The 72,089-nt window shown below is 39.6% G+C and overlaps 1 protein-coding gene and 1 pseudogene across 1 annotated transcript; both read right to left on the bottom strand.

The window, feature by feature from the left end:
* Positions 1 to 41,951: 41,951 nt before the first annotated feature.
* Positions 41,952 to 46,070, bottom strand: LOC148026258 (elongation factor 1-alpha pseudogene; annotated as a pseudogene).
* A 961-nt stretch (positions 46,071 to 47,031) lies between these two features.
* Positions 47,032 to 57,248, bottom strand: LOC148026257 (uncharacterized). The gene is made up of 15 exons (XM_087692233.1): positions 57,082 to 57,248; positions 50,185 to 50,294; positions 49,928 to 49,999; positions 49,651 to 49,743; positions 49,416 to 49,508; positions 48,963 to 49,327; positions 48,796 to 48,873; positions 48,617 to 48,709; positions 48,457 to 48,519; positions 48,308 to 48,370; positions 48,077 to 48,223; positions 47,955 to 48,011; positions 47,777 to 47,854; positions 47,636 to 47,695; positions 47,032 to 47,340 (listed from the first exon to the last, which is right to left on the bottom strand). Exons 2-13 carry the CDS (start codon positions 50,285 to 50,287, stop codon positions 47,825 to 47,827), a joined length of 1,257 nt encoding a protein of 418 aa, XP_087548359.1. The 5' UTR covers positions 50,288 to 50,294; positions 57,082 to 57,248; the 3' UTR covers positions 47,032 to 47,340; positions 47,636 to 47,695; positions 47,777 to 47,824.
* Between the last annotated feature and the right edge of the window lie 14,841 nt (positions 57,249 to 72,089).

The raw sequence follows: 72,089 nt of genomic DNA, 5'->3' as shown, positions 1-72,089 counted from the left end.
GTAAATGTAGATATGTATCCCATGTGTTTGGTTTAGAAATAGTGTAAGCACGTAAAATATCTAAAATAGTACTGTTAGTAGCTTCTGTTTGACCGTTTGTTTCAGGATGAAATGCAGATGAAAAATCAATCTTTGTTCGTAAGTTAGCAAATAAAGTAATCCAAAAATTATTACAGAATCTAGAATCACGATCATAAATAATAACTTTTGGTAATCCATGGTTAGTGAAAACAACTTTCAAAAATAATTGAGCAGCTTGAGATGTAGTTAAAGTTTTCTTGCATGGAATAAAATATGCTTGTTTGCTAAACGTATCTACAACAGTCCAAATCATATCATGGTTAGCTTTAGTGTTAGGTAAACTAGTGATAAAATCCATTGAAATCTGTTCCCATGGTAGTGATGGAATAGATAGTGGCATTAGTAAATCATATTGTTTACCATGGTGTCTTTTAACTCGTTGACAAACTAAACATTCAGATACAAAGTTAGGTACATCAGTGTCCATATGTGGCCAATAAAAATCTTCAGTCAATGTACACAAAGTAGATATAATACCTCTATGACCTTGATATGGAGGACATTGAATCTCATTCAAAACAAAATATCTAAATGGAATTGTCACACATAATCTCTTTTCATAAAACATGAATCCATTATTGTAAGACAGTGAATCAATAGAAATCCAATTATTTGCAACTAATTTATTCCAATCAGCTTGAAATGTAAGATCCTGATGATAAGTATCTTTCATAGGGATAAGGGAATCAAATGATATCATAGAAATATTATGAATTGTTGGTCTTCTACTCAAAGCATCGGCTACTACATTTTCTTTTCCTGGTTGATATTGTATAAGGGGATGAAAACTTTGAATGAATTCTACCCATTTAATGTGTCGGTTAGATATTTGGGGTTGACTAAGGAGATGTCTAATGCTTTGTTGGTCATTTTTAATCATAAATTCAGAACCCATTAAGTAATGTTTCCATTGACGTAAGGCTTGTACTACAGCTAGCAATTCTTTATCGTAGGTAGAATATTTAAGTTCAGATGGTTTCAGTTTACAACTAGAGTAGGCTATGGGATGATTATCTTGCATAAGGACACTAGCATCACTAAACTACTAAAAAGAATGGCCTATTAAAATCAGGTAGTTGTAATACAAGAGCATGGGTTAAAGCATGTTTCAACAAATCAACAGATTTTTGTTGATTGTCAGTCCAGTTATATGTAATACCCTTCTTTAAAAGTTTAGTCAAGGTAATGCAAGTAATGAGAAATTTCACACAAACTTTCTATAAAAACTAGCAATACCTAGAAAAGAACATAACTCATGCATATTTTTTGGTATGGGCCAATTTATAATTGCTTCTATCTTTTTAGGATCAACCTTAATACCTTCTGATGAAACAATATGTCCTAGATATTCAATTTCTGTTTGGAAAATTTCACTCTTTTCTGGATTAGCATACAATTGATTATCTTTTAACAACTTGAAAACTAAAAATAGATGTTCATAATGCTCATTCTCATTTTTACTGAATACCAATATATCATCAAATAATACTATAACACAATGCTAATATTTCAGAAATATGTGATTCATCATGAGATTAAATGTAGCTGGTGCATTAGTTAAACCAAAAGACATCACTAGAAATTCATAGTGTCCAAATTGTGTTCTAAATGCAGTTTTGAATATATCAGATTTATCCAATCTTACTTGATGATAACCAGATTTAAGATCTATCTTACTGAATATGGCAGATCCTTGTAGTTTATCCATAAGATCATCTACCCTAGGAATCAAATATCTATTCTTAATAGTAATTTTATTTAGGGCACGATAATCAATGCACATGCAATAAGTATTATTATTCTTCTTTACTAATAAAACAGGTGCACCAAATGGAGAACTACTAGGTCTAATTAATCCTCTGTTAAGCAATTCTTCTATTTGATTTTGAATTTCTTTCTTTTCAATTTGGTTATGCCTATATGGTGCTTTACATGGTGGTTGTGTACCAGGAATTAAATCTATTTTGTGATCTTCAGGACGTGAAGGTGGTAGTCCAGGTGGTAAATCATCAACAAAACAATCTTGAAATTGGGCAAGAAATTGTGTATGCCTAGGATGCATTTGTTTTTCTTTAGCTTGAAGTTCATTTACCCATATTAGATAAGATTTGCTACTTTTATGTAATGCACGTTTAGCCTGAGTATGAGTAAGCAGTGGAAATTTATTAGAAGCGTGCATACCATACAATGTAAATTTTTTTCCTTGAAAATAAATTTTAATTGAATGCGTAGAATAATCTATGTCAGGATTATACTGATGTTGCCAAGGCATTCCTAAAATAATACCACTAGACTTCAAAGGTACAACTAAAAAAATTCTTCGTTTAGTATATTCACCAATTTTAATTTCTAAGTTATGCACCTCTTATGTCCCATTATATCTTGTGCCCAAGAATGCAGCTTTAATACAATAATGTGTAGCCACAGTTTGTAAATTCAATTCTTTCACTAACTTTGCAAAAATAAAATCATGTGTGCTACCATCATCATGCAAAATAATCTTTTCTTTACCATGCACAAAACATTTCATTGTCAACAAAGAATGTGGAGTTGGCATACCTGGCAAAGTATCCAAAGTAGTACCAATGTTATCATCATCTTCTGTAAAATGTGGCATTTCTTCATGTTTTTCTTCTTCCATTGCTCCGAGATAATTGATATGGACAGGTGGCTTTTTGGTTTAGCAATTGACTGTTAGATGTCCGGGTTGATGGCATTCGTAACAAACTATAGGTTTGGCTTTAGATACATTGTTGGTAATGGCAGGAAGTTTAGGAATATTGGAATTTGGCTATGAGGATGGCTTAGGCTTTGGATTGGTATTTGATGGTAAAGCAAGTGGTCGTGTCCAAGATTTACAGAATGAAGATGGAAGAAAACGACTTTGACTGAATCTTCAAAAATTTGAATTGAATTGTTTGGAACCATAGTTAGCATTAGTTTGAAATTGTTATGGTCGCTTGTCTCTTCCTTGAATCTTGTCTTTAGTGTCATGAGCCAAAGAAATTGCATCTTCTAGGGTTGTTGGCTTGAACATATTGACTTCAGCATAGTAATGTCCAAGTAGACCAGACATAAACTTGCATTTGTGAGTCGCTTCACATACATCTTCGAGCATGCGTAGTTGCAGTAGGGCATTCCAGAAACATTCAGTGTATTGGGAAATAGGTTCGTGATCTCTTTGCCGTAGAAGATACCATTGCTTGATGAATTTTTCATGGAATTGAGGAGGAAGGAAATTCTGCAAAAACTTATTTTGGAAACTCTCCGATGTAGTGGGACAATAAAGGCTCTTGTGGACCATAGTCCACCATAAAGATGCTCGATCAACTAAATGGTTAGTGACACATTTAATTTTATATTTCTCAGCATATGTTTCTTCATGGAAGTAATCATCAAACTAACTAATAAATGCAAGTACAGTCTTTCCGTCTCGAGATCCATTGAAAGTACGAAATTTAAAGTTTCTTTTACTTATCTTTGTCTCTTTACGGATGGATTGGGCTTCAAGCATCGCATCGATGGTACGTCGTATAAGATCTTCAGGTTGCGGTCCATCTTTGTTAGTGGTGGATCATTGCAAATGATCAAAATGTCTATGTTTTCATTTGTTTGTATATTGAGAAAATCCTCTTCTTTGGTGTACTACAACATGCATGGAGTCGCTATTTTGCCAGACTAGCTAAGCATGGTCTTCAAGAGAGAATCCATGGTCTTTTTCAACAAGATGCAGATTGGGCTGCATTCAAAAAAGCCCTATGCGAAGAAATCTTCTTAGAAGACTCTGGCCTTATGATGAAGAAAAGTTTCACTGAATGGATTGAAAACCCCAACAAGGGTTTAGCTACAACAACTCTATACCATGAGTTTGAAAGTAAATTTGGACAACTTGATGCTGAAGACCAACAAAGTATGGAAGGTCAGAATTTTTAATTATTCCTTAAGGTTGCAGATCCCATTCTGCAAGAAGAGCTTGATGATTGCCTAGAAGATACCACCTTCGAATCAGGAGTCAAGACTACATGGACAGATGTTACTGATACAGTTAACATGATTGCTCGAAGAGAGCAGATGCAACTAAGATAGAGCTCTACTTCAACTTCAACAACTCCATTGATGGAGCTTGTTCCACCTTCAAAATTCCATATTACTTTGACTAATCAACCAACTCTTTCTTCTTCTATTTGTTCTAAAAATGATGTAATGGATGAACTCATTAAAAGCATGTGTGACCTTCATCTGAATCTTATAGAAATTAGTTCCAAGATGGAGAAGTTGGATGTCAAAGTTGAAGAACGAGGACGATCATCAACTCAAAGACCCATGAGAGAAGGCTTTAAGAGGTGCTGTATTTGGTGCGACAACCAACAACATGACAAGAGGGAGTATTCGGTCTTCCGTGAAGCTGAAGCACAGAAGCTCAACTTTTGGAAAGACGAAAAAATTCATGCAACTGAAATTGGTCTTCCAGTGCCAAATTTTGACAATGGTAGAATGAAGAAAAGATTAGAAGATTTAGCTGTAATGAATACCTACGCAGCAATTGATGCAAACTACCTATGGGCTGCAAATTAAGCCAACTAAATCAAGTTTGAAAGCATGTAAAGTTAATGTGCAATCTAAAGTATGGATGTAGGCACTAGATCAAATGGAATGTGGTAAAGCAGCCAAAGATGATTTGGCTAATGCCAGTCAGTGCATTCGAGGAATAACTAGTTGGAAAGAGTCGGTAGATTCTTTTTTTGCCTTTGTACATTTGGTTGACGTCAATCATAAAGAAGTCTTGATTGAAGAAAAGAAAAGAAGAGAAGATGAACTAGGGCCTTCCTCTTTTGGCTCCCAAAAACAAGTAACTAGAAGAACGCCTGAACAACCAAAGCTTGCTAAAAATATAACCCCGAATCAAGAGATGGAAGATGTGCCACAAACAAAGAAGACAGAAGGAAAGAAGAAAGGCAAGCAGCCAGGCTACAAATTGCAATCTGACATAGAATCTGCAACTGATCTCAAACGAGTCCTACAATAACGAATTCTAGGAAGCAAAATTGAATTCATCTTAGGCAAAATTCTTGAAATTGCCAAACATGAATTCCATGATGTAATTATTAATATAATCAAAAGGAAAAGACAATATGTTGGTGATGAAGTTTAAGAAACATTGCATGCTTTTTTGCAAGTTCTTTGAGTTTTTGTGCAAGATGAAGAGAAGTTGACTTTACAAGGAATTCATCTTGAAGCAGTTAAAGAATTAATAGCAGCAATTGAAGCTGAAGATAAAGAAATCATAAATGTAAAAATTAAATAAGTGAAAGTTGAAAATGTAATGGTCGGCTGGTCCAAACCAGTTGGGTAGCCCACCTCTCAAAAAGAAGGCCATCTACATCACATGCATGAGGAGAAAGAGGCTCGGTTCATTCCGAGCAGTCACTACTCCCATAGGCATTGGGCAAGAGCAACAACGGAGACAGTCGTCAAAATTGGAGAAAAAGAATCACCATGTATTACACTCTTAGACCATGGCTCGAAGATAAACGTCATGGCAAGGAGTCTCTATGAAAGTGGTGGATGGCCCGTAGATGTTGATCCAGGATGGCGAATGAGAGCTGCAAACAACTCTTTTGGAGAGTTATATGCTGCATGTCCTAATGTGCAAGTAACTATTGGAGACATAAAAGACAATTTTCACTTTTTTGTTCAAGACTCTTGTAGTTACCCTACCATTCTTGGTCAACCTTACATTTCTGAAGCCCACTTGGAAACAAAAGCTCTTGATGATGGTTCTTACTATGCTCGAATCCGAAGCAAGGATAATGAACGAGCTATCCAATTTCTTATTGTGTGTGTTAACCATCATCAAAATAGAGATCGACTACGTAATTTAGTGCACATGCCTTGGTAGTAGATACGGATGATGACATGTATACCTTGATCTTGGATTCAAGTGACTCATTTCATGTCACTCCTCATTGTGAGTGGTTCTTAGACTACACTGAGGGTAGACATGGTGTTGTCCACTTGGGGGAAAACTATGCATGTGACATTGTAGGCAGTATAGGTAGTGTGTGCAATTGCAGTTTTAGCATGGAACTGTCTTTACTCTTCAAAATGTATGGCTTGTATCCTAGCTCAAGAAGAGATTGATCAGTCTGGGCAACCAGATGATGATGATTTTCATACCACCTATGGTGATGGGAAATGGAAGATCTGTAAGGGATCTAGGGTTATTGCTAGAGGTTCAAAGGGTGATACTTTGTATCCGCTATATGTATTTAGGTGCATGACCATGTTGTTGCCATGATTGAGCAACCAAGTGTTTCATTGTGGCATGGCCGATTGGGACACATGAGTCAGGACTAGAATGAAAGTACTTACTCGTTTGGGTTATTTGCCTTGTCTTGAATATGCTATTTTGAGCATTGTGGTCATTGTATTTATAGTGAACATGCATAGAATTCATGTAAAAAGTTTTTTTCATTGAAATCTTTGCCTTTAGAGTTAGTACATTCAGATGTATGTCAGATGCCAAGATTATCTCTAGGGGGAAAGAAATACTTTGTCACTTTTATCGATGATGCTACACAAAAAGTTTGGGTGTATCGTATTGGTAGTAAGATTGAGGTTCTTAACAAATTTAAGAAATTCCCGGAATTGGTTGAGAACATGATTGGTAAGACACTTAAGTGTCTTTGCTCTGGTGTGGGGGATACTTGTCCAAAGCCGTTTAGGAATTTTGTGATAGCAAAGGGATAAAGAGGGAGCTCAATGTCCCTCATAATCCACCCCAGAATGGAGTTGTAGAGTGTATGAATTGGACCATTCAAGATAAGGTCCATACTATGCTGTCTCATGCTGAATTATCCCATGGTTTTTGGGCAAAGGCTGTTATGACAGTCATTCACTTGACTAATCAATCACCAAATAGGTATTTGGGGGGGGGGAGTCCCTTAGGAAGAGTGGTCAGGAAAGCCACCTTCATATTCTCATATGAGAGTGTTTGGCTGCAAGGCCTTTGTGCATGTCCATAAGGAGGAACACAACAAAGTCTTGTAAATGCATTTTCCTAGGATATGGGGACAAGGGTGAAATGGGATACAAGTTATGGGATCTTGAGAAAAGGAAAACAATATGCAGTAATGATGTAATCTTCCATGAATATTGCATGCATAAATAACTTAAAAGATAGAGGAGGTCAGAAGGGTTGTTTTCAGGAAAGATATACCTGTTGGTGGACAAGAGATTGTGCCCAATAGAAAACAATGAATACCTACTCTATATGACCTTGAAAATGCAAGGAATAATGCTAAAAATGGTTGGCAAGGTATTTCCCATGATATCCCACAGACTTAGCATGAAAACATGCAGTTTGGATAGCTAGATGTTGCAAGAAAGCATGCTGAAATTTCAGGACAACAAGCTATAAATGCAAATTTGCAGGCCCCACAACCCACAAATGCTGAACCTTTGCTTCGTAGGTTGATCCAACCTTCAAGACCACATGATAGATTTGTTCGTGGTGCTTAGTATGCTGTTGATTTTGTCATGGTGGTGAGTCATCATGCTTTAAGGAAGCAATGACTAAACAAGACATTAAGAAGTGGTTCAAAGCTATGCTATCAGATATGGAATCTCTTGAACAGAATGGTACCTAGGATTTGGTGTATTTTCCTAAAGGGCAGAGGATTTTTCCATGAAAGTGGGTTTATAAGATGAAAGCCACTTATGGTTCCTCGCCAAAGTACAAAGTACACCTGGTTGTAAAGGGGTATAAGGAGGAAGATGGGATTGACTTTGATGAGATATTCTCTCCTATAGTCAAGATGACTACTTTGAGAACCATCAAAGGCTTGGTTGTAGCCAAGGATATGGAACTCATCTAGATGGATGTGAAGATTGCATTCTTACATGGTGATCTTTATGAGGACATATACATGTAGTAGCGTGAGGGTTTTGTGGCAAAGGGCAAAGAGAAGATGGTATGTAAACTCAAGAGGAGGTTGTATGGGTTGAAATAGGCAGCTCAAGAATGGTATCACAAGTTTGATACATTCATGCATTCTCAGGGCTTTCACAGGAGTCAAGTGGATCATGGCTTATATACCAAGAAGGTAGTAGATGGCAGCTTGATTATCTTGGTCTTGTATGTGGATGACATACTGATTGCAGGTAGAGTTGTTCATGCCTTGGACTCTTTGAAGTAAAGTCTACATGGTAGCTTTGACATGAATGATCTTTGTGATGCAAATCATATTCTTAGGATGAAGGTACTCAAGGATAGAACAAAGGGGCTTCTCTATCTATTCCAATAGGAGTATTTATCCAAGGTTTGCAACATTTCAATATGGAGGGGGGGAAAGTGATTGGGGTTCCATTGCCTCCATTTGTGAAACTTAGTGCAAAGAAAAACCCTACATCTAATGATGAGAAGAATGAAATGGCCAAGATTCCATATTCTTCAGCTATTGGTAGTTTGATGTAAGCTATGGTTGCTACACATCTTGACATTTCCCTTGTAGTGGGAGTGGTTAGCAGGTATATGGTAAACCTTGGCAAGAAGCATTCGGAAGCAATGAAAGGTATTATCAGATACCTCAAAGGCACAAAGGATTTGTGCATTTTCTTTGGTAAGCAAAAGGCATATGTCGTTGGCTTTATGGATGCAAACTATGCTAGACATGCAAACTGTAGGAAGTCCACCTCAGGGTATGCATTTACCTTCATGAGGGGTCAATATCTTGGATATCTAGGTTGCAGAAGTGTGTTGCACTGTCTAGTATAGAGGTAGAGTATGTGGCTACCATATTGAGGCATTCAAAGAGGCCTTACGGTTGTCACATTTGATTGCTGAGGTTGGTATTACCGAGGTTCAAGCAGTTCAAGAATTAGGTTGAGAAAGAAATTGATTGGTGCATCTCTTGTCTAAGATCCAACAGTGGTGGGAAGTATGTATCACATGAGTTTGATAGTTTTTTGGTTGAAAATGGAATTTGTAGGTAGCTTACTTGCAGTTACACTCCACAATAGAATGGAGTAGTTGAACAGAAGAATAGGATATTGATGGAAGCTACCTATGCTATGATGAATGAGAAGAATAGGCCGCTTTACTATTGGGCTAAGAGGCTATTATGATAGCCATGTGCATTTTGAACATGACTCCCAATGTAGGCATTCATGATGTGACACCCTTTCAGAAGTTGTATGGCTACAAACCTAATGTCAATCACATGAAAGTATTTGGTTGTATTACTTATGTGCATATTCTTGATGAAAAGAGAAGGAAGTTGGATCCAAAAGCACATAAGTGTGTCTTTATTGATTATACACAAGAAAAGAAGGCATATAAATGTTTTGATCCCTCCACTTGGGATACACTTATGAGCAGGGATGTTATATTTGATAAGATGGCTACTTGGTATGCATCACCTACAATACTACCGTCTGACATGCCTTCTGCACATGCTTCTACAGTTGGTTCACAATAGATACAACATTGACATGTCCTAGTGTTATGAATGTATTGTCCCCTGTATCTCCATGGATAGGGAGATTGAGGAGTTTTGGTTCATCGTCCACTGACACCACTATGTTAGTGAGGGGGAGATATGACATGATGGACAACAAAGGGAAATAAAAAAAATTTGATGATACACCTGGCATGATGACTTTAGGCTATGAATCGTCTGATAGTCTTGACAGTGAACTTGGTATTCCTATTGTGTATATGCTTGGTACTCTACAAAATAGGTATATTCCACCTCATGAGAGAGGGGAATCTAGTAGTGCACCATAGCTTAGACGCTCGCAAAGGGTTAGGTTTCCTGTGGATAGACAGACTTACAGTGGTTACTCTGTGGAGCATTATGATTATATGACAAAGGTTATGGAGGTTAAAGAACCCGACACTTATGATGAAGCAGTGACATATAAGAATTGGTGCACAACCCCATGGATGAGAAAATGGTTGCCTAGCTAAAAATATCACTTGGGATCTTGTTCCACTACCAGATGGGAAAAAGACCATTGGCTGCAAATGGGTTTATAAGATTAAATGCAAGTTAGATGGTAGTGTAGAGAGGTACAAAGCTAGGCTGGTTGTGAAGGGATATGCTCATCAGTATGGTCTAGATTATGAAGAAACTTTCAGCCTTGTTGCAAGATGGCAACCATACAAACAATGATTGCATTGAGTGCTGCAAAAGGCTGGAAATTGGAGCAGATGGATGTTAAGAATGATTTTCTCAATGGTGACTTGGAAGAGGATGTTTACATGGATCAGCTTGAAGGGTATGCACACTCTAAGTTTCTGTACAATGTCTGTAAGTTTGAGAAAGCTTTGAATGGGCTGAAATAGGCTCCTAGAGCATGTCATGCAAGGATCAGCAGGTTACTTTGCAGAGTTTGGGTTTCATGGTTGGTAGGCCTAATCATAGTTTGTTCATGAAAAAGACAAATAGAGGATTGGTAGTGTTGGTTATTTATATGGATGATCTGATAATCACAGGTGATGATGACATTGGAATACAGAATGTCATGAATATGATGAAATCTGAATTTGATATGAAGGATTTATATGAGCTAAAATTCTTATTGCGTATTGAGGTGATAAAGGCAAATACTGGTTTATGACTGATGCAAATACACTATGCTATGGAAATGCTAAAAAACTATGGCATGTCTGAATGTAAACTATTTGATATACCTTTGGACCAGAATGTTAAGTTAGACATAAACATTGGAGCTAAAATTGATGATGTCACTATGTATAGGCAAATGGTTGGAAGCTTGATCTAGTTCACCATCACAATACCTAATTTGAGTAATGTTGTTGGGCTCATAAGTTAGTTCATGCAAAAGCCTAGACAGCCACACTTAGAATGCTGTTGCATGGATTATGCAGTATGTAAAGTCTACTGTAGATCATGGGCTGTTCCGTGAGAAGGATAAGGCCCTGAAACTCATTGGCTACACTGATGAGGATTGGGTAGGATGCTCATATGATCGTAGGTTTACCAGTGGTTATGCCTTCAGCTTTGGAAGTGGGATGATTAGCTGGAGTAGCAAGAAGCAACCGACTATTACATTGTCTAGTACTGAGGTAGAGTATATAGAGGTATTGCTTTGACAACCTGTGAAATTGCATGGTTGCTTAAGATAATGGTTGATTTGGATATGCAGATGGATGCTCCAATGAGTTTATTTTGTACTTTTGGCAAAAAACCCAGTTTACCATGCCAGAATGAAGCATATTGAGATACAATACCATTTCATTCGTGAGATGGTTCTTGCAAGCAGAGTGGATCTTATGCATGTGAAGACAGATGAGAAGGTAGAAAATATCTTTACCAAGTCTCTAGGTAAAGATAAGTTTTGTCGATTTTGACAACTACTTGGTGTACAGGTGTTATCTTGAGCTTGAGGGGGAGTGACTTCAAGCTCTATCTATTTTCTCATGTGTGTGACCGACAATCCAATTGTATGTCTAGCTGTACATAGCAAGTGTGGGACATTTAGTAAGTGATGGTCTTTGACTTAACCATAGTTAGTACATATTCTAGATAACCTAGTTGTAACTATTAAGTTTAGTTAGTTATGTATGAGAATAATGAAAGAAATGGGATGAGCTGATTGCTCACTCTCTGTTGCTCCAATCCTACTCTATCTTCTAACAAATGCCTACTCTAATATTGCAACTAGGGTCTTGATTATGATCAAGAAGCATCAAATGGCACTCAGTGCATACCTGTAGGGCTCGAGAATTGGGAATACGAATTGGTGAGCAAATATGTGCACCTACCCTATAGCTCTCTCTCTCTCTCTCTCTCTCTCTCTCAAGCTCTCTCTCTTGATTGAATACACATAAATGAGCTCTCTCCCTCTCTTCTTAGCCTCTTAAACCCCTTCTCTCTTGCTCTTTTACTTCCTTGTTCTCTCTCTTTGCTCCCTTAATGCATTTAAGCCCTTTTTCTCCTTATTTTACCCTATTTTAATAGTAGCAATCCTACTTATTATTTCCCTTCTTTTCCTTGTTTCTTCCTACCTTAATGCATTCAAAATACAAAGCAAACACCTACACTACTCCAATCTTCTCACCTAAATCTTAAAAACTAAAAAACTTACTTGGAAAGGAGATCAAATTCCCTCCAAATTCCTTGCTTCTTACCTATCTCAAGCATTAGTTCGAGGAAAACCCTACTTTAGTTCTCATTTTGGAGAACAAAGCACTCAAAGCTTAAATCTGTTTGTCCTGAAAATGGAATAAAAATGCCAGAGCTCAAACCCGAGTGCTAAAACCCACGTATTACTTATTATTTCAATCGTTTCAAGCCAACTGCAATGGTTATCTCTCACATAGCTGTGTGCACTCTCACATCTATGAGTGTAGTGAGCTTACCTTTATGTCTGATCGAGTTGCCTCCTCCCATACGCTCTTTGGTAGCCCCACGATCCAAGGTGCAAGCTCAAGAAAGCTCCATGATCCTCAAGCTCCAAGCTCCATTTCTAGGAGGGGAGAGGAGAGGAGAGGAGAGGAGCAGAGCAGAGGAGAGCAGAGCAGAGGAGAAGGAGAAGGAGAAGGAGAAGGAGAAGGAGAAGGAGAAGAGAGGAGAAGACGGAGAGCTTCTCCACCAGGGTCTGTCACCCTCACACACTCATTCCCTCACTCCCTTTATAAGGTACCCGCCCATCGGCTATCCAAGCACGCTTTTAGTAGTCTATTGGGAAATGAATCTAAGCGTCACTACCTGGCACTCCCGTGGAATGTTCTGAGTTTTTTTGCCTAGGGTTTCCCGAATTCGCCTTGCAATAGAACGTTCACTACCAAAACCCACTAGGATCAGCCTGAAATTTGGGCTCCTAGTGGCCAAGGTCTTCTATTAGCATTCTAGCACGGAGGATCCTGGACATCCTACTTTACACAGAGATATCCAAGCCAAAGTAGACCCATGCTACACTTGGTTCAAAGAGCATGGAAAACGAGAGGGATGTGCCGCTCAACCTCTCTGCTCGTGCCACTCAACCTCTCTGTCCATAGGGCATAGTCCCATTTTGCTCCCCTAAAACGACATGAATCAAGTTCTAACCTAACAATACCTAAAGATCGAATGACAGCAAAATCTTGTAAGAAGCCTCCCAGTTCTCTGGGACCACCCTGTCGTAGGACAGACCCGTCATAGCCACCCGCTTCCCTTGATAGCTTTAGTTTTCTAATTAGGTCCTACCATATTTATGTGCGAGACTTAAAATCAGCTTCATTAATTAAGCCTTTAAGGAAATAGGGTTTGTTTGCATAGCCTATAGTACATACACGAAAACAGAGCAAGCAATCTATTGACAAACAAGTTCAAACAAGTTCCTTAACTTATCTTCAAGTTAATCTTTGTCTCCCATGCATACAGGAGAAATTGTATATCCCTTCTGTCCAATAGAAGTATCTCTTCTACCCTATAGAAGTAACTGGTCCAAATCACATGGCACCACAAATTCAATCCTTTATCTAGAATAGGATCTCCCAACATACCCAGACGTTGGGGGCCACGGAGGTCTTCAACTCCATTTTAGACCTAGCAAGGGGTGTCTAGAGCTCCACCTGACCCACAAGCTGTCTAGGAGCGAAACATCATTCCCATGGTTGGCCTTTTCACCACTCGATCTTTGGCCCATGAATCAAGCAGTGCCCTCTTTGGGTTAATGCGTTGTTGCGATCATGAAGGTGATCCACTCGTGCAATATATCATTCCTTAATTAATTCCTTTAAGAATCAAGCACAAACAAAGCATTCAATCCTAATATCATTTTCCAAGAAAACATTTCTTTATTCCCATGGAAACTTGTCATCACAGACCCTTGCCATGAATTTACCATAAATCACAAGCACTTGGAACAATCATCCAAACAACAAATTAACAACCAGTTGAATGTAAAAGCATTTAGGATGTTGTTAGATCAACCAACGAAAAACCAATTGTATTTTTGCTAAACAATGCAAGAATAGTCACGATAACATTATCATCAAATATATGTTCTTCCCCTTGGGATCAAAGAGCGATTCTATGTAAAATTTACTTAACACTTGTATGCATAATTTTTAATGTCATGATTATGACATTCATAACCCTTGATCGATTCCTCCTTGTAATTGCTCTATCAACAAACAAGCCATATGCAACTAGGTGCAATTAACTTTCCTTAATACATGAACTTGGCAAGCTCAATCTCTTTGAATATGTGAGATAAAATTTATCCCTTCCGATGACCTATACTCATGCATCATAGTATGGGGCCTAACGTAACTCATACGAGGATCAAAACAATCATCTATCAATTTGGAAATACATTACTTATGATTGGTACCGCAATAGGATTGACGGTGATGCCTTCATCTGAAGCTTCGTTGTTGGTTATGGGATTGCCATCTGTACGTGACATTCTTTGCTTGGGGGCCATTGTCCGCAAGTAGACTCAAGAGATTAAGAAGGCATAATAGATTCGAGATGGGAGAGTGGAAGAGAAGATGGCTAAGTTGAGGATTGAGATAGAGAGAATTATGCAGCCTCTCGGGGTAACTCTTCTCTCTCTCTCTCTCTCTCTCTCTCTCTCTCTCTCTCTCTCTCTCTCTCTCTCTCTCTCTCTCAAACTCTCTTTCACAATCTCTTGGAGGGGTATCCTTCTCTCTACCTCTCTCTCGCAGCCTCTCGGGGTCTCCTTATGCTTCCTTGTGCCTCCCCATGCCTCATATTTATAGTGAATTAGAGAAGAGGGCTTGTGGCTGAGAAGTGGAGCTCTTTGTGGAGGGGGATCTTGGAAAGATTAGTGATCAGATGCTCAAATCATAAATCCGATAGTTCCATTGGCTCCGAAAGGGGGGTAAAACGCCAAGACACTTGGTTAGAAAGCTCTTAGTTCACTCCTTCTTTTCTCTGTTCGAAGTGTTGTTTATTGCCTGTAGACTGGATCATGGCGCGCATGATTTTGTAAATCCCTCTTTTTTTTTCTTTTTATAAAATCTCCAAAACTAACTAAAACATCACTTGTCTTTTCTTTTAAATGACATCCAGTTCTAGAAATAAGTAAGGATACTTTTAGCAAGCTTATGGATGTAGCTATATCAATGCAATAAGTAAGGGCTGAATTGTAGTGTGAAATGGAAAATTTTAAAAGGCTCTTGAAAAATAAAGGCCTAGAAAGATATCTAATGATTCTATAATCAATCTTGTCAAAAAAAAATTGCTCTACAACTCAAGTGCACTTCACATTGGAACTCATTTGGCTAACATACTATTTGCATAGGAATGGGTGTTACACTTGGGACCAAGGAGCAATCAAAGATGCCCTTAATAGACAAAAAATGGAAAAAATATAGAGTGGGGAATGACTCCCTAGATCTATATAGAGAAGTTAGAGCAAGTATGCGAGGTGAGCAATATCACTGTTGACTTGAAGAAAGCACATGCCTTTTGGTTGTGCCTAATTAAAAAGGGGCACATATGGTTCACAAGGGTAATGAGAAGTCACAATTTTCAACTTTGCAAAATACCTCTTCATAATGTACTTTTTAGAAGATAGATATGGGGGCAACCTCCTTGTATGACGAATGAATATTGAGTAGTAAGAGAATATGAAAGATTATACTTCAAAGGTTCAATGCTTTTGTAAAGGATCCTTGCCGGGAAAATACCTAATATCAAGGTTTTCATAAAAGCTTTTTCAAGGGCATCCACAATTGAAATAATTTATGAGGCAATAGCTAAGAAATGGACATTGGATAGATCCAACCTTAATAGTATCCTTGATGAGGCAATATGGTTTTGACAATCTCCATAGGGAGAGGAGTAGGAAATCACTTAAGATTCTATATTGATGAGGAGTAACACTAAGCTCAACACAATGCAAGCCTTCCTAAATGCCCTTCAAGAAACAATGGCTAGAGCTCTCCAAGTTTTCAAATGTCCTAAAGCAACCATGAACCTATTGCCAAAATGTACAATGTGTGTATTGTAAAGGTGACCTCCATTTTCCAAATGTATGCTCTAGACCTTCTCAAAATTGTGGAGCTTTAAGCATGAGATATTTTATTTCCAAATGCTAAGAAGACTCCCCTACTTTGTTCCATTTTCAAATCTTGAATAACAACAAAAGTTTAGCCCATACTATCCAAGGCCACAATAAGTAGCATTGCTTGTGTCGTCGCATTGCTTGTGTTGTCTGAGAAAAAACCAATAGCTCAAAAGGTTGAGATTAAACCATTAGGTATAGTGAGACCTCACAAGCCTATTGTTATGCTCCCACCAATGCTCCTATGGATTTCATCAAGTAACCTATTAGAGAAGAGGAGTATACCAATCCCTATGTCACATATTAAAAATAGAGCAACATAGTTCTTATGGATTATTATCTGATTCTTTCGATTATGCTAGGATATGGTCAAGGGAGAATAGCAATCCAACCACAAGAAACCATTGAATGCTGATGTTTCCAATAGCATGGGTATATGTCCATGAAATGCCCATAGAGTTGGAATCTCTTAAGGACAATCACATGGACTAATGGTGGTGGTCGAAGTATGGCATCACTCACATATACTCCAATTTTTCTAAGTAGAAAGCAAGAAAAAGTAAGGTAATCATTATGTTGGTGTCTCTAAGCCTCTTCAAAGTGGAGACAATTAATGACAAGGACACCTTACCTATTCTAGTGAGAATGCCAGTGAAGGACTCAACATGCTACCAATAAAAGTGATTCATGTGTCCACTAAAGAAAGTACCACCACTGTGCCACACATTGGAAAGGCCACTATTACTATAAGTAGAGAATATCCAAATCATAAACATCAATTTGAAGTGATTGATAAGGTGAGAAAATGAGTGCAAGTCAAGAAGTTGGGAATGACATGAGTGTAGGTGGGTTGCCCTATAGTATCAGAGAGACACACAAGATGTAGGAACTCCAACAGTCACAATGTGTATCTTCCCCTTATTCAATATTCACTAAAACAATGAAGAATAAAGTGATATTGATGAGCACTTGCTACATGTAGTATAGAAAAAATTGACAAAGTACAAATGTACATAAAGTACAATAGGATGAGGAATAGATGCCATCTCATTCTATGCTCATCATCTTCCTAAGGAAGAAAAAATATTTTGCTAAGAGACTTTTAGTAAGAAAACTAGCAGGATTCTCGTCAATCAAAATCTTGACAAGCTCAATAGACTTATCCTCTACCATCTCCCTAATGAAGTGATAGTGTACCTCAATGTGCTTTGTCTTCACATGGAAGAGTGGATTCTTGGCCAACTAAATAGCACTCATAGAATTTGAATGCAGTGTAGGAGTAATAGTAATACCAAGGTCTACCACTAGACGTCTTAGCCATAGGGCCTCCTTGTAAGCCATAGTGGCTATAATATATTTAGCTTTAGTAGTAGACAAGGCCATTCATTTCTGCACCCTCCACATACAAAAAACAACAACTCTAGCAAAGGTGAAGATATACCTAGAGGTGGACTTTCTACTATTTGCATGACTTGCATAGTTGGAGTAAGTGTAACCCATGATTATAGTATCTTAGCCACCATAGCAAGTGTACATATCTACATTGCCTTTTAGGTAAATGATGATACTCTTCATGGTGTTCCAATGTCATTGGTTGGATAGGTGTAGTTATATAGTGGGCTACAACTCCCATTGCAAGTGCTATGTCAAGGTGAATGGCTATTATGTCATACATCAAATTACCCATGACAGATGCATAAGGGATCTTGGCCATCTCTGCCTTTTGCTAATATGGCTGACCTTCACATGAGAAGCTATAGGAAAGCCAATAGGCTTAACATCCTACATATGGAATCCCTCAAGCACATTTTGTATGTACGCTTTCTATGATAGGTAAAGGAGCCCCTTATAGTGATCGCGTGTGCTGTGCATACTAAGAATATGCAAGGTCTACCTTATTTCCTTTATCTTAAACCTCTTGTTGAGCCAAGTATTCAAAGCATCTAGCTTATCATGAGCTCTCCTAACATATTATCGACATAAAGTACTAAGATAATGAGGCTACCATCACGAGCCTTGTTTATATATAAACATGGATCCATATCAGTGCAAGTATATCCTTGTAAATGCATGAAAGTGCCATTCTCAAGCATCTTTCTCAACTTGCATACTAGGTGTTCTATGCCTGTTTCCATAAAGCCCTTAGGCTGCTGCATATAGATATTCTCATGCAAGTCCCTATGCAATTATCCATTTTTATATCCATTTGATAAAGTTCCAGATCCAACTGTGCAACCAAGGCTAAAACCAAGCATAGGGTAATCATCTTGACTATAGAGGAAAAGACTTTATCAAAGTCAACACCATCTCTTACTTAAAACTATTAGCACTCAATTTGGCCTTATATATTGGCTTGGGATGTCCAAGGGTAATCATCTATGAATGGCCTCCTTATAAGTAAGGGGCTGACCAGAATTAGTCACCATAACATAGTCCATAGAGGGCTCAAACTAGTGAGAATGATATCTATCTCTAATAGACCACCTCCAAATAGGATGTGGAGCTAGTACATCATGTCCAATATTATGATGATGGGCTAGTGGAATATAGCTACAAATTATCTGGATGGTCATATTGTAATAGGAGGCTTCTCTTGAAAGATCACCTTGTGTATATCAATTACTTGCTCATGTTGCTTATGCATATTCTCAGTGCATGGAAAACAACATCATGGCTATGGATAATCTTTTGAGCATGCGGATCCCATAGGCAATAGCTCATCTCACTAACATCCCTAATGACCAAGAAAGATGAAATTCACTGACAATAGCCATAGGCAATAGCCCCTAATATTCAATGCATGAGAAGTACAAGAGGCATCTACATTATTTTTGTTTACCTCCTCTATAAGTAAGTCACCCTCAACATCCTAGATTTTCAAGCCATCTTTAGGAGTATTGGTATACATGGCCATACAGAAAGTATCCCATGACTAAGGAAGTGTAACAAGCAAGAACAAGGGAGGTAGCCTATCCTTGAACTCCATGTCCTAAGAAGTTAGCTGGTTGAAAATCAAATGAAACTCATTCAATTGGGAGCACATAAGGCTCTTCCTTCATGGAAGGTCCATAAGCTATTTTAACCAATACATCTATGATGCAGGACTTTTCTTGTCATAAAGCTTGCGTATCTATTTTTCCATAATTTCTAGGTATTATCTTCAAGTACCACAACATTAAAATAAACCAATTTAGACATTGACAATATAAAGTAGATTTACAAAGTTGATTCAAATCATCTTGAACTATGCCTTTAGACTTGACACACTTGTTTTTCTTTGGGTAAAGTTGATGCTTCTACACTAATATCTGCCATATTTGCATCTTCCAATAAGAAAAGTTTGTGCTATCAATTTTGTCAATATTGAATATAGCATTATCATTTGAAGAACTAGCCATGATAGTTTATCAATGCAAAATCTAAGAGAATGGACTATTGTAAATGACTACAAAATAGCCCTAAAAACTCAACCTAAATAGTGAAAAAACAGGAGGGAATACCAAAGTATAGGGATGTCCACCAATTGCAAGCAATAGATTGCAAAAGTAAAATGTATTCTCTCTAAGACAATACTTAAAAACTATAATTATAGCACTATTATAATAAATGTAGCAATATAACCAAGACAATGTGAGCAAACAGTTAGGAAATACCAAGCTCTCATTACTATGAATATCGAGGTAACAATTGGGATATGTAAAAGTAACTCGCAGTGAAAAGACATACAACCGATACTAAAGTCTATCATAAAATCAAGGAACTAACTGAGTAGAGAGGAATGAAGCTCAATACATAACCAAGAAGCATGTATACATAATTGAATCTTAGTAATAGAGATAAGTGCTAGTGTTTAAAGCATGTAAATCAAATCAACCTAGTAGTAAGTGTATGTAACGTGTCCCCTAGTATCATCCAGGACACGTCTTAGCAGTCCATTGGAAAGGATGTCTAGAAAGCTCCGCCTGGCACTCCCATGGAATGTTACGGGTTTTGCGATCTAGTTCTTCCCGCGTTTGCCACGTAGCGGAAGTATCCTGGCCGTTCCCACTTAGGATCAACTGGAATTAGGGTTTTCCTAAGGGGTCATTAGCTAACAGCAACTAGCGTCAGACCCGAGCGAACTACTTTACGTAGAAATGCCAGGTCCGAAGCAGATTCATGCTGCACTTGGTTCAAGGAGAATGGGAAACGAGAGGGATGCAAAGCTCAACCTCTCTGCCATAAGGCATAATCCCATTCCGTTCCCCTAAAACAGCGTATATTGGGTAAGACGTAACTCTAGGTCATCGTTCTCGTTATTCTTTTTTATGATGATGATCATTCCGCTGTTCTTCGAGATTTTTGAGAAAATTTCCCGGCTAACCGAGACCACCCAACCGTAGGACGGACCCATGGCCCATCCTCCGCACTTTCCTCGGTTTGTTTTAGTTATGTAATTATCTAACACATTAATTTGACATAAAACAATCAGCTTCTTTAATTAATCTTGTTAAGCACTGGTTCCTTCACGTAATCTTATCACGTGACATATAAAAACAATATCAAGCAAGTTCTTTTAACATTTCATTATTTTATCTTTGAAATACAAGGAGTTCCGCCCGTAGGCTTGTCCATAATCTGCCCGAAGGCTAACCAGTAATCTCCAGGGATCACTATTCCAAGCTTCCGCCCGTCAACTAGTATGCGGGCCTCGAGATCCAATCCCGAGTCACGTTAGCCTCTTGTGCAGGACCCGAAAGGCGAGGGATTTACGGCCAGACCCCCCCTGGCATCCAAGCGTCCTCCTACTCCAAGTAGAGCTTAACGGAAAGACCTCTCGCGGCAGGTTCGTTCCACGCTCCCGGTGCGGTAAACAATCCCCTTGGTTAGGGTTAGGCAGGCAGTCGAGGGTAACTGAAGCTACCTCTCCCTTTAGGCCTTTAACTTGAAGTATAGGTACTTATTTAATTTGTAATTCATAATTTAAACAAAGCCCTAAAATCTCTAGCAAGCACAAACATTTCCATTAATCATGCCAGTTGTATAGCAACTGCTAACGAAGTGTTCTTTCCTTTTTGAGTGTATCAGCACTCGTTCCCAAGGTGTCTTGTAACTTGGCAAGATCTCTTATATTCTGGTGTAGGGCATACCCAACTTGGTTAACCCTAAGGTACCTTAGATATGCTAGTTTCTATTTTACAACTTTCCTTATTTAGAAGGATATCCAAAACTACGTCTTTTTTTTTTTGCAAGATAACTTGCGTAAGGATCTGCCGTCCTTGATGAGGGTTTTTTTCCCTTTTCTCCTTGTGAATCAATCACAAAATGATTTCATATATGTTGCACAAGTCTTGCGATGGAATAATCTGTTTAGATTTTTTAAGCTGACGTATGTCAGGCCTAGGGTTTCTTCATTTAGGGACAAACCCTAGTTTCTTATCTTTATGAAATTATTGTCCCTACAGTAAGGAAAGTAGTCAAGTGTTTAGGGTATGAATGTTTCTATGTTTAGATTGGTTCGGTTATCTTTTGGAAGGTAATCTTAACCGTCTTGTCATGGTTTTACTATCCTTGTGACAATTAACTTTCCCAATCAATACAGTTTAATTTGGCATATAGCATAATGCCAAGGTGATACAAAGAGCGGCAATACTTCTTGGAACAAAAAGGCCTAGCTGTGAAATTGGTGTATACACACTTTATTAGTCCTAAGTCCTCAAATAGCAGGGGAAAATTGTTAATAGAGTGTCATCCAGCAATTCCCCATTACATTTTCTTTCCAAATGAGTTCGTATATCTAATTTTTATACTTGTTAATTCCTAACATTTAACTTCCATTTTCTTTAAAGATGAACTCATGCCATAACAACAGTTTCCTTTTGCTAAGATGTGCAACTAGCAAAGATAACTCCCTAGCAATTTGAGCATCGAAAGGAACCTTTCATGAATTTAGCCATTTTACCATGATTCGTTGCGAAAGGAATAAGACTACTGGTGCAAGATATAATTTCTACACTTTAGGAATATATTACTATAGTAAATGGTTAATCTTGCTTATAATTTTATAATGCTTGATGCAATTTGAAGAAAGCTAATTTGTATACATTGTCATTCATAATCTAACTCCTTCGTTAAAAATAACTTGAACAAATATATATTTCCTTAACAATTTTTCTTTGCATGATTGACTTAAAACCGAATTAACACCAAGAAGAAAAACCTAGCTTTGAGGTGAGATATCCACATGGATACCAGGAGATGATCCTCCCGCAGCTACACCTTGGACTTTCTTCGACGGCATTGCAACTGTGGTCCGTCGAATGTGGAAGCAGCTTTACAACTTCTCCTTAGAATTCCACCATCGCTCCCTTGCACCGTTCGTCAAAAGTAGTTTTTGGAAGGCTCCCCCCTTGAATTCAGGAATTCGAAAGGGTGTTTTAGAATCTTTTATAGCTAAGACCCATTGAAGCCATGGGGAAGGCTTAATGGCCTTTGTAAGCTTGCACGAACGGGAATAAAAAGGTGTGGAAAAGACACAAGGTGTAGGAGAGCTTTAAGGGAAAATAATAACCGTAAATGTTATAAGTAAGGGTCTAAGGACCCTTAGGCAATTTAGGAGGAAAGGGGCTTATGAGGGTTTACACACGTAGGGGGGAATGATTCCGAGGCCAATGAGGAAGGCTAAAGGGAAATTTTAAAAAAAAACACGGGAGTTGGGTTCCAACTAAGGGAAGGGGTATATAATGCTTTAAACACGGGGGGTAATAAAAAGGGTTTTTGTAAGGCACAAGAAGGGGGTGAAAGGGTTTTTGAAGCCCGTAAGAAAGGGCTTAAAGTTTAAATCCTAGGGGGGGGGGGGTTCGAAGCTCAAGGAAAGGGCTTTTAGGGATTATACACATGGGGAAAAATAATAAGACCCTTAAGGCTTTTGTGCTCTTGGGGGGAGTGACTCCAAAGTGAAGGGAAGGGGTTTTTCGCACGAGGGTGAAAGGGCCTTAAGGGTTTTTAAAAACCCGAGGGGGGGGGAAATTTTCATAAAAGGTATAGAATGGGGTTAAAGAGGCCCCCCCCTTTTGGAAGCTTCGAAAGCTCAAGACTACGTGGAGGGGGGGAGGCTAAGATCTCCACGTGGGGAAAATTTGGAGGCCGTTACACGGCTGTGTCGACCAGTACACTGTGGCACGACAGATGGTGGCGACCTCACTCCCTCTTGATCTCCCCGGCGTGACCAACAGAACTCTCCTCCTTACTCCAGCCTTTCCCTCCTCTCGCTCAGCGGCCTCGCCCCCCCTTCACGGCAGCTTCGTCCTCCTGATCTTCTGGTGGCCGTCCTTTCAGCAACACGATGGCCTCTTTCATTTCTTCCCTCCACGATAGTAGCCCCCTCAGTTAAATAGGGGAGGGAGGGGGATCCTCCCTCTCCTTCGTGTCACGAGGCATGGCCATTGAGGCTAAGCAAGCTCCAGCGAGGAGCTTGCTGGCCTTTCTCAATCCTTCTCCCCCTCCAGCACAAACTGTCGCCGACGGAAGAAGAATTATAAAAATTTTTCCCATGATTTTTTTTAAATATATGATATATTACATTCTCTCCCCCTTAGAGGAATCGAGATGTCCTCATCTCGAGATAAACTGCGGATATTGATGGTTGAGTGTGCCTTTATCTATCCAAGTGGCATCCTCTTCAGGATAATCTTTCCACTGGACGAGGCATTCTCTCAGGGTTCTAGATCTTAACTGTCTCTCCCTCACATCTAAGATCCTATCTGGCCTTAGTTCAAGGACTCCTTGACTAGGCATTACAATTTGTTAGTCATCAAGTACATGATTAGGATTGGGCACATATTTTTTTAATAGGCTGATATGGAATACATTGTGAACCTTTAGGTTCTCTGGGAGTTGCAATCTATAAGCATTGGGTCCTAGGCATTTGAGGATTTTATACGGCCCACAATACCTTGGACTTAGCTTCTTGCATTCTCCTAGGGATAGAGAACTCTTTTTAGGGCGTACCTGAATGAAGACCATGTCTCCTTCCTCAAAGACTCTATCTTGACGTTTCAAATCTACGTATGCCTTTTGTCTATCCTTGGACGCTTGTATGTCTTGTCTTATTGACCTTATTTGATCATCCATGTCCTCCAACATTTGTCTTGAAGCTTCAACTCTTAGGGTTGGATCAGAAAAGTTTAGGGGACTTCGACAATCATGACCATACAATGCCTGGAAAGGGGTCATTTGAATGCTCTGCTGGTAAGAAGCATTGTAGGCAAATTCAACTAATGGCAAGTATTGAATCCACCTTTTCGGCTCTCGACAGTATTATGCCCTAAGCGTATCCTCAATGATTTGATTCACTCGCTCTGTTTGTCCATCCGTTTGGGGATGGTAGGCGGTGCTAAAACAGAGGTGAGTCCCAATAGCTTCAAAGATAGCTCTCCAGAAGTGTGATGTGAAGAGAGAATCTCGATCACTAATGATTCTTTTAGGTAACCCATGTAGCTTGAATATTTCCTTGATAAACAATCTTGCAATGTCGGAGGATTTATAGTTTGTCTTTACTGGAATCAGGTGTGCAACCTTGGTAAGCATGTCAACCACAACCATAATGGAATTGTATCCTCCTTGGACTTGGGGTAAGCCCACAACAAAATCCATACTGATGAATTCCCATTTCATTTGGGGAATGTCAAGCGGTTGCAGTTTCCCTGGCATCATGACATGTTCGGCCTTGATACGTTGGCAAGACAAACATTCAGTAACATATTTGAGAACGTCACCTTTGAGCCTCTCCCAATGGTAGCTCTTCCTAACTGCATTAAGAGTTTTTGCATAGCCAGGATGTCCTGCGAAAGGAGAATTATGAGCTTTCCATAATATCTTCTGCTTAAGTGATTGGCTTGCTAGTATACACAACCTTGTTCTGTAGTAGACAAGCCCATTATCAATGGAAAATTCCTGATACTTAGCTTGCAACTTCTGATTCTACTCCTTGGTAGATATTTCCTTTATCATTGTTTGGTAGGTCAAATCATGGCATGCTTCCTCTCTAGCTAGTTCAAGTATAGGGTTGTTTGGCATAGATACCTTTGTAGCCAGAGATCTAGCCGTTGATGGATTCTGCAAGATTAGGGAATTTAGGAATGCCTTGCGACTGAGTGCATCGGCAACTACATTTGCTTTCCCTGGTCGGTACTTGATTTCAAAATCATATTCCTCCAATACTTCGATCCACCGACGTTGCCTCATGTTGAGCTCGTTCTGGGTAAAAATCCATTTGAGACTCTTATGATCGGTTACTAGAGTAAACTTGTTACCCAACAGGTAGTGTCTCCAAAGCTTTAGAGCATGGATGACAGCTAATAATTCCAGATCATGCGTGGCATAATTCTTTTCATGACTCTTCAATTTCCTTGAAGAGTATGCTACTGGATGACCTTCTTGCATAAGTACACACCCCAAGGCAAGAATGCTGGCATCAGTTACTACCTCGAACTCTTTATTGAGGTCACGAAGTTTTAGAATAGGTGCTGATACCAAACTTTGCTTCAATTTGTCGAAGCTATTTTGTTCGGGAGTTGACCATGTAATAGAAGTCTGCTTCTTTAGTAAGTCTGTAAGAGGTGCTGCAATCAAAGCATAGTTTTTGATAAAGACCCTATACCATCCTGTCAAGCCAAGAAAGCTACGTATTTCTCTGACGGATACTGGTATTGGCCATTCAAGCACATCTCTGACTTTGGCTAGGTCTACTGATATTCCTTCTTATGATACTATGAATCCCAGATATTCAATCTGACGCTTGAAGAATGCACACTTCTTCATTTTTGCATACAATTTATGGGACCTCATTGTCTCAAGGACAATCCAAAGTTGAGGTTCATGATCTTCTTCCTGTTTAGAATAGACTAAAGTGTCATCGAAGAAGACAAGCACGAAATCATCAAGATATGGTCTAAAAATATCCTGCATTAATCTATTGAAGGTGGCAGGTGCATTTGTAAGCCCGAATGACATAACCAAGAACTCAAAGTGCCCATATCTTGTATTGAAGGCCGTCTTTGGAATATCTTCTTCCTTGATCCTTATCTGATAGTAACCTGACCTAAGATCAATCTTGGAGAAGATCTTTGCACCTTGAAGACAATCAAGAAGTTCATCTATTCTAGGAATAGGATACTTGTTCTTGACTGTTGATTGATTCAACCCTTGGTAATCAATACATAGTCGAAGTGTCCCATCTTTCTTTTTCGGGAATAATACTGGAGCTTGGCACTCCTGCCTCACCTTGAGTTGTGACAAACTCCCTTTCAGAGTTTCGAAAGGAAACTTGACCCTTTCCACAGCGGATGTGGGCGTCATTAGGCTTAAGCCAATCCATCCCGAGTAGACACTCATGGATACCTAAATTCATGACTCTGAATTTGACTGAGGTTTTCTTTCCTCCCAGAAAGAATTCCTCCTTAGCAGTTTCCTGGTACAAGTTACCTCACGACCGTTTGCCAATTCCACAAGCAGGGTAGGTGCTTCTACTGTGGCTATTCCTAATCTTTTTGCACATGCTGGTGAGATAAAGGAATGTGTATTGCCACAATCAATTAAGGTTTTGAAACCTTTACCTTGATAGTTCGACGGTGTTTGAATCACCGAGAACTGGCGATTCGGCCCTTTCTTGTGTAAAGCGGCATGGACTGTCGCACTTTCGAATTCTGCCTCCATAGTCGGATCTTCCTCTTTTTCTTCTTCGCATCTTTGCCTATTGGCAATGCAGGCAGTTCTTCATCTTCCACGGGTGGCGGCTCCTTGACCGCGGCCTGCACCTTGGAAAGGCGTTTGACGATGTCCCCCGCTGAGCTTGGGACATTGCCTCTTGAAGTGATCGGTTCGTTGCAGTGGAAGCATCGGAGGTTTTGGCCATTACTTTGAGTAGGAACAAAGTTGTTGACGTTATTTATCCTTGCTTTCTTCCTTTGTCCCTGATTGTGACCTTGAACTCTCTTCACTTGAGGTCTGAATGCTCCTCTATTCGGGTCACTATAGGACCAAGTTTTGTTACCCCTTGGTCTAGCTTGCACTTCCTGAATTATAGGTGCCGCTCGAATGAGTGCATCGTGCAGATCTGATGGATGCATAGATTCAAGATGGTGGATTTAAGCCCGCGTAAAATTTGGACACCTGCTGTGTCATGTCCATCTGTGGCGCATACTTTAAAAGTGAGACGAATTTAGAGTAGTATGCGTCCAGAGTGAGTCCTAGCTGTTTTAGCTCGTAGAACTCATTCATTTTCTGTGTACGATATGCAGGTGGCAAATATCTCCCCTGCACGGCTTTCTTTAACTTCTCCCAGGTAACGGACCCCTCTGAAGTCCCTTGATCCCTGCACCATTGTTTCCACCAAAGTTTGGCTTCGCCGGTGAGTTTTAACTTGGCGAGCATGGCCTGATTGGTAGGTGCAGTACCAGCTGCTTCAAAGTAATCCTCCATAGATTCAATCCAAATTTCAGCATCAGACTGGACGAATCTGCCTCTCCCGTCAAACTCGGGTGGCTTTATCTGCTTGAGGAGGAACTTCTTCTCCTGGGTCAAAACAGTACTTGATGTAGGGGGCGAATTTGGAATCTGTACCTGGGGTTGTGCCTGGATAAAGTTTTCTTAACGTTATTATATGATAATCTTTAGTTCAGCTATCTCGTAAATCATGAAGCTACTTAACTTTTTAACAACTCTGATGCACAACCAGATATTGATAAAGAAGTCCTTATTTATATTTACATGGGCGTAGCCTTATACAATGTCTCGTGTGATGATAATCCAATCATTACATTCAGTTTGGGGAGAACAACGTTCTATTGCATTTGTCTACAGGAACTGTGTAATAGTAGGGTCTTGGGTCATGGATCTTTAGGAATCGATAATTCATTGGAAGTTCGGGATACCCTTTTCATTGGAATCCATACTTCTCATGGCGGCCCAACACTTTAATCCTGTCGGCTAGGATTACACGGGTTACTTCCTCATATACATATGAGTTCATTTCAACCCTCCGACCTTGAATATGTAAAGTCGAATTTACGTGAGCTTCCACAAAAATGAACAGCTTCACGACTTTCAAGTCTTTCAACCACTTGAACCTCTTTAGGTTGGTCTGTAGATAAGCGAACCGGTGGGCAGCTATGTAGTAGATTCCTGAAGTCCTTGTCCATCTTCGTTCTATGTATAAAGGTGATGGATTATAAATCTGCTCCAGGATGTTCATCATCCCAATTCTTTGTCTATAAAGCGGAGAATGCATTGCAGTCATAAACATGACCCGAATCACCAAAAACTTGTTCCATGCTTCATAGTTCTGCAAGACAGCATTGAAGATGAGGAAATGTTTGGACAGCAACAATTTCTTTACTTCATTTTATTGAGATCTCATAAAAACAATTCCGTTGTTGGTCGGCTCTGATACCAACTGTAACATGTCCCCTAGTATCATCCAGGACACGTCTTAGCAGTCCATTGGAAAGAATGTCTAGAAAGCTCCGCCCGGCACTCCCATGGAATGTTACAGGTTTTGCGATCTAGTTCTTCCCGCGTCTGCCACGTAGCGGAAGTATCCTGGCCGTTCCCACTTAGGATCGACCAGAATTAGGGTTTTCCTAATGGGTCATTAGCTAACAGCAACTAGCATCAGACCCGAGAGAACTACTTTACGTAGAAACGCCAGGTCCGAAGCGGATTGACGCTGCACTTGGTTCAAGGAGAATGGGAAACGAGAGGGATGCAAAGCTCAACCTCTCTGCCATAAGGCATAGTCCCATTCCGTTCCCCTAAAACAGCGTAAATTGGGTAAGACGTAACTCTAGGTCATCGTTCTCGTTATTCTTTTTGATGATGATGATCATTCCGCTGTTCTTCGAGATTTTTGAGAAAAGTTCCTGGCTAACCTAGACCACCCAACCGTAGGACGGACCCATGCATGGCCCATCCTCCGCACTTTCCTCGGTTTGTTTTAGTTATGTAATTATCTAACACATTAATTTGACATATAACAATCAGTTTCTTTAATTAATCTTGTTAAGCACTGGTTCCTTCACGTAATCTTATCACGTGACATATAAAAACAATATCAAGCAAGTTCTTTAAACATTTCATTATTTTATCTTTGAAATACAAGGAGTTCCGCCCGTAGGCTTGTCCATAATCTGCCCGAAGGCTAACCAGTAATCTCCAGGGATCACTATTCCAAGCTTCCGCCCCCGTCAACTAGTATGCGGGCCTCGAGATCCAATCCCGAGTCACGTTAGCCTCTTGTGCAAGACCCGAAAGGCGAGGGATTTACGGCCATAGCCCCCCATGGCACCCAAGCGTCCTCCTGCTCCAAGTAGAGCTTAATGGAAAGACCTCTCGCGGCAGGTTCGGTCCACGTTCTCGGCGCGGTCAACAACCCCCTTGGTTAGGGTTAGGCAGGCAGTCGGGGGTAACTGAAGCTGCCTCTCCCTTTAGGCCTTTAACCTGAAGTATAGATACTTATTTAATTTGTAATTCATAATTCAAACAGAGCCCTAAAATCTCTAGCAAGCACAAACATTTCCATTAATCATGCCAGTTGTATAGCAACTGCTAACGAAGTGTTCTTTCCTTTTTGAGTGTATCAGCACTCGTTCCCAAGGTGTCTTGTAACTTGGCAAGATCTCTTATATTCTGGTGCAGGGCATACCCAACTTGGTTAACCCTAAGGTACCTTAGATATGCTAGTTTCTATTTTACAACTTTCCTTATTTAGAAGGATATCCAAAACGTCTTTTTTTTTTTTGCTGCAAGATAACTTGTGTAAGGATCTGCCGTCCTTGATGAGGGTTTTTTTCCCTTTTCTCCTTGTGAATCAATCACAAAATGATTTCATACATGTTGCGCAAGTCTTGCAATGGAATAATCTGTTTAGATTTTTTAAGCTGACTGTGGGAGCTTTCACTCAACCGCCAAGACCCATGGACCGCTTATTGTTTCAAGCGTTCCAAGCCGAGCACTAATGGCTACCTCTCACATAGCCGACGCGCCATCCATATCTACGGGTGTAGTGAGCTTACCTCCGTGCCGTTCGAGTTACCTCCTCTCCCGCGCACTCCGGTAGCTCCACGATCCAAGTGCAAGCTTCAAGCAAGCTCGATCCTCCCACTCCAAGCTCCAAGCTCCATTGCCGCGAGCAAGACAAGAGAAGAGAAGAGAAGAGAAGAAGAGAGGAGAAGATGGAGAGCTTCTCCTCCTCGGTCCCTCACCCTCACACACTCACTCCCTCACACTCTCACACTCCCTCTCTCAAGCACAAGCTCAAGCAAGCAAGAAGAAGAAGAAGAAGAAGAAGAGGAGAGCTACTTTTGGCCACACACAAGAATGAGCTTCTCATTCACTTTTCAACTTTATATACAAAACCCTAAATCCCTTTTGGGCAGTCATCTCCTTTTTCCCCTTTTTACATGGCCGGCCATAGTCTAGGCCCTTTTTCCCATTGTCCTTTTATCTTCCTAGCTTCCTTTCCACTGCCCGTCTATATTTACAAATTGCACGGGTGAGAGCCCGGTACTCTTTTACAAGATTTCAGGGTGCGCCTTTTTATTTTAAAATGCGCCTTTCCCCTTTGCCTTTGCCTTGGACTTTTAAGGTTGCCCTTGCGCTTTTGGCCTTTTCTCCTTTTCTTTCTTTAGTCAGGCTACCTTTTTTTCGCCTTTGCCCTATGTCTTTTTCACTTCTTTTTACTTTCTTCGTGTTGGGGTTAACATTACCCCCCTCCTAGACGAGTGCCAGTCCCATGGCACTCACCGTCGTTGGTAGCAGGCTGTAGCATGCACCGAAGACGTGGGTGACAAGGATGCCTGTGGTTTTTGTGGAGGAGTGTTGGTGGTGGTGTGGCAGAAGGTCCTGGGGGCCTGATGGTGGCCTAGGTGGCTAGTGGAAGGTTGTTGGAGTTGGTGGTAGGGCTATGCTGTGTTGGGGATTGTATTGATGGCCAGCACAAGTGTTGGGTTGTTGGGGATTCTGCTCATGACGAGTCTTTGCAGGCTTGTCGGATGGTAAGGGATAAGCATTCAAAGTTGGGTGTTGATGAGAGTGATTGACACTTTCATTGGAGTCTTCAACACCTGCAAGTGGAAACCTCTCATGTGGTCTTTCCCTAAGGGTAGTGCTAGTCTTCTCTATTGTGCACAAGACATATTTTGATTAGTTTGGGAGACAGGTCGAACGCTAAGCAAGCCTAGAGTATTGTCTTGCACTTGAGGACCCAAACTGTGGATATACTTTGGTGCAAATATTATGTGAGTGCTCGTGCATACTTAGATATTACATAGTTAGAAGACCGTGGGCTAGTTTCTCATAACAATTTGTGGATGAAGCAAGGTTGTCCATGTGGAGAAGGAGTACACGTGAAGGCATATGAGACATCTGTTGCATTATGACTGCACGATGTAGCATAATGGAATGCAAGGACACCGCACTTTCAGTCTCGCTGGAAACTATTGGACTTGCGTGATGAGTATGGTGTACTTTTCATGGCCAATCGTGCGGTGCTTATCACCACTGATTGCAAGGGTACGAAGGCAGAGTGCAAAAGAAAATTGTGCAAGTGGGTCAGGGTGACAAGTGTAACCCTAGGCAAGACAAGCTCCCCAGGTATGTCCTACCCTTGATGTGCCCTGAACAATTGTGGGTGAGTGTAAGGGGCTAGGGGACTAGGGACGAAGCCGGTCGACCAAGGTCTCCTGACGTACCTAATTTGAGGACCCCTAGGTGCTGTGTTGTGATCGTGGGTGCTTCTTATTTTTCCATTCATTTCTTTTTCTCTCTTTTTTTTTTCTTTTTCTTTTTCTCTTTTCTTTTATTTTATTTTCTTTTCTTTCTTTTCTTTTCCCTTTTTTTTTTTTTGCCTGAGTACAACCATTACAATATGTTGAGGCTATCAGCCTTTCAATGGGTTGGAAAATGTCAAGCTTCGAAGTCTCAGAAAATGAATAGTACAATGATGATGGTGCCCTAGCCTTGCTGTTAGAGAAGTAGTTGGCGAAAGGGGGAGATACACTTGAGATATTGCAACTCTCCTTGCGGCGCATGCGATGTTGATACAATTGGGGTAACGATTGCTGTGAGCCAACTATAGAGCCTGACCCAGAAAGGGGGCGTGGCCCAGGAATGTTTTGTGGGCCATGCAATGTGGGCGATTGGCAAGGGTGCTTTTAGCAGCGTGGCTTTGCCGCGACTCGTTGTGGGGTTGTGGGTGTTGCAGTGATTGGGCATTGAGCATTTTCGCACAAGGACCTGTATTATCCTGCATCCACTCGTCGCTTCATGAGAGCATATGCATTGTGTATGCCACAACTATAATAAACCAGTGCAATGCAAGGAGGCATCACTTATATGAATTCTATGGTGTTGACTAGATATTTATCACTTGCGCTTGATTAGCTTTTTCTTTTGCTAAAGGCGTAGCATATATTAAATGCAGATATGATAAGTTCATACAAGTCAGGAACATGTCAACACTTAACAAGTCGAGAACACTTAACCATTTAAAAATAAAAAGTCCTGTCCAGTTATCATTTGATAAGCCCCTTGTGCATTATGGGCTACTCGATTTGTACGAGGCGGGGCGAGTCTGGATGGCCGGGTGTCTGGGGCTCTGCTGGTGTGGGGCTCCCACGAGGGTGAACACGGAACATGTCGGCCGGGATATGAATGGTGTAATCCCTGCTCGCCACCATCTCCAGAATTTCTTTAAATAATTCATTAAATTCTTCTCCTTCTCGAGCTGCCTTTTCTGCCTTTGAGCATCTGGGGCCCGCACGGGAGCTGGGAGTGCGTACCACTAGTGCTGCGGCCTGTTGCGGGTTTCGAGTCTCGACTTTCTTGACTCGAGGATTCTTCGGCCTTCGCCCTGGGCAATGTCGCTTAGGGCCTCGCTTCTTGGCATACCTCTTGATGGTGGGCACGTAGCGCTCCAGTGGAGGGGCGCGTGCCACATGCTCCCATCTCTTGCAAAGAGCGTCCTTGCATGCTAGATCCCCATGATTCTCCATGCGTTCTGCTGCAAAAGGAAACCTGCAGGACGCAATCCAAGGGTTAGGCCTTGATACAGGAGACAACTGTTTGCATGGAAGGGATTCTAGTGTGGTTTATGAAGTGCATATGACAAGAAGGGGAGGGGTGAGGCATGCGGTGTTTGTTGTAGGGGAATGGTCCCCATGCTGATGTTCGCGTTGCCTCCAGTCATTAGCGGATATTAGTTTATGCTAAGTCACGTGGACTGGTTGTCGTGGAGTGGGACAGGGTACATCCTCGGGAGGATAGACCAAAAGGAAAGAAGGTGTATAGGAAGGGACTACACCCTGTCTACACCATCAGAGTTGTTGGTCAAGGCCTCCTATGGCGGCAATATGGGTTGCATGTCCTTCACCTGGAGGTGGGGCTGATCACCCGACTTTTAAAGGTGTGATGTGAGGAGGACTTGAGGAGCTTAGCCTGTCAAACCCAACTCTTCTCCCTGCGCTTGACTATCATTGCTTGTGTGTATTGATATTGTTTATACATGGTGACACAAAAATCAGTGTTTATTTATATACATATCTATGAATCAATATCACATCACGAGGATAAGAACCAAGTGTAGAACTCAGGGTTGTACCGGAGCATGGCACACACATCTAGTATTCGTGGCAGCTGACTTAATACTGGTAGATATTTTGCCATGTCGAGTAGCATGGAACCTTGACCGAGTCTACTGGCAATATGTAACTCCTCTTCGGTGAGAACCTTATCAATCAAAGGGCCATGTAGCCTAGTCCCAGCCAAGTCCGCACCCCGAATGTCAGTGAGCACTCGAAGGGAAGTTGGTGCCACATAGGTTGGGTCTCTTTGAGACCGCCATTTGGCCAATCGCTCTTCTGAGACCGTCATGATCTGAGCCCCTAGTTCGGCCATTACGACGCGGCTTTCGCACCAACGCCGCTCAAATTGACTCTGGCCTGCTGATAGTCGCTTTAGTAGCTCTATGTCTACGAGATTCGGTCGACAGAGCACTTCATTGAACGCGACGGTTAAGCGTAGTTCATTAGCCTCCTCGTTAGGGATGAGTCACATCTGTTCATGCAGGAGCCTATCGTAGTGCCCGTTAAGATGTTCTTTGTTCTTCCCATGATAGAGGAAAGGTCAAGTACTCTCCAAGCTACTCCTTAGGGATCGTGCCCACATCCGCAAGGACGTAGACACGTGCGACCACTTTGAGCTTAGCCTCCAACCCAGTTAAGCATTCTGCGACATTTCTATGTTCAACGAGGGCTTGCTCGGTTGCTATCTCATGCAAAGTTCTAAGAGTTTTCTTAGGCTTTAGCATGGCTGGGGGGCTCAGGCCTAGATGAGCAAGATTGGTCACTAGGATTCCTTGTGCTCTTGGGGTTCTCACGTTTCTCCTGAGGTTTTGTTGTTATTTCGTCATGGTTCTTCTCGGATGTGACTAGTATAGATTTGTCACCGTGTTGTGATAGCGTTGTATCCACTCTTGATTGATCAATGTGAGTTCTATTGTCAGTGGATAGAGTGTTGCAAGCAACTGTTGATGGCAACGGTTGCTTTGGTTTCTCAGAACACACGGATGTGTCTGGGGTTTCACCGCTATTAGGAGAGGCATCAGTGGGTTCATTGGTGGGTGGACTCGATGCTTTATTCATCAGCTCTCCAGTGCCCTTCATCTCAATGTTCTTGGGGTCCACAACCACCTACATTTGTTGTTGTTTTCTCTGCTTTCTCCAATACTTTTGAGGCATTATATACAGAAGAGTCAGTCAGGTTTGCTGCTAAATACAGTTTTGAAGTTTCTAAACTGAAACTTGTTGATGCAAAGCTACATTTTTCAAATAACTATGTTCTTGCAAGAGAATGTATCAGTTTGAAGATTGATTGGGTGTACTCTGGTTCATGCACTAGAGGGAAAATTGAAGCAATTAATGACCAAATTGAAGTATGACCGATGGCTCAGTTGTACTAGTTGTTCTTTGATACCATAGTTTTGCAGTGAATGCAATTTTTGTATGTTATACCAGTTGCTCACAGAACTTCATTGTATTGGCACTGTATGGATTTCTGAGAATTGATCACAGGGATTGCTACCCAGCTGAACTCATCAAGCCTATGTGCCAATGGCAAAACTGTTCTTGAACACCTAAATGCAAAGCTGGTTATGAGATACTACAGATTTTTTTGAACATGGACCTCATGTAATTTACTTGACAAGCAATATAGCGATCTTTGGCATCAAAAATTTGAGTTCTTCTTGTTAGCCTCTTTCCTTGCTATATCTTAAACCCCGTGTTCTGCAACTCTTGCATGAACTCTATGACAACATGTATCTTTGTCCATTAGTCGATGAGCTTAAGATTTTGTGGGAGGAGGGGGTCATCGTGCAAGATATGAGCAGGCGCGATGGTCGGTTGGTCAGCCAATATTCGAGCCATTCTCATGTGGACGATGCATGACTTTCTAGGATTGGGAGAGTGCTCAGGTGAGCAGGCCTCCATTCTCACTGGTAATATCTATATTTTATCTTGTTCAAGCAAGTATTCACTAGGTCGTGGTGTTGAAACAGGTCTGGTTACCTCAGGTTATCATGCATATCCATTGTGCGGGCCACAGTTAGACTCCCAAAAGTCATGAACCATGAAGAAGATGGTATATCAAGGGCACGCTGCTTTCTTGTTGGAGGATCATGAACTCATGGAAGGTTTCCTTGGATGACCTCCAATACGTATGAATGCCACAAGCTGGTACAAGTTGAAAATGGTCCACGCAGAATCACATCCAAATGGAATGCAACGATTCTCAGTTTTCTATGAGTTGCCATATTGGACCCACTTACAGGTCAACCACTTGTTGGATCCCATGCATATTTTCAAGAATGTGGGCAGCTTGTTATAGGACCACATCATAGGAAAGAGAGACACTATAGGGGCACGAATGGATTTGAAGGAGGTAGGTAAGATGGAGGTGCTTTGGCCGCAGTCGAGTGTTGATGGTCGCGTGCAGCTTCCTCGCACTCCTTAGGTTTTGTCCACTAAAGAAGAGCGCATTGTGAAGCAAGTAATCAAGTCTATCCGCACTTCGACAGGTATGATGCGTTCTCTCAGGTCCACATTTTCTAAAGACGACCAATTATCAGGGCTAAAATCCCATGACTGGCATAAGATATGTCAGGTTTGTACTACGAATGGATTGTAATTAGCGTGGGCATTTTGCTATTTGGAATGTAGCCATTATTCATAATGATTTCTCATTTGTGGCAATTTGTACTACCGATTGCGATCGCATGATGTCTTACTCTAGAAATACGCGGGGCCATTTACAGGTTGATGACTTTAGTGCAATGGATCTCACAGAAGGAGATTAAGACATCCTCTATTGAATTCGCAAGGCGGGGAGTAGTGGAGACGGTCTGTCTCTTTGAGAAATACGTGCCCACCAGCATGCTCACGATACAAATCCACCTTCTTGTGCATTTTGTGGATGAAGTGGAGATTGCTGCACCTGTCCATACGCGATGGATGTTCTTCTTGGAGCGCTTCATGAAAATCCTGAAAGGCTGCATTTTGTGGATGAAGTGGAGATTGTTGCACCTATCCATACGCGATGGATGTTCTTCTTGGAGTGCTTCATGAAAAACCCGAAAGGCTTTGTGCGACAATGAGCTCGGCCAGAAGGTAGCATGGCCAAAGGTTAGTTGGTGTTTGAGGTACTAGTGCATATTTCACAATGGCTACCAACGGTGGAACCACACAATGAAATGCTATGGTTGCTGAAGGACGATGATAGACTGACTGGAGATGTGGTGGTTGAAAATGGGGTAGAAAAAAGAATGGATGCCTCAATGGAAGAGAAGGTGAATCGCTTTTGTATGCTGCACTATGCCTCTATGGAGACGTGGCTCGCCAAGTACCAGATCGCTAGGCAAGATCAAGAGCAAGCGCGAGTTCAATTCCGATGTAGTACGCATCATCGAGACCGATTCGATATCCCGAAGGCATAGAGGAGATGCCGCGGTTTATGTCAACGTGATGGTTGCATGGAGCTTTGACCGTAGCGTCTCGCAAAGGGACAGAGGTCTCAATGGAGGAGTGGGAATCCTCGAGGGGATGTAGTCCAAAGGTGATGAGGGGTTTAGAATCTATCTTATCTAAATTTTATATGTGACATCTAATTTGAGTGTTTCAATGTACAGTACAAAATATATAGTGCAACGTGGTCGCACGGACGACATTTTTGCATGGAGCGTATTAACAAAAAGTGCTCCACAATGGAATGTGGTATCATGGCAAGGTTCGAGCAAGAGAGCCGGTGATGAGAAATGGATCCAAACACGGTTGCGGATGAGATGGAGTATTTTGGAAACTTGCAAAGTATTGTTAGGTGGATTACCGTAGCTTCTCCATGATACTATTCGATGTGTAGTGGTTCAAAGTGGTACTTGGAGGAGCTGGAGCAACAGTTCGATGAGGTTCATTTGGATTTCTCGAAATAGATTTCGAAAAAATTTGGACGGATTTGTGCGACACCTTTGTGTTGCCGACCCATTGTGAATAGGTACATGGACTCATTTGCTTGCCAATTGTATTATGACATGGTGTATGTCACAATGGTTTGAACTCTCTTATACGTGTTTGTGAACATGTAATCTTCTATCCAAACCCTCGACAACATCGATGGTGGTATGTTATACCTTCAACTCCCCGAAGTGCGAGAGGTCGTTGAAAGCTTGGAGCCAGCATCAGCTAACAATGATGGAAATAAAGGAGTCCAAGAATTCTTTAAGAATGAGGTGGACTCATTCTTTTGTGGTGACATGTCTATCGACCTTCTAGTTTATGCGGAGTTGTGTCAGAAGATTAACATGGAACCATAGGATACTTCATACTTGGAGCATCCACTTACTCAATTCGTTGACCAATCACTTATAAGGGTACATAAGATATGCATTTTAAGTGAGTTTTTTTTTTTAATAATTTATATTACTGTGCTTTGTATGATTTAAATTGATTATTCTAACATCATTCTTTGTCTATGTAGGTGACATTTTCAGGATGAGTCGAGAGATGAGCAATGAGGAGTTGTAAGACATCTTCGCACGCATGTCTCCAGACCAGATCGCAAGATTCAGAGAGATGGCAGACGAAGAGCTGTCTCGGTCCTCGTCAGGGCGCTCTGCTAGATCTTCTTCAAAGTGATTGGATCTTTGCCTTCGAGCAGATGAGGTCGATGCTCACGACTGGGGCTAGAGGGAAGGAGTATATCGGGATCAAGGGGATGCTGCAGAGATACAGAGGCAATGAGCCCGCGGTCGACACAGGATATAGGTGCGACTCCTCACTCTCGTGGCCCTTCCAGGGAGCATGCCTCAGGCTCAGATGGATGTTGTGGAGACACAGACGTGGTGTCTCTGTCTCATCGTTCAGCTGGAGCTGTGTCACCTCACGGATTTGTCACACGTGTGGGGACATCTACTCCAGTTACTCCGGCTCTTGCTCAGCCATCAACAAGTGGCACTCCTATGGGTGCCGCTTTGAGAGATATTACCCCCGTCGGTATACCGGATGCACATGGATCTCCTGGATATGCCCAGGAGCGTGGACGCAGATGGGAGAGGACTCATCTTAGGCAGACTCCAGGGGGTTATGGATATCTAGTTGATAGTAGGTTAGGACCAATCATCATGAATGATGAGGGAAGGAGGGTGATGACTCGTATGAGAGAGTTGTGCCAACAAGTTTTTCGGCACAACGTCTTGGATCATTGGAAGAACATACTAGAGGGGAGAAAGGACTACATAGTAGCATCCTTGCACGAGGAGTTTCCGGTGCCAGCCTCAGTAGATAGATTCTCTACGGGTTGGATGATGGATTGCATGCGTACATATATGTCACATAGACGATCCGACGCATGCAAGGCAATCAAGAGTGGGGATGCAAAGCCCGAGTGGTTAGATACAGACGACTCGCGCCGACTGAGGGAGGAGGCTACAGATTCTCTAGGACGTTGGAGTCAGCAGCGTGAGGTGGCGAGGGCACGACTCGAGGCTGTGACTCGAGGCCGAAGTGGTCCATCATCTTGGGAGTGGCAGCCACATGACATATTTGGAGGACTTTGTAAGTTTTTCTTTTGTTTTGCTTGTTTATTTTTTTGAAATATTCTTTGTACTGACAATCATGTTTCTAATAGTTAGCATTTTGTTTTCTTTGCAGCACTCCATTACAAATCACAATCCGACTGGACTTGAGACTCGATATGCAGAGAGACACGGTGTCACTGCATTGATCAACTGATTGTATAAACGCGGCGGCCCTGTAAGTCACTCATCTTTCTTGTCCGTAGGTACCATGAGATATTTGAATGCATTATTGTATGGTGGACTGATGTGTTATTTCTTTTTCTGTAGAGTCCGTTCGATGCTCCTTTGTGGCAGGATGAGCTTTCGGGGGACGAGGATTTGTAGCTCGCCCTTGGATCCCTGTAGCTTACACACCTTTATTTTTTAGTTTCCTGATCTATGTAGACATTTTCTATGTATTAGTGATATCGTGTCATGATTGTACCAATCGCTTATTATACGATCATGTATTTATTTCATGTATCAGTTTTATGATTTCAGTATACATGGTTTTCATAAAGCACACAGTGCTATATGTAGCAGAATTTTTTTTCCCTGTTACCGTCGCTATTAACATCTCAAATTTTATTGCTCGCGTCATTATTGGCATTGTTATATACATCGCAAACCGTCGCTATCAGCGTCGATATTGGTGTCGGTATCAACGACGATGATACCAACGCCAATACCGACGCTGATAGTGACAGTAATACCGATTGTTCTATGACGTCTCCAATAACGACGCTTTTTGCGACGACGGGGGTAAATTTTGTTATTTGCATTTTCGTTGCTTTAAACGTCGGTATAAGGCCTATATCTTGTAGTGCGTCTCTTCTTGAAAGAATGCATGATTTCTCTTGATGTGCAGGCTTTGTGAGAATCCAGACAATATGGGATTTTCACATAAGAGAACTAGCAGGGATTATGTGTTCTACTATAGTTGATGTCTCAAATGGCAAAACATGACCGGAGGGGGTACAAAGAGATGTGTTTTACTATAGTTGAGTGTCAGAACATTTTGCAAGGCGGGGCTCTAAATCATGGTAGCTTGATTCGTGAGGGACTTCACAGTTTGATTGAGCAGCAATTTACTAATGATTATAATTGTGATGTTGAAAATCACCAAAACCTAGGAAATCCTGTGATTAATGAGTCACATATCAATAATGCTCCAATCTTTAGTCCTCAAAATGGTGGTTTTTGCTCCATTTTACATGCTTTTCCTATAATGGATATTCATCCTGCAACTACAATATTGCTATTTCAAGACCCGATTGTGAATTCCATAGGAAAGTCTTTTTGAGAAGTGTGAGTGATGTTCAGCTAAATTATGGAGATGTGAGGCTCAAGTGCAGGGGTTAGTTTTGTTTGGTAAACATTGTTGTGAAAATGGAAAAGTAATGTTGCCATAGTTGCAATATCCACCACACCTATTACATGATTTGTTGCATGGTATGCATCCTCAAAGTAGAGTATTTAAAAATAATATACGAGCATATAGTAGTGCTCTTGCATTTGTGTCACTTTGTGCCAATGTTAATGAGATTTTATCTTTTGTGGGAAATTCTTATACCTTTAGAGTGTATGGCTCCATTTATCATCGTATAGGCCCTTTGATTCCTAATGTACAACGATAGGAAAGGCCAAGATTTACACAGCTTTATGTTTATTATACTGAGCATGAGTTATCTAATTGGTTGGATGTTATGCCTAATTTATTGCCAAATTTGCTTGGGGAGCTTCAATCTATGATGCATCAACACAATGCATATGCATAAGCTTTTAGATCCGTGGGTATACAATTGCAAAACAATCCCTTGCATGATTTGCAAATGACTATTTTTGGGGCTCAACATGCTAATAGACAATACTCAGCTCCAGTGGCAACTGAGGTTGCGGCTATCATGCCAGGACAAGGCGATGAGAATACTCTTGATCGTCGAGACATACATGTTTATAGTCAAGATGGACGATGTATTGCTATTTCAAACTTGCATAGGGTATATATGCCAATGCTATACGTTCTTATTTTTCCTATGGGTGATGATGGTTGGCATGTAAAGGTACCTTGTAGTGGTGTTAATGTTCCAATCAATATACATGGATTGTCTAATAAGGACTGTGTTACTCAAATGCAATTTTATGCATTTCGACTACAAGTGCGTGAGGACACTGAGGAGTGCATGTTGCGGGGTGGTCTATTGTTGCAACAATTTATTGTTGATGCTTATTGTAGTATAGAGAAATGTAGGTTGGCTTGGTGTCGTCAAAATCAATTAGTTTTATGCTCGGAAGTTTATAAGGGCTTAGAAGATATGATGGGAGTGATGGATGATGGGCCAATGGGAATTATTGGTGCCTCTATTAGTAAAAGGGTTGTTTTGCCATCTTCTTTTATTGGTGGGACAAGACACATGTATTAGTTGTATCAGGATGCCATGTGTTAGAAGATAGGCATAGGAACCCACTATAAGCAAGGGAATATGAGGGCAGATGGGTGTGAATAGCCTTAGGGGCAGGGAAAACCCTAACCCTAGCTTGACACAGGCTATATAAACAGCCTATGGGTCACTATCAAGTGTGAGATAGAGTGTACCCAAGTTGTACCTTGAGCAACTTATTAAACAAGATTTTGTTCTTGTACTTTCAGCCTCTTTCTCCCTCTTGTGCACACATTTCAATGCTACAACTCTGCTTTCAAACATGGTATCAGAGCTTTAGATTATTTTGGAGTTGTAGCATCCATCTTGTTACAATAGCAGATCATTTGATTCACACCCAGTGTGAATGCAAGGAGGGCATGCTCATGAGTTTGTCCATCCTTGGAAATACCAGCTTCAAAACCGCTAGTAGTTGAGTCGATGATAAGGACTGCACAGTCTGCCTGAGAAGTTCTAGTAATCATGTTCTTGATAAAGTCACAGTGACCAAGGGCATCGATAACAATACAATAGTACTTTGTGGTTTTGAACTTCCAGAGAGCAATATCGATGGCAATTCCACACTCATGTTCAGCCTTCAGCTTGTCTAGCACCCAAGCATACTTGAATGACCTCTTGTTCATTACAGCTGCTTCTTTCTTGAACCTTTCAATCACACGCTTGTCAATACCACCCAGCTTGTAGATTAGATGACCTATAGTCATGGACTTCCCAGAGTCGACACATCCTCAAATTCGAATGTTTGATGGCAAAGATTTCCACCCATGGCAGGTACTTATAAAGTACAAAATGATGGAGAGAGGGTATGGGCCTCTCATTCAAGGCACTAGAGTTGTAAACTCGGAAAATCTGGTTGATATAGAGGATGACAACGTGCCCAAGAAATCATAATGCTACACTTAGATGAGTTCCTAATTCATCATGTTGATCAACTAAACATTGCTAAAGAAAAATGGAATGAGCTTGAAAATCTCTATGGGGCTATTGGTAAAAATACTAAAATCTTCCTTAAAATTGAATTCTTTAGCTTGGAATATAGATCAAGAGAAGATTTTGGAAAATTCATCTCTCACATGAAGGGACTTATGGCACAGCTTGCCTCTATAGAAGCTCCAATACATGAAGAAGATGCTATTGCTATTCTCCTAAAAGGTGTAAAACAGGTGTTTTCTACTCCTTATCCACTCTCACCAACATTCCAAATCCTACATTGGCAAGTAACATTCAATCTTGTTTGGATGAAGAAAAGAGGAACCACAAAGAAATCAGTAACAATCAGGGATCTTCAACTTCCCGTGATCAAGTATTGGTACATAGAGCTCTCACTAGATATTCTTTCTGTAAGAAAAAAGGACATCTTATAAACAACTGTTGGAAGAAGTATCCTGAGAAAATGAAATGTAACAAATGCAAGAAGGTAGGGCATATCACTAGTAAATGCCCCAACACTCCTTATATACCCAAAGAATTGGTGGCCAACTATGCCTCCAATCCATCTGAAGATCGATTGTTTTGACTCTTTAAATCATCTACCTAAAACACTCTTGTAAGCCTGATTTATAAAGGGGTCCCAAGAAGGGGGGGGACATCTTACATGCCTTGTAATCCAATGCCACCCTGGCATTGAGGAGGGGTGTTAGAAGATAGGCATAGGAACCCACTATAAGCAATAGAGTATGAGGACAGATGGGTGTGAATAGCCTTGGGGGCAGGGGAAACCCTAACCCTAGCTTGGCAGAGGCTATATAAACAGCCTATGGGTCACTATCAAGTGTGAGATAGAGTGTACCCAAGTTGTACCTTGAGCAACTTATTAAACAAGAATTTGTTCTTGTACTTTGAGCCTCTTTCTCCCTCTTGTGCACACATTCCAATGCCGTAACTCTGCTTTCAAACACCATGGCTATAGTGGGGAGTAAGGGAAAACCTGATTTGTTTACAACGATGACATGTAATCCAAAGTGGTTAGAGATAACTAATGCTTTGTTGCCTGGATAGACTGCTTATGATTGTCCTAATTTGATTGCTCGAGTATTCCATAAAAAACATGCTGATATGATACATATATTTTTGAAAAGGAATCTGTTTGGAAATGTTGTAGGCTATGTTACTGTAACTGAGTTTCAAAAGTGGAGGCTACCGCATTCTCATACTTTGTTATTTTTGGAGCACCCTTTTAAACCCTCTAAAGCATGCCATTATCATAGATTTATTTGTGTTGAGTTTCCTGATAAAGAAAAGTTTTCAACTTTGTTTGAAACTATCTCAAAATGCAATGTCCATGGTCCTTGCAGTGCAATGAATCCCAAGAGCCCTTGCATGCGCAATGGTCGATGCACTAAAAAATTCCCTTGGAGTTTTGTGAGTGTAATAACGGTTGATAACACTGGCTATCCTATTTATAGAAGACGAGATGATGGAAAGACAGTCACAATAAAGGGTAATACTATTGATAATCGATGGCCCAGTTGCGTGCTTTGTTTGCTATAATTTTCATCTTTTGTGAGCCTGCGTAGCCTACTGAGCTTTGGGATAGGTTTATGTCACCAATGGTGGAGGATATTTTGTATAAGTTACAGCTAGAGCATGTGCATATATCTTCTGCAGTTCTACAACAAAAGGCATCAAAGAGGGATTTATTGCATCTTCCGGATCTTTTACGACAGCATGGGTGAAGATTGTCTAACTTTGATGGATTGCTAGAACCTCATCAAACAGTTTCTCAGTTGTGTGCTAACCCTCTTTTAGAAGATGAATATGCACATGATATAGTAGAGCAACGTAGAGTTTGTGTTTGTATGGAGGCAATGTTGAATGATGATGGACAAAGAGTTGCATATAATGCAGTTATAGGTGTCATTGGTGGAAACTCTGGGTTTTTTTTTTTTTATGGTCCCTGTGGGTCTGGAAAGACATTTCTTTACAAGTGTTTGCTTGCTAGGTTGTGTAGTGATCGTCATATAGCATTAGCAATGGCATCATCTAGCATAACTGCTTTGCTTCTACAAGGCGGTCATACTGCTCACTCGACGTTTAAAATTCCATTGGATCTATGTAATTGATCCACCTGTAATATTCCTATTCAGAGCGATCTTGCTCAACTGTTTAGATAGTCAAGCCTTATTTTGTGGGATAAGTCTCCCATGATGATCCACATGTTTGCATTTGAAGTTGTTGATAGAACTTTAAGAGATATTATGAGATGTGATAAACCATTTGGTGGAAATGTTACTTTGCTTGGGGGGTATTTTAGGCAAATCCTACTCGTCGTGATGAAGGAATCCTATGAAGATATTGTTAATGCGGCACTATGTTACTCTCATTTATGGCAATATGTTAAGGTGCTAGGGTTGTCTGGGAATATGAGGATGTCAACTGTTGGTGGTATAATGGATAATGGATTTGTTGGTTGGATTCGAGGGATAGGGGATGGAGTGGATATTACGGAGAATTGTAATAAGTTACATATTCCATCTAGCATGGTATTGAAAGGGTGCTCTATTGAAACCTTGGTTAATAGTGTGTACAATGAAGTGTCCACGGTGAGAGACTTTGAAGCATATTTCAATGAGTGTGCTATACTTGCAACACGGAATACAGAGGTGGCTTCTTTGAATCATTATGCATTGCAATCGATGCCAGGAGAAGTTATACATTACTATAGTGTGGATTCAATTGTAGAGATGGGTGATAGCTCATTTTTATACTCTGTAGAGTATTTAAATACACTAGATCTTGGAGGTGGATTTCCTCCCCATCTATTGCTACTAAAGATGAATCATGGGGGACTCACTAGTAGTAATAAGGAGACGTCACCTGCATGCAAGAAATATATGAAAATACCCTTTATTTATCCCCTATTTATGGAACCTTACCTTATAAAATGTGCCTTCCTTCCCTTAAATAACCCCCCTCCCTTACACTCAGATGATACCATATGGTAAACCCTAGTGGACCCCCCGGGAGATAAATGCACCTATTATTCTATTTAGGAACTTAAATCCAGCAATAGGTTTGTGTAATGGTACACGGTTGATATGCAAGGCATTCAATAAAAAGGTGATAGATGATGAGATAATAATAGGGACAAATGTGGGGGAACAAGTTTTTATTCCTAGGATCACTTTTATTCCTAGCACCTTGCAATTTCCATTTGTTATGAGGTGGAGACAATTTCCTATTCGACTGGTGTTTGCTATGACGATCAATAAGTTGCAAGGCCAGACATTGTCTATTACTGTTCTTTACTTAAAGACACCAATATTTACACATGGACAATTGTATGTTGCATTTTCAAGGGTGAAATCCTCATGCGGTGTGAGGGTCTTATTGGATAAGGATGGAAGCACTGTGAATGTCATTACGAACATTGTGTACAAGGATGTACTTCAAAAGATACAATAAGGTGTATTGCTTTTTTGCAGAGATGCATACATAGATGAATTTTTTGGAGGGTGGAATGATATGCTTGCATTTTTATAGAGATGTATCTACTGAATTTTGATGGCTTTGTAGTACCTACTTGGTGTATATGTGAAATGGCCTTTGTGTTGTATTCGATTAGCATATACTCGATGGTAACACAAGGAACTTTCAATCGATCCCCATATAGGAAAAAAAGAGAATTCCCCATGGAATTCCCTAGTTGAAAATACATATAAGTGGGGAAAGTAAAAACTAGGGAAAATTGGACATTTCCTAGTGAGAATAAGTAGGGAATCACATAAGACCTTTTCTATGTAGGAAATATTTCCTACATAGGAAATTCCTACATAGAAAATTCCTATGTAGGAAATATTTCATACATAGGAAAATACAGAATTTTCTATGTAGGGAATAATTCCTATATAAAAAATATTCCATATATAAGAAAAAAATTCTAGATGTGATTCCCTAGGTACTCTCACTAGAAAATCTCTCATTTTTCCTATTTTTTGCATTCCCTACTTATATGTACTTTCAACTACGGAATTCTATGGGAATTCTCTTTTTTCCTTATCAAATTATCTACTTTTCCCTTACTCTTAGACATTCTAATATCAAACAAGAAATTACACAATAAATTTTTAACTAGAAATTTATATAGAGAATGTCATCATTTCTAAGTAAGGATCAATAACATACATCTAATGATCAAAATAGATTAAACAAATTAAGACATCAACATCTACTTCTAGCAACCAAAAGAAAAATAAAAATACTTTTAAAGGAGCATAGAACTAAAAACTAATTAAGCAACATGTGTGTCTTGAATGTTTTATCCCTTAAATCTCCAATATGTTCCAAAGTAATAAATGTTTGAGTAATCCCTCAAATCCCCAATATGTTGAAAAGCAATAAATTCTTAACTCAAAGTAGAAGTTATGCTAAAACTTCCATATCATCTAGACTAAGCACATTGCTATTTTTGTTTAATACAACTTTGCCATTTCCTAGTAGCTAATAAACAATCTCCTTAATCATATCATCACTTGTTGGCTTCTTTGTATCCTTAATCAAGACTCGAAAGCTAACTTCAATCTTTTTGAGATTCATGTATGTACTCTCTAAAGAAAAGTACATATCATGAATTGTAGGCACACCAAGATACTTCAAAAGTATGGTTTCCATGTTCTCTTTTGTCATATTAACCTGCATTGAATAACAAAAGGAGAATAAGTAACTTATTATACTATGTATAGATAATTAAATGACACGAATTATAATATGAAAAGCCATAAATTTAATGACATTACTATTATATATATATATATATATATATATATATATATATATATATATATATATATATATATATATATATATATATAAACTATAAAGCTACCCTTTAAGCATCATTTGAAATGTTAATCTCAAAGCTACAAATTCAACTACATGACTACAATTATATATATCTAATTAAAATATAAATTAACAATAAAGTTACCCTTTGAGTATCATTTGAAATGTTAATCTCAATGCCTTGGTTTGGGAGATCTTTAAATTCCTAATTCAAATAAAATAAAAAGATTAGATTATGCTTTTCATGTATGACATAAACAAAAATATAAACATTTATATCTAGCACCTTTGGTTCTTTTTCGTTGATACTGGTACCTCGTTTCATGCTCCTTTGTTATAAAATATCCTTCATCTTCTCACTTGGCTAGTCAATACGTAAAATAAATAGTTATTTAATAAATCATATCTTTAGTTATTCACTAAACTATGACGCTATTGTTCTCTCAAAAACATATATCAAATACCTTTCTCTTTCTTTGAATTTTTTGAGATGTTTCACTAATGTCATCATTTGGATTAGCCTACATTCAAAACTAAAATTAGTAATCACATTAAAAACATTTATATAGAAAAAAAAGTTACATACCTTATCATTGCTTGAACTATGGATACTTTGTTCCAGAGTTTCTAAGCGTTTAGTTGAGTACATTATTTTGTCTAAACCATGTGACAATAACTTTGAAAAGCTGGCACAATTTTCCATATCAAGTATCTCATCTTCATTTTCAACATCCTACATTTTAAGCATGTAAAGGATAAGATACTGTTAAGAACATGAATCATATGGTTAATCTTAAATTTAATATAAGCAAAGAACCTCATCAGATGTATAACATTGAAATTCTTCAAAGCTCTTTTCTTCCTCCACAAACATATTCATCTATGGGAAATGAAAGTTAATGTATAAGTATCTGTATAAGAGACATTCTCAAAGAAAGTTATTAGATATGAGCTCAAAAGCATTACCTGCAATGATAAATTTGTTTGCTTGTATTGTTGTCCTTCAAAGGAGCTACTTTCTTCAAGAGGCTACATCAACAAAATAAGATCATGTGTATACATCAAATGTCTCCAAAATATATGGAATCAAGTACAAAAATGATAAACATATAAGATTATAAGATACCTTTTTCAAACCTTGTTCATTCGCAATATCATCCATGCTAGGAATGTATACATCAAGTTGATTAGAATCAATAGTAGCAACATATGGTTCACTCTGCCATCAATAGACACCCCTAAATGAGTATGGGAGAAAAAGAGCCAATACTACACTTATGATATCAAACTTATAAATCATCTTACCATTGATGATGTTATGTCATTTGATACATTTTGAAGCTTATCTATATCATCCACTCCAAGAGATGTGGATAATTCTCTCTAATGTCATAAGATTAATAGTTCAATAACTAAGAATCTACGTCTCAAATATTAGGAAAGCCAATTAAAAAAAGTAACAATCAACTTACCTTCTTTAAAAAATCTTTTTTCTTCAAATACTTTCTTTCATCTTGCTTTGTACCCCTCCACCAGTCATATATGTCATTCTCTCTCCATATGTACTCACATCCAGTAAACTTCAATGGTAAAATCTCATGGTGATTCTCTGATATAATTTTCATGATATACTTTTTATCCGCATTTTTATAACGTAGATCATTTGGGTTTAAGGATTCAAACCACCTACGTACTCGATGATAAATTTCGAGCATGACAGTGTGTTGACTTTTAAAGTATTCAGCCAATAGCTTTTTTCCATAAAGTCTACCCTCTTCTCTAAATTTCAACATGGGTGGCCGATAGATATCATCATATGATGGTATGAGTATCACTCCTATTGATACTCAAGTGATCAAATATCATTAGTTAGTATAACCATTTCAAAAAATGACTCATTATCAACATAAGAAAGCTGATAATACCTGATTCTTGGCTTGAAGAAGTGTTAAGGCAAGCAATCTCAATGTCTTCCTTTCTTACATTGTCTCTTGTGTCATCTTTAGTAACTTGTTTACCTATATATACATAGAGTTAACCAAAGCTCACGATAATACAAGGTTATGAAAATTTTCAATAACACAAAAGAAAGTAATTAGATATTGTGTATCAATTTGGGTCACCAAATTTGTACAAGTTTTTGATCCTTAAAGTTGGTACCTGCATCTTGAATTGAAGAAACATTATCGCAAGTAACCTCCTTATCTCCCTTTCTTACATTACCTCTTTTCCCACCTTTTGTTGTTCTTTTATCTATGTTTATATATATACACACAATTACTCAAAGTTTAAAGATATGAATAACTATGAACATTTTAAATTTGGCAAAGAGACTAATTAAAGCTAGTTAATCTCAAAATGAATCACCTAATAAAGCAAGATGTAATATATGTACAAATTTAAATTTTCAAAGTTTAGTAGAAATAAAGACATATACCTGTATCGTGATTTGAAGAGACATTAGGGCCAATGACCTCCTTAGCTTTCATTGTTCCATTATCTCTTGTACCTGCATTTGTGATTTTGTTACCTTTATGTACACATAATAAACCAAAGTTTAGAAACATAAGAGACTTATATTTTTTAAAAAGATGTACTATATCAAACTAAATCACTTAATTCCTTAGCACTTAGATTAGAACACATAAAATAGTAATAAAATTAGGTATAAATTTAGTTATTAGAGTTAGTTACCTTTCACTTCTTCCACAACTGAATCCACAAGCCCAACTAGTTTGGGATCCTCACTCATCATTTTTTTCAAAAGAGCCATCATCTCTAGATTAGAAGTCAACATGGCAAACCTACATAGGCATGGTAACAATAAGAAAGTATTTGCAATGTATGTTTGAAAATGTATATCACATTAAGCAATACAAAACAAAAGACTTCAATAAACATACCATCATAATGTTTGAAAATGTAAATTACATTAAGCAATACAAAACAAAAGACTTCAATAAACATACTGTCATAACATTGTTGCCTCATGCTCATGCGAATGCCACATAGTAGGTACAATCTTTCTTTTGTTGTCAATTGCAATTGCTTTTGTTTTGAGTACTTGCCATTACTTTTTCGTGGATACACATAGCCACCAATCCTTCCAATCTTGATCCTCTATTCTCACTTTCCAAATATTTTCTTGCAAGTGTACATTAGTTAGCCATCCCACTTTTACTTGCTTCATTTCATAGTATACTGCTCTTATAACCGCACATTTGAGGTCATTTGGCTCACATAAAGCATCTAGATGAGACTTCATATAGACAACATCATTTTCCTCTGGCCAAGGAGGAATGCAACCGATGCAACCTATCTTAATCAAACGTGACCTTGGTCTCAAATCTTTTGTCTCATATGCGATGATATTGTTTCCATGTTGAAGTGGAATAAATTTGTGTAACAATGATTGTATTGGTCTAATACAATCCCATGAAAATGGAACAAAACCATTTTGCAAGACACTCATACCTGTAGTGGTATCCACAACTAGACTTTCATGGCCACTTTCAACCACAATACATTGTCTGTAGTAATAAGCTCCAAAAAATAGTTTCACTTCACCATTGCATTCAAACGAAAAAAATGATGATATGCATGCTTTCCAATGGCCAACATCTATGTCCACTCTAGAGTCTTCATCGCATCTTACCACCACTTTATCTCCCACTTTATAAACTTCTCCCTTTAGAAAAACCTTTTTATATTCTGTCACTGTTTCCACCTCTATGTTGAAGCTATGATGAACATATCTCTTTTCTTCATTAGTTGCATCTCTGCGTCTTAACTTCTTTGCTCCTATGGTTATTCCCTTTGTTAGAGCTACTCTTTTGCATGCACAATCATTAGCCTTTTCTAAAAAACTCCATATTTCTTTTGCTTTCTCCACACATGATACATGCATGAGACCTGATGCATGCCATTCTGGACATTCATCGTACCTATTAGAATCCACTAAGTATCCATCAGGTGGTAGTAAAGCTTTGTGGGGTTCTCTTGTCATCCTTTGATACGGCATAAGTTTGTCACGTTGGTCTTTTGTAATATGCATAAATATCCATGTAAAGAATCTTCGTCTTTGGTAGTTTGCATAAGAAATCTCATTATCTTTGTTATTTGTTTTGATATTGACATATACTGAGACCATACGCTCATAAATATAACACCAGAAAGCATCATGACTACCATGTCGAATAATGTCATCCAAGAATTCTCCAAAACTTACATGTAGTAAGGCAAGAAAATATATACGATTAAAGTGAAATATAATTGCTATATAAATGAAAAAACTAAGAAAATAAAAAATATTTATACCTGCAACATGTTCCAAAGGAGCTAAGTTTGATCCTAAGAGCTTCTCAGAGCTTACTCTCCATGAACCAAGCAATTCTCTCAAAGTGTCTATATTTTCTCTAGACCAACCATTGTCGCGAGTGTAGTTGTAAAAAGCATGAGCAATGTCTATCAAAATCAATCCTAGGTCATATAATACCTTCGGAATACCTTTAATCTCACATAGTACATAAGGCAAACACCATTGAATCCACTTTTGATTTTCCTCAGCCTTCTAGCTCTCACAATACTTACTAGGATATCTTGGCCAGGGACCATAACGAATAGAGTATGGTGTTACTTTAGTGACATGATGTGTTGTCTCATCAATTTTTACTTTCATCCTGTTATCCACAGTCCTTACTAGAGCACATATATATTTTGAGAACAAATTTAGGGCCAAAATATGCATGCAATCATATACAAGGTCCAGGGATAAATCAAAGCCATAGAGTTCATATAGTCTCCACAAGCATGATGTACTAGAAAGTCCCGCATCTTTCAAAATCTCTTCTCTTTCTGCTTGGGTGAGGGCTCGCTCTGCCATAGTCAAAGAACTAAGCATTTCATTGGTTGATCTTTTAATTGGTCTATATCTCAACTGGAATCTATTTTGACCATACAAGTAACGTCCTGAGCCCTCACCCTCCAAAGTGGCTATTGCTTTGTCTCTACGACAAAACGATTGACCACCATCTTTGAAAGATCCAATCTTGCAGCTGGATGGTCTCCAGTTACCATCATTAGCATAGCACGTGCAATGAATCTTCGACTAAGAGAATTTTCATGCTTAACAATCTGTGTAACTGGATAATTGAAGTCTACTTCAAATCCATCAACAAATAGACTTTCTAATTCATCTATCAATGGCTACATGAATATGTGAAAGAGTTTACTAGAGCTTCCAATAACTTTTTTGCAACTGAATGGAATAAATAAAACCAGTATAACTCCAATAAGGGAGCTCTTTCCAACATTGATAATTTTGATTTCAACAACTCCACAATTCTTCTGGGTTGTCTTTGAGGCTTGGAATCCATCCCAATGTAATAACAAGGCGAAATTGCATGGATCACCCTATTTATCACAAAACACACCACATTTTAGTAACATGTATCAAATTTCATTTATATTAATTAAAAAGACGAGCATGATAATAAAGTGTACCTTACAAATCCTTTTGTACCCATGTATGTGAGTTCACACTGATTTGCAGATAAACTTGTAGGCACTCTCAATATCATCCCATGAATGATCAAGCAATGGTGACCTTTGGGCAGAAGGCCAAGCTGTATAGACTTGTTTGCAATGCATGTTATTACATATCAATGGAAGCTCAAAGTATGATTCAGGATTCCAAAAATCATTTACACTTTTGCATTTTGTACCATCCCAAAACTCATTTATTGTAGAATCACAAAGTGTATTCTCCTGTATTAACCATTTGTTTTTATCTCTCCACATTTCCAACAATTCATGGCATAGAGTTCTACTTCTAGTTAGTAGACACAATTGTTCTCTAATGGAGACATAGTCAAAAGAGAGCATATCTTTTCTCGGTAGAGAACACTTGGAACACTTTTCACAACATTGTGAACAATTACGCTTTAACTTCTTCCATCCTCCTTTTCTGGTGTTACACAAGCATTCAATTGTGTCTCTAATGTAGTTATCCTCCTTGCTTGGCTGATAAAGCAATGGTGCATGAATAGAGCTCTCACTTCCTTGGCATACCCTGTAACGTTGGGAGTTAACTATACCTAGCCATGTGAACATGATACCAAGTTTCTCCCAACAAGTAGGAATATTTATACCATTCAAGTCTCCATCCCATGTGTTAGGCATTTGCACTAGTAGTTTGGCCAAGCTTGGCATATATATATTGTCCATATGTGCTTGGGGGGGATCAGAACTGACCATATCACCAAAAAGAATTTTAAGCATTTTATCTTGAAACTCAATTAAAGCTTGATGCTCATCCCAAAGTGCTTGCAATTGAATTATTCTTTGAACGATTTTGTCAAATAAAGATGGTTCAACATCATCCATCTCGAACGCTTCATGTTGTGGTTCCACCTCATTATCCTCCCTTTCGTCTAAATTGCCAATCTCATCTAATGGGTCATTATGGACCTCATCTCCCATGTCATTATGCTCTAGTAGAATGTCATCTTGTGGTAGTCCTTGAGAGTCATGTAAACCAAGATTAGTAGTGAGACTCTTAAATCTTTCCTCAATTTTCATGTGTCTTGCATATGTTGAGTGAGGAACCATACGTCCACCTCCACAATATGTTCTGCATGTACACCACAAACGCCTAGGCAAAGAGTGAGATGATGGTTGATCCATAGGAGGGTTATCTTCACTGATAGAAACATCATTGTTAGTAGAATTTTGACCTTCTTGTTGAGCCAGAACTGATGAATGTATTATCCCATTCATATCCTTGCGACTATGTGCGTAGTAAGTTTGTCTAGTAACATTCTGATAGCCAAGGGTTGAATGCCTACACTTATAATTGCACTGACATCTCCTTAAATTATTCATTATGGCTTCCTGAAACATAGACATAAATAAAAAATAATCAATCAATATATTAAAGTTACATATCAAGGGTTATACATCAAACAGGAAAAAAAAAGCATTACTCAATGGGAAGTAGACTTTTATCTATGGTGGAAATAAATTATATTCAAGAACCATAAGCATAGTCAAGGAGATTTAATTAGAAAGATGCAAAGAGTAGAAAGTGCAAGGAGATTTAATTATAGAATACCTTCGTATCAAAATCTTCCAAAGATGCATAAGACTTAGTTTAGCAAAAACATGTGTCTATTATTTCTAAGGGTAGAGCAGGGATACGATAGTGCTATATGGTTTACAAGCATATTCATAGGGTGAAAGAAAACTATGTTCACTTAATATTGTTATCTCAAAGTTCTATATTTATTATGGGCACATACATAAACTAGATCTTCCAGTAAAGTATAGCTAGATGTACGTTATGAAGTGGTGCAAAGGTGTCACTTGGTTCATGTGAATTGAAGGGGAATTCAAGTTGACTCTGAGTCTACAAACATAAGTAGGCTATAGAGAGAGAGATTACGAAACCCTGCTTGGAAAGGAACATTGGGCCGGGCTGGGCCAAAAAGACCCATCACATCACTTATTATTTCCCTAGTATGGTTAAACATCTCCTCGAACAAGTGATACTTGGAGCTTACTATAATAAACTTATGCTCGAGAAAACATAGGATAAAAAGCAAACAAGAGATAACAAAACCCAGCTTGGATAGGAAGATCGTGTCCCTAGGGCTAACAAGGCCCATCACAATAGTTATCATTTCCCAAGCATGGTTGGACATCTCCTCAAAACAAGCAAAGTCAGAGATTACAAAACCCTGCTAGGATAGGAAGGTCGTGTCCCTAGGGCTATAAATAAGGCCCATCACAGCAATTATCCTTTCCCAAGCATGGTATACATGTAGTATACATCATGGTATACATGTAGTATACCAGAAAGACTAGTGGATACAATAGGCATAAACATTCTTAGTAAAAAGGCTTGCTGCCCACATTGTTACAACAATGAATAGCCTATCAAAACTAACCCAAACAAGCTCAAAACACATCACAGTAGCCCATCACAACTAACCCAAACAAGCTCAAAACACATCACAGTAGCCCATCACAACTAACCCAAACAAGCTCAAAACACAATATTATCACAAGCTCAAAACGGATCCTCATTATAATTGCCACATTCTAAGCTACAGCATCATGTCAAGCTTCTACAAGGGAGGGATTGCATACCTGGCTAGTTGCGGTTGGGGGTAATGGGACCGCAACTAGCTAGGTATGTGGTGGCTCTTAGGAACCCCTTTTCCCACATAGGAATGTCAAAACCTTTTGATGTATGATGCATAGAGAAGGAAAAACCACTCCGCCCCACAGAGCCCCTCAAGTAATCTAGAATCAGCAATCCCATTTGCTTGTCTATATGATGCCCTTTCTCTCAAGCAAAACTGGAATGGGGCACCTAATCGTCAGCTCAAGCTACTCTTAAGACATATTTTTACACACGTTCTCTCTGATACGACTCCTGTAGTCTCACTCTCGTGTGCTGATACATGAACGAACAACTTCAATTCCCTACAGGGGTGCGATATGTGTGCGTCTATATATATATAATATATGCGTGTGTTGGTGGGTGTATATCGGCCCTCTGCACTCTGAGCCTGAGCCAGAACTGCTTCCACAGTCTGATCCCTTCCTCGTTGGGGAAGCTGACCGGGCTCGTGAGCCTGGACCTGAGCAACATGCTCATTGACGGCAGGGACGGCGGCCTCACGGGGGCCATCCCAGCGTCCTTTGAGAACCTGGTCGCCTTGCAGGAGCTGGACGTCTCCTACAACGAGCTGACGGGCGCTCTGCCTCCCTCGATAGGCGGGATGGCCAGCCTGCAGCACATCCACACCTTTAGCAACTCCATGGGGGGTCCCATCCCTGCCTCCTTCGGCTAGCTCTCCAACCTCGTCAATGCCGACCTCGCCTACAACCGCCTCTCGGGCTAGGTACCCGACGCCTTCACCTCCAACCTCACCAGCCTCTTCTTCCTATTCCTGGACCATAACCGCATCACGGGCCTACGCAAGCCTGGGGAAGGGGGGTCGCCTACAACCGCCTCTCGGGCCAGGTACCCGACGCCTTCGCCTCCAACCTCACCAGCCTCTTCTTCATGTTCCTGGACCATAACCGCATCACGAGCCTGCCCAAGCCCCGGGGGGGTGTGGGAGGGGTGTGTGTCGCTAATCATCCATTCCAAACCTTGGTGCATTTGCAAATAATATGCTACCACTACATCCAGCACTTGCACTGCATTTTTGGTTGCAACGCACATAAATATACCACCATCAAACGGGATAACATGAATAGGAATGAATGAATCTTTCTGGCCCTGTGATCGAAGTAAGCAACTGGCTCCTTGGCAAATATGGCAATTTGTCTGGAGCAAAAAACCAGCGGTCGATGTCTGATCAGCTTATTGCATAATTCCTATGAGCTATTCAACCGATCATCCATTACAATTTACATCCCCCTGCATCTCGACACGTCGATAGCACTTGCAAACACTAGTTGTAGCTGCATAAGGACTAGTGTTCGCTTCCGGGTCAGAGAGAACGTATCAGAGGAGTCGTGTATCAGAGATTACATTGTCGCTTTTTACACACGTATCAGAGAGCGTATTAGTGATACCTAGTGGAGCAGGGCAGGACAGTGCCGACGGCGTCAGCGTTCGCTTCCGGGTGGAGGTGGCAGCTGTAGCGCTTAGCTTGGCGATGCAGTGGTTCCCGAGACCCAAGAAGGATCGATTGGCTCCACAGTTTGATCGCCGATCAGGCAGCAGCAACTCCCCGGTTCGATTGCCTCCACGGTTCACCCCGATCGGGCAGCAACAGCTGGCGGGCGCGGCAATGGCGGACAAGCTGTTTCCCTCCTCTACACTAAGGGCATCGATCCGTTGGCGGGAATTATTTAGAGGTTAGGTAGGGAATTAATTAGAGGGTAGGTAACAATAGTGGAACTAGAATCAAACTTTGTTCCTATTTCACACACATCCACTTTTTCTCTCGGTGATGTATTTTGATCGGTGGAACTAGAATCAAACTTGGGCCCCCTTACTCTAATGGAGAGGACTAAAAGGGCACTTAGGTAACCTCCAAGTTAGCCCATAAAAACAACTTTACAAAGCAGATGCAAAAACATTCAACTTAATGACTATCAGTAAAAGAGTATTAAGCTAACTTCTAATTTATGGAGTTTTTTATATCTTGAGTGCTTTGCAATTTACCATGTTTTTTGACTATGTAGATAATAACTTAAGACCTTATCATACGATTCATCATAAAAGGTGTCAAATTTTCCATTTATGTACTTCATTTGACACTTGAAAACCTTCAAACTATTTTTTTTTGGGAGGGGGGATTTTAAACGGTTTTTATCATATTGTGATTAAAAAATCATTGTCTCTAAATGTGCTAATTCCTTTTTTCAAATTTAGAATTTGCTTCACACTAAGCTCAAAATTTTCATGCAATTCAGGTGGTGCACAATAGCATTGCATTAGATAAGTTTAACGTGATTGCTTACTTTTAAGAAGTAAGTGAGTAATGAGAACTAAAAATGATGCAATTTTGTTCAAAGTGCACATAACTACTTGTGCTTTTATTTTAAAAAGAAAAGAAAACTAAAATATTTTTTAAAAAACAAAGAACAAAACATAGATCTATACCAATAAACTTTGGGTTAACTTGATGCAACTTAATTACTTTACCATTAGTGCACAATAAGGGTTCAATACTCTTGAGGTATCATATTATCCAAGATTTTGCCTAGGGTTTTTAAGTGTTTCTATGTAAGAAACATGTAAAGAATACGAAAGATTCAAATTTAAAACACTATAGGGTGAAACAAACCCATAAGAAGAAAGTTGCAAACTCATTCTTATCAGGCAATATGCTTATATGTGTCGTAAGCTCTATGGCACACAAAGCACATCTAATGGGCAAGCTAAACTATAAAAAGTAAACTAGGTTACTTCTAACTTCTTATTGTTGCTTATTTATGGGGGGCACGGCTCTTTTTGAAATGGGCTAGGAAGCAATACATGTGGGAATCCCTTTAGGTGTAGCTTTGCCCAACTAAAGCTTAGGGAATTTGCTTTGGGATATGTAAGGAAGAATGTGTATGAAACAAGAGGGGTTTTATCCTATAGTGGAGTTATAGAAAGTATAGATAGATATTGGGGTTTTGAGAAAGGTGCAATATCTTTACTATATCCTTTTTATATAACCAACTAAACAATAAGAAAACTTGACACCAATCTCCATTCCTAAATGGTTAGAGCTTGAGGTTCCCAAACCTGACAAGCTCTTTTGAAGAGAAGGGAATTAAAGGAAACCTACGTAAACAAGCTTTCTTTTGCTCAGACTAATCACCACACCCTATAGAGCTTTGAAAAACTATCATATACACTTTCGTGAATGCATCTACACATTTGGTCTTTGCTTGCACAATGTTGTTATCGTTTCCATAGAATCAAGAGACCAAATGTTATCTTTATGGCATATGAAGCCTCTTGGTTACTCCATGTTGCACCTTCAAATCCAATCAGCCTATATGGATTCAACAATAAGAGTGATTGCACTAAGAACATCTTAGTAATTGTTTGTAAATAGTCAAAGAGATGCAAATCGTAGTTTTGATTTCTACAACCAATCTTAATTGTAATAGCTTTAGTTATTAGGATATCCCAAGATGTTGGGCCTAACCTCCTGAAGGATGGTAGGTTACCATCCAATTCTTGACAATGATAGCCCACTGTTGTTGTGCATCCAACCTCTTCAACAGTTGAAACACAAAGGAATATGATCCCTCTTTTGCTTTCGTTAATCCAAGTCCTCCTTTTGACCTCTCAACTATGACCAACTCCCATGCTACAACATGCCATCTATATTTGTTTCCTTGCTTTACTAGAGTTTTGGATGGTTCAAGGATAAGATCCAAGGCAAGGTTCACAGATGGTCCGATGAAAATTACTTAGTGGGGGACAAGCTTAATGTATTAGCACACATATAAAGTTTTAGCCAATTGACAAATATTAGCCATAAAGGGGGACTTAATATGGGGGCATATCCCTAATGTATATGCTTATGTAATTTTGGGAAAAGCCCCCTCCTCTGTACTTATGTGATTCTATAAGTTGTCCATGTGAACTCCCCAAGCGTCTAGCAAACGTTTGCAACTCTCCCTTCACTTATCTCCTTCATGTTTGAGTCAATCTCCATTTTTACAGCCATCCTAACAAACTTGCAAATCTAAATTTCAAGTTTTCCACATTTGCATTGTCACCCCTCATGCCAATCTCATGAGTTAGGTGCCTCATTTTTTGAAGAAGTGTTGAACCTCCACATTATGTGCCTCAAAAGAGCATCCATCTCCATATATTCCCACATTACAAATTAGCCATCATTTATTTTGGAGAAGTAGCCATCTTGGATTTCAATAGTAGTACAATTGTGGCATGCAGACATGGAAATACAATAGTGCCCTCTGATTTCCATTATGATATTCTAATCATCTTTATGCTTACATTGTGCTTGCTCTCTACTTGTGGATGATGGTGTAAAAAAACTTATGGTGGAAATACAAACCCAGCATGTGAGGTTGTACAATGCATGAGAAGCCCAAGCTTAGTCTACTATGACACTCCCTTTGTCTTACTTTCAGAAGAAATTGTCCACCCTTCTATTGATTATTTGCTACAATCACTAGTTCTATTTAAATCACCCTCTTTTCACGGTTTCATCACCTTCTTCATCATGGTCTTCTTCTTGATACATGTCCAGAATATCATTTGCCTCCCTTGAAAGACAATAGCAGCCCCTTGTCATGGTTCTCATGGGTCCACCATAATCTGTTCCTTCTTTGTTTATCCAAAAACAGGCCCCCTGTTTGTTTTGTTTAGTTGCATGTGGCATGATGATGCATAGTGGAATTGTCATACAACTAGCAAGAGGTCGACAAGTTGCTGAAGGTTCAAATGAGAAATATATGCCTTAGCTATCTACCAGTACCCTTCAGGGCTCCATTAGCACATGAAACTCTATGGGATCCATTTTCAGCTCCTCACACTATAATATTGAAGTTATTGAGGCATGCTTTAGAAACCACATAGGCACAAATCATCCAAAAACTCACATACCATAACTAGAATCAAACTCTGTTCCTATTTCATGCACATTCATTTTTTCTCTATGTGATGTATTTTGATTGGTGTAATTTAATGTTTTATGTGATATCTTTGATAACTGTATTGTGTGATCCCTATATTTGAATTGTATCTTTGATAATTGTAAGTTGGAAAAGATTTTAGCCCCTACAAGCCAACAAGTGTGATTTATGAATAGACTTGGAATGATGCTTTATCTAATCTTGGTTAGACGTACTAGGTTATCCGTGTAAAGAGCCAAAGCTGACTTGTGGACCTCATCACCTTGAGAAAAGTTGTTGGCTTAAGAAGGTTTCATGAATGTCTGGACAAAAAAACACCTTAGAATGCAAAAAGCGAAAGCAATGAAAGGCACATCAAACATGATTTGAGCACTCTTGCTTTCAAAAATTTCTTGGATGCTTGCATGCATTTGATTGGTACCAATGGCTAGTCACTCCTTTTTGTGCATTATAAAAAACTATCCACTCACCTCCTACTTGTCAAATTCAACAACCCTAAGATAGTTCTATCCCACATCGGATAATGTCCACCTCCATTAATGGCTTTGTTGCACACATTTGTCCCTGAATGAATTTGAAATGACCCTTAGTCCTCCCTTAGTCATTTTAGAGTATCGATCCAAAATATGGCAAACACGTTTGTCTTAATTGATATGCTTAGGTCCCTCACGGATTACATGGACATTGCTAAAAAATGGATGTTTGCTAACATCGCCACTCTAGAATGAGTTGCGATAAATAAGCAAAAGTGGAGTAATTCTTGTGTATGTCGAGGACCCCACCCAAGCTTATAATGCCACCCTCACATTCATTTGGAGATTGTTATCTCATAGGAGTCTCATACTGACTACCAACCAAGCCATTGCAATGGGTTGTTGAACTATGTTGTTGTTATTTTGTATTTTTATTTTTTATGGTTGTAATAGTCAAAGAGTGTAACTCCTCCTTTCTAGGGACCTCTCATAAGGAGCCTTACTAGGAGATCCTAGGGTTTTGGAGTTATTTAGAGTATACAACATATGTGCCTTGCTATTTTAAAAACTACTGAAGGAAGATTATGGCTCATTGGACACTTGCTATCACTATGGCAGTCAAAGGCTAGCACCACCTTGCTCATTTAAAGAAGTTACTAGAATACCAACATTTTCTTCTAACAAGAGTAACAGGATATCCCAAAAAGATCGGATCATTTCAATCATCTAGGTCATCAGTCCAAACACTACAATCATTCAAAATCTTGATGGTATCTCACCCAAGGGTCATAGGGTGCTAGACCAAGATTATGGTTACATTGGTATGTCTAAGCTTGGAAGGGTTAGTATTTTACTATTGTTCTTAAATTAACCATGAGTTGTAGACCAATTCATGCAAGGCGTGCATGAGAACCTATAAGGTTTTTAATCCAAACATTGCCATATGTGCCTTTATACAATATTCTATGTCTGCATGAAATGCATTAAACGGTTACATCACTTGAAAAGTTAGAGAAAAGAGAGTAATGTTGCACAAAATAGGTATATAGCTACTTGGTTTGAGGCCTCCTCTTTTTGCAACATGGTGTTCATTTCCAACATTTAGTGCTATGATAAACAAGCCCATAACTATATTTAAATATTGTCTTTTGATGACTAAAAATGAAGAGGGGTGCATGTGTGTGGATACGCATGTAGACACGTGTTCATATATGTATATGTGCACATGTATGTGCATGCAATATGTTCATATGTGTAGGGGGTTAGAAAATCTAGGTTCACATCCATATGGTTACTTCCAATTTCATTACAATTGGAGAATGGCGTTCTTACATAATTCTCTTATATAGGGAATTTTGAGAGAACATAGGGAATCTTCATAGTGACCTACGATTCCCTACAAGTAGAAGTAGGAAATTACATTCATGTATACTCTTATATAGGAAATTTTTAATGAAGGTAGGAAATAGTCTATATTGACCTTTAATTTCCTACTATTAGATGTGGGGAATGTGATTCCCTAGTTGTACATAGGGAATACATGCATTCACACATAGGAAATATTACAATATTTCCTACATTTCACAAGTTTTCCTATATAGGGATTGATTAAAAGTCCCTTGTGTTCTATTTTGAGCTCCATGAAATCGTTTCCAAAAAGCTTATGACATCAAAGATTTCATCAACACGCCTTTTAAAATTGTGGAGTTCTTTCAGCCTTGCAATTTCAGCATGACGATTACTTTTCTCGGCTATCTTATTAAGTTCATGGTAACTGCTCTTGCTGGGCTCCAATCCATGCAGTGTTCATTGCGTATGGATCCATTGTGCCTCTCTTTCTCTCGATTCCTAGGAAGCCATTACCATTAGATTTTTCCCAATCTCTGTATGTCTCTCTAATAATATCATGCATTGTCACCATGCAAGATACATTGCAATTCCTTCTTGATAGTCAAAAGCTAGATAATAACCCCAGATTGGAGTAGGCATCTGCAAAAGTCAAGCAAACACTTATACACAGTGTAGGAAATTTATACTCCATTCTAGCGTTAGAAGGTCCCCAAGAACAAAATAACTCTACTTTTTGCACAAAAAACAATGAAGAAAGCTTGCACGACATGAAGCAAGAGACTAATTGGGTGCAATCTCCCCCCATGCCTTGTGTGAGCGCTCCACAAAGCATGTATTTTATATATTATTCATCTTCAAGCTCAAAAAAATAGCCCAATTTACAATTAGCACACTTTAGCTTTTGTGTTTACTTTTGTGCCACTAAAGAATTAAAGTTATTGAGCACCCAATGAGTCAAGCGGTACCCAAATACAATGTCCAATACAAATATTTAAATCGTGCGCCCATGCGCATACAAAAGTAATAAATAAATATCAAGTGCTTTAATAAATAAGCGCGTCAAAATATGGACATCATGCCTAAGATACGCGCCCATCAAAAATTGATGATAAATTTGAATACACGCTATTCTCCGATGCTTTCCAATGCCACCGCTACTTGCTCTACACATCAACTGAAGCATTCACAATTGTTAGAAAAATAATACAATTGAACTGACAAAAGTGAATACCTAGCAATCTTCAACTACAAAAATAAATTGGTTAGAACTCAATCCTAACCTTAATTTATTATGAGTGCACACTCTAAACTCATAAATGTTTATTAATTTAAATATGTATTTTGCGGAATCACCCACTATGGAATCACCCACTTACACATTAAATTAACAAAACGCTCGAAAAGGATAGGTGTCCCCATCGACTTTTCGCACAAAGAATCCACCTTGTGTATGAGCCTTGATAATAAAATTTTACGGAATCCATCGCAAAACCTCACAGAATCCAGCGTGGAATATGCCTCATCACACACACACCCACACACACACACACACACACACACACTCTCTCTCTCTCTCTCTCTCTCTCTCTCTCTCTCTCTCTCTCTCTCTCTCTCTCTCTCTCTCTCTCTCTCTCTCTCTCTCTCTCTCACCAAAGATCTCGTATCCCAAACTGAAAGCATAACACTATCATTGAGCCAAAAATTGTTATAGGGCCTATGAATATTGAGATAATGACTCCTTCCATAGCCAAAACCTATTGTGCATTAAGGTAGAGACTCATTACCAAACCACATCATAAGCATACATGCTTGATATAACATGTGGATTCTCCCAACGACCTTCCCCAACTTGTAGACCATTTCACTTGATTTTAGAACCTTAATCTCCAAAGGGAGAGATGCCTTCAAAATCTTGGGTTTTGGACCTTTATCTTAAAGAAGAAGCAATTGCATGCAAGGGATATGTGCTCTCTATCAGCTTGGTGCCATACAAAGAATGCTTAACTCACATCAATCCTTGCTTGCTTCTTAAGAGTATCTTGATGAGCATTGTGGAACCACTTAACACCATATTAGCTCGCAAAGTGCCTCCATCTTGCCTACCTTGTTCAAGTCCATTCATGCCCCTACAATGTCTCTCTTCCTATGATGTGGTTTAATAATAATCTGCCCACATTCTTGAAAATATACATGGGATCCAACAAGTGGTTGATTTGTAAGTGGGTCCAATACTGCAACTTGTAGAAAACCAAGAACCGTCGCATTCCATTTGGATGTGACTCCATGTGGCCCATTTTCAACTCGTACCAACTTTGGGCATTTATTCGTGCTCGAGGTTGTCCAAGAAAAGCTTCCCTGAGTTCATGACCCTTTGGCAAGAAAGTGGCATGTCCTTGATATACGGTATTCTTTATGGTTCGTGACCTACGGGAGTCTAATTGTGGCCCACACAATGGACATGCATGATAACATGAGATAATCAGACCTGCCCCAACACCCCTATTTAGTCAACACAAACTTGAACGAGCTATGTTAGATATCACCAGCCAGAAGGAAAGCCTACTTACTTGGGCACTCCCTGAATCCTAGAAAGTCATACATGGTCCACATGAGAATGGCTCGTATATTGGCGGATTGTTGACCATCGTGCTTGCTCATATCTTCCACGAAGATCCCCTAGGATCACACAAAATTTTAAACTAATCGACTAATGGATGGAAATAGACGTCCATATTCTTGACTTTGTAGTGCCCAAGAATGAGCAAGCTAAGGATCAGGTGTCCTTTCTTCGTAGAAAGCCATGGCGGGATGTTGTAGTTAATAAGGACTACATGCCACACATTGTAAGAAGTTAAGCGGAGACCAAATGGATTCACGCCATCCATAGCAAGACCAAGCCAAAGATTCCTTGGCTCTCATGCAAAGCATAGAAAGGTAGAGTCAATGTGGCTCCACGCGAGTGAATCCACTGATATTCATTGGACTCCATCTCTGGATCTATTCTGTGCATGCCACGTTGTCAAGCTCGCCATGTCCAACATACAATATGTGATGTACACGTGGGATAGGTGAAAAGTGTCTAAGAAATTTTTTGAGGGATGGTTTTCCCTGCAAGTCCTATCGATACATGTGAGCGCATACTTTGGACATGTCTCCATAGTCCTGTAGTCTCCTCAAAACAACACATAATTGTTGACACATGCATGGATACTGTTGTAGTCCATGCCCAGCTTTCGTAAAACATGTGGTGTATCATCATAAGACTCAGGCATGGTACTTCCAAGTGGTAATATATGATACTTTAGCAACGTGAAAAAAAAACATAAAACACCTTGAAAAAGTACAAGTGTATTTATAATGTAGTTTAAAAAATCAATGAAGTGTATGTAGAATGTACCAAAACAACTCGGTCACACTCGCATTACTTTACCCGTATTATGCTTGCACACTTATTAGGAGTGGAGCTAGCATCTTCAGGTGAGATACTTGGCACCCATCATATAATAGTATGGATGCTTCCTTTCTTAGCGGATCAGATGACTCGATATCCATGGGCATTAATGCATTGATCATTGCCTCCATCTTAAGCTCCAAGATTGGAGGAAGGTTCCAAAGGAGCTGTCGCCTCTAGTATTGAGGGTATAGAGTGAGTCGTGCCTTCCAAGTGGTGGATTTGCTTAGGCACTCCATCCACTACATGCCCACCACAAAGTCTTCTAATTGGCCACAATAGGTGCATTGCTTCTTGGGATGAGACATCACCTCCCTATATAAATTTTTTGGGCACGTCTACTGTTTTTGTATATGATATTCAATTAGTTTGTGAATGTTGAGACATGATTGATACACAATTTTCTTACTGTTCACTCAAAGTTTGAGATTTCTTGATCAATGATCTCCGATTGGAACTCATCGAAGCATCGTACATGTTCTATAGACAAGCAATGCTTTTGTTTGATTGCCAGCTTGCATTGAGAGCAATGACATGGGACATGCTGATTAAGATACAACTCGTGATCTTGGACATCAAGACCATCATCTTTTTCCATTTTGTCTACATTACAACAAACAACAGGTTTTTGTTCTCTTTCTCTTTTTTTTAAAAAAAATTGCCTCTCTTCATCCTTCTTTGCTTCTCTCTCCCCTTCTATTTCTATAAATGTTTCTTTATCTCCACATCTTCCCTCCCCACTCTCACTTCTCCTCTCTTTTCCTTTCGCTCCCTTCTTTTCTCTATGTCTTTCTCTCATTTCCTTTTCATTCGCACTCGACGCATATCATTAAAATCAAAATCAAGGAGGATCAAAAATAAAAAACTCATAAAACAAGGCATTGAAAGACTCTCTCTCCCCACTCCTCTTCATGCCCCTCGTCCCCCTCTGCTATTCTCTTTCTGTAATTTTGTTCTCTCTAGTTCTCTCATTGTTTCCATTATTCTCTCTAACTCTTTCTCTTGCTCTCTATTTGTTATTTTTTCGATCTTTCTTTTCTCCCTCTTTTTGTCTCTTTTTCTCCAATTCTCTTACTAGCTCTCTTTTTTTAAACACTGCCCTTCTTCTCTTTACTTCACCCTTTTATCCACCTCTCCCTTTACTCTCCATTTCGTGTTCTCTCCCCCTCTCTTTCTTTCTCTCTTTCTCTTTCTTATTGCCCCTCTCTTTGTTTCTCTCCACCCTCTCATTATTTTGTCACTCATTCTCACTCGCTAATGTTGTAGATGATATATAAGAAGATGTGGTAATTGATGGAAGATAATGTCAACATGAAGAATCACGGATGGCATTGTAGAAGAAGAGAAATTCAACATCAAAGAATGAGGATGCAGAGGCCACTGATGTTGATGGTTCTTTAGTCCTTCAAATGATCTTCTACAAAAGTCATGTAATCCAACTTGTGCTCTCTTTAAGGGGTGTTTTTAACGTGTGGTGACTTGTGCACGTATAGGTGGAATTGGGAGATGGACCAACAATACTTCAAGCAAGGTGGAAGTATTGTCCCACACTTGAGGATCTAATTGGTGAAAAGTTATTGTGTAGTGCTAAGCTCAAGGAGACAGATCATCTAAGAAAGCTAAGATGCCTTGCCCATAATGTGCCATGAGACTCTGTAGTGATGGAAGGGTACTAGGTTAGAGATGGAGCTAACCAATCAAAGCCACTAGATGCGTCTAACTTAAGGATCCCTAGGTGCAGTGCAGTTGTGAATGTACCTAGCTAATCTTGGAGCTCTTACTCTCTTTTCTTTTCTTTTGTCTTCTTCATTTCTTTCTTTTTTTGGATTGTATTGTGTGTGTGTGTGTGTTTATTTATTTTTTAATGAATGGTACAAAATATTTACTCCTCATGGAGTGGCTACAAAGTGAGGGGAAGACACCCCTTGCTTAGAAGATATGGCTTAAGGAATGTTCGTATGTGAATGGGAGACTCTAGGTAAAAAGGATGTATACACAAAGCAAAGTTGCTATCCACCATATCCTCTAACAAGGTGATACAATAGGATGGAGACTATATAGCTCAAAGATAAAGTCTTGCCATGGCAATGCGGTCAGTCCATGAATTGATATCAAAGAATAGTGGAGAAAGTCCCTCCTCATAAGGAGTTGGTGGCTGTTGTAGAAGCTTGACGAGGAGTCAGAGATAACAGGATGTCACAATGAATGTTGGATTTGGAAAATTTGTGAAAATTGTTGAAAGAGAATCAATTGGAGATCCTGCAACTAGAAATGGTAAATTTTACTCTCATGTGAAGCATTTGCATTAAGGGCCTTGCAAAAATTGTATCTACCATGTTCCTAAATGTCATCATCGTCACTTGCATACCTTCTTGGATAAGGGCAATACAACACATCTGCCCTCCAACTAGAGTAGCAAAAGCTAGGATATGCCAACTCATCTATATCAAGGATGGAATATTAGAGTAGTAAAAGGTAGGGTATGCCAACTCATCTACGTTAAGGATGGAATATTTCCAGCTTGGCTGAAGCTTCCACACCTCATGTGGTTTCTCTGTAAGAGACTCTCTTCTATTATTTTCCTTGGGAACCACGCAAGTTGCCTTCAAAGTAGATTTGTCTAGTTTGCTCAAAAACTTTTTGGCTACGATTTCCTCCACTTTGATGAGCCTCTACATTGAGCTAGATGGCAAGGGTTTCCTGAATTCAACATTTTCATAGACATCAAAATCAAGCACTATGGTCTCCTCTTGTGTCTACTTTTCATGAGAGATCATAATGGGCTCATCTAGATGTTCTCTTGAAAGTTCTATCCCTTGCAAGTCAAGTGGATACTTAGGTATTGGTTGATTAGTGACATGAAGAACCTCTACCATTCTATCAAACATCTCTTGAGCCTCAGATGTTGAATCAACCAGAGATGATAATTCTAGAGCTATTGATGTGGTACTATGTCAAAATTCAGACCACACTTATTTTCGATCTTTCTTAGCTTGCTCGTACCTAGGAAGCCACGTCTCCATGGAGGCATGGTGCAACATATAAAAGTGATTCACTTTCTCCTCCATTGTAGCATCTATTCTTTTTTCTACCCATTTCCAACCACCACATCTTCGGTCAGTCTATCATCGTCCTTCAGTGACCGTCGCATACTATTGTCTGAATCCACCATTGATAGCCACTATGAAATATGCACTAACGCCTTAGACACCAACCAACCTTCAGCCATGATACCTTTTGGCTGAGCTCATTGTCGCACAAAGCCTTTCAGGGTTTTCATGAAGTGCTCCAAGAAAAACATCCATCGTATATGGATAGGTCCAACAATCTCCACTTCATCTACAAGATGTACAAGAAGGTGGATTTGTATCGTGAGCATGTTGGTGGGCAGGTATTTCTCAAAGAGACAGACCGCCTCAACTACTCCCCGCCTTGCGGATTCAATAGAGGATGTCTTGATCTCCTTCTGTGAGATCCATTGCACTAAAGTTTACAACTTGTAAATCACCCCGCGTATTTTTGGAGTAAGGCATCCTATGATCGCGATCGGTAGTAGTGCAGAGTGCCATAAATGAAAAAACATTACAAACAATGACTACACTCCAAATAGACAAATACACAGGCCACTTATAATCCATTCGTAATATAAACCTGACATATCTTATGCCAATAATGGGATTTTAGCCCTGATAATTGGTCGTCTTTAGAAAACGCAGACCTAAGGGAAGGCATCATACTCATCGAAGTGTAGATAGTCTTATAATTTTCTTCACAATGCACTCTTCTTTAGTAGACAATACCCAAGGAGTGCGAGGTAGCTGCAAATGACCATCAGCACTCGACTCTAGTCAAAGGGCCTCCATCTTGCCTACCTCCTTCAAATCCATTCATGCCCCTATAGTATTTCTTTTTCTTGTGATGTGGTCCCATAGTAGGTTGCCCACATTCTTGAGAATATGCATGGGATCCAACAAGTGGCTGATCTGTAAGTGGGTCCAATATGGCAAGTTTTAGAAAACTGAGAATCGTTGCATTCTATTTGGATGTGACTTTGTATAGACCATTTTCAACTCTACTAGCTTTGGGTGTTCATATGTGCTGGAGGTTGTCCAAGAAAACCTTTCCTCAGTTCATGACCCTCTGGAAAGAAAGCGGCGTGTCCTTGATATACCATCTTCTTCATGGTTCGTGACCTTCGAGAGTCTAACTGTGCCCCACACAATGGACATGCATGATAACCTGAGGTAACCAGACTTGTCCCAACCCCTCTATCCAGTGAATACAAACTTGAATGAGCTATGATAGATATTATTACCAACAAGAACAGAAGCCTACTTACCTAAGCATTCCCCGAATCCCAGAAAGTCATGCATGGTCCACATGAGAATGACTCGAATATTGGCGGACCGTCGACCATCACGCTTGCTCATATCTTCCACGATGACCCCTTCTCCCATAAAATTTGAAGCTCGTTGACTAACGGATGAAGATACACGTCCATATATTTGACTTTGTAGCGACCGGGAATGAGCAAGCTAAGGATGAGGTGTCCTTTCTTCGTAGAAAGCCATGGAGTGATGTTATAGTTGACAAGGACTACAGGCCACACACTATAAGAAGTTGAGCGCAGACTGAATGGGTTCATGCCATCCATAGCAAGACCGAGATTCCTTGGATCTCAGCCAAAGCCTAGAAAGATAGAGTCATTTTTGCTCCATGTATGTGAATCCGATGATATTCGTTGAACTCCATTTGTGGATCTATTTTGCGCATGCCACGTTGTTAAGCTTGCTATGCCGGATGTATGAAACATGTGATTTGTGTAGGGGATAAGTGAAAAGTGTCTAAGAACTTTTTGAGTGATGGTTTTCCCTTGCAAGTTCTGTCGATACTTGTAAGCACCACACTTTGGACATGTCTCCATAGTCTTGTATTCTCCTCGAAAAAGTATGCAATTATTGATACATGCATGGATGCTATTGTAGTCCATGCCAAGCTTTCATAAAACATATCGTGTATCATCATGAGACTCAAGCATGGTATTTGCAAGTGGTAATATATGATACTTCAGTAACCTGAAAGAAAATTGTAAAACAGCTTGAAAAAGCACATTTGTGTTTTATGATAGTATCAAAAAGAAATCAACAAAGCATACCTACAAGGTACTTGAACAACTCGGTCACACTCGCATCACTCCACTCGTATTTTGCTTACACACTTAGGAGTGCAAGCAGTGTCTTCAAGTGAGATACTCGACACCCATCATATAATGGTATGAATGCTTCCTCTTTAAGCGGATGAGATGTCTCGACATCCATGGGCATCAATGCATCGATGAATGCCTCCATCTTAGGCTCCAAGATTGTAGGAAAGTTTGTAAGGCTGCTTGTCTCCTCTGGTATTGATGGTATGGATTGGGTAGTACCTTCCAAGTGGTGGATTGGCTCAGGCACTCCATCCATCGTAAGCCCACGAACTCTTCTAACTAGCCGCAAAGGGTACACTCCTCCTTGGGATGAGACGTCACCTCCCTGTAGTAAATTTGCCGGCCACATCCAATGTTTTTGTATATGATATTCAATTAGTTTGCGAATAAAATGCATGATTGATATATACTTTTCTTACCTTTTGCTCAAAAATTTGAGATCGCTTGATCAATGATCTCTGATTGAAACTTGTTGAAGCATCGTATATGTTCTATAGACAATCGGCGTTTTCCTCTAATTGCCAGCTTACATTGAGAGGAAGAACATGGGACACGCTGATTAAGATACACCTCGCGATCTTGAATATCACGGCATTCATCGTTTTTCATTTGGTCTACGTTACGACAAACAATTTGTTTTTGTTATAATTATTTTTTTCTTTCTTAAATTATTTGAGAAGGAATTTAGTCTCTTGTAGCTCAACAAAATTAACATATGTAAAGTCTCCACCCACCTACGGATGGGCCTACAATATGTAAAGTCTAATGTGCTACGCATGGGGACATGGGAGTAGCTACCCTATGTCAGAGTGTTTCCCATCCCGTGGTGTAACGTACCCGCTCCTCAAATTGCGGGACACATCTTAGCAGTCCATCGAGAGATATATCTAGAAGACGCCGCCCAGCACTCCTAAGGAATGGCATGAGGTTTGCCAACTAGGGTCTCTCGAGTCTGCCCCGCAACGGAACTTATCCGGCCGTTCCCACTAGG

This window comes from Lygodium microphyllum, chromosome 14 (genome assembly GCF_053477565.2).
Source record: "Lygodium microphyllum isolate KBCC chromosome 14, Lygodium_microphyllum_v1.1.10, whole genome shotgun sequence".
Classification (NCBI taxonomy): Eukaryota; Viridiplantae; Streptophyta; class Polypodiopsida; order Schizaeales; family Lygodiaceae; genus Lygodium; species Lygodium microphyllum.
This window is presented reverse-complemented; position numbering and strand designations above follow the sequence as displayed.

Excerpts from the sequence above, each read along its gene's own strand:
- LOC148026257 (XM_087692233.1), bottom strand. The coding sequence starts at position 50,287 with ATGTTGACTTCTAATCTAGAGATGATGGCTCTTTTGAAAAAAATGATG. Across the intron at positions 49,744-49,927 it reads CTCTTCAAATCACGATACAG|ATAAAAGAACAACAAAAGGT; the intron begins GTATATGTCTTT and ends ATATAAACATAG. Across the intron at positions 48,371-48,456 it reads AAACAAATTTATCATTGCAG|ATGAATATGTTTGTGGAGGA; the intron begins GTAATGCTTTTG and ends CATTTCCCATAG.